At 49.6% G+C, this 72,089-nt stretch overlaps 1 protein-coding gene across 1 annotated transcript; it reads left to right on the top strand.

The window, feature by feature from the left end:
• The first annotated feature begins 38,277 nt into the window (after positions 1-38,277).
• Positions 38,278-69,713, top strand: LOC145338822 (A disintegrin and metalloproteinase with thrombospondin motifs 4-like). Its single transcript, XM_080183233.1, has 8 exons — positions 38,278-38,857; positions 49,946-50,078; positions 51,317-51,484; positions 60,702-60,976; positions 61,741-61,927; positions 63,924-64,093; positions 68,068-68,243; positions 68,615-69,713. The coding sequence occupies exons 1-8, from the start codon at positions 38,327-38,329 to the stop codon at positions 69,711-69,713; spliced, it is 2,739 nt and encodes a 912-aa protein (XP_080039359.1). The 5' UTR covers positions 38,278-38,326.
• Positions 69,714-72,089: the final 2,376 nt, after the last annotated feature.

The raw sequence follows: 72,089 nt of genomic DNA, 5'->3' as shown, positions 1-72,089 counted from the left end.
GTGAGTTCAGTGTGTGTGAGCCCGGGTGTGAAGGAACACTCCTTTAATAGTGATTTCAGTGCCTGTGAGCCCGGGTGTGAAGGAACACTCCTTTAGTAGTGAGTTCAGTGTGTGTGAGCCCGGGTGTGAAGGAACACTACTTTAATAGTGATTTCAGTGTGTGTGTGAGCCCGGGTGTGAAGGAACACTCCTTTAATAGTGATTTCAGTGTGTGTGAGCCCGGGTGTGAAGGAACACTCCTTTAATAGTGAGTTCAGTGTCTGTGAGCCCGGGTGTGAAGGAACACTCCTTTAATAGTGAGTTCAGTGTGTGTGAGCCCGGGTGTGAAGGAACACTCCTTTAATAGTGATTTCTGTGTCTGTGAGCCCGGGTGTGAAGGAACACTCCTTTAGTAGTGAGTTCAGTGTGTTTGAGCCCGGGTGTGAAGGAACACTACTTTAATAGTGATTTCAGTGTGTGTGTGAGCCCGGGTGTGAAGGAACACTCCTTTTATAGTTATTTCAGTGTGTGTGAGCCCGGGTGTCAAGGAACACTCCTTTAATAGTTATTTCAGTGTGTGTGAGCCCGGGTGTGAAGGAACACTCTTTTAATAGTGAGTTCAATGTCTGTGAGCCCGGGTGTGAAGGAACACTCCTTTAATAGTGATTTCAGTGTGTGTGTGAGCCCGGGGGTGAAGGAACACTCCTTTAATAGTGAGTTCAGTGTGTGTGTGAGCCTGGGTGTGAAGTAACACTCCTTTAATAATGATTTCAGTGTATGTGTGAGCCCGGGTGTGAAGGAACACTCCTTTAATAGTGAGTTCAGTGTGTGTGTGAGCCCGGGTGTGAAGGAACACTCCTTTAATGGTGAGTTCAGTGTGTGTGAGCCCGGGTGTGAAGGAACACTCCTTTAATAGTGATTTCAGTGTGTGTGTGAGCCCGGGTGTGAAGGAACACTCCTTTAATAGTGAGTTCAGTGTGTGTGTGAGCCCGGGTGTGAAGGAACACTCCTTTAATCGTGAGTTCAGTGTGTGTGTGAGCCCGGGCGTGAAGGAACACTCCTTTTTAGTGATTTCAGTGTGTGTGAGCCCAGGTGTGAAGGAACACTCCTTTAATAGTGATTTCAGTGTGTGTGAGCCTGGGTGTGAAGGAAGACTCCTTTAATAGTGAGTTCAGTGTGTGTGAGCCCGGGTGTGAAGGAACACTCCTTTTATAGTGATGTCAGTGTGTGTGTGAGCCCGGGTGTGAAGGAACACTCCTTTAATAGTGATTTCAGTGTGTGTGTGAGTCCGGGTGTGAAGGAATACTCCTTTAATAGTGAATTCAGTGTTTGTGTGAACACACGTGTGAAGGAACTATCCTTTAACTGTAAGAACATAAGAAATAGTAGGCCATCTAGCCCTTCGACCCTGCCCCGCCATTCAATAAGATCATGGCTGATCTGTCGTAGCTCAGTTCCACATTCCCGCCCTGTCCCCATAACCCTTTATCCCTTCGCTTATCAAAAACCCATCAACCCGCGTCTTAAAAATATTTAGCGAGGTAGCCTCCACCACTTCAACGGGCAGAGAATTCCAGAGATTCACCACCCTTTGAGTGAAGAAGTTCCTCCTCAACTCCGTTCTAAACCGCCCCCCCCTCTTTATCTTGAGGCTGTGCCCCCTAGTCCTACTGTCCTTTCTGAGCGGGAAGAGCCTCTCCACCTCTATCCTATCCATCCCATTCATCATCTTATACGTCTCAATGAAATCTCCCCTCATTCTTCTAAACTCTAACGAGTACAAGCCTTGTTTTATTCAGCCTCTCCTCACAGCTCAACCCCCTCAACTCCAGCATCAGCCTAGTAAACCTCCTCTGCACTCCCTCCAAGGCCAAAATATCCTTGCGTAAGTACGGCGACCAAAACTGCACACAGTACTCCAGCTGCGGCCTCACCAATGCCCTATACAGCTGCAGCAAGACCTCCCTACTTTTATATTCAATCCCCCTCGCTATGAAGGCCAGCATCCCATTCGCCTTCCTGACCACCTGCTGCACCTGCAGGCTGGGTTTTTGCAACTCATGCACAAGGACCCCGAGGTCCCTCTGCACCGTTGCCTGCTGCAGTTTTTCGCCACGTAAGTAATAGTCCTTCCTACCATTATTCCTACCAAAGTGGACCACCTCGCACTTGCCAACGTTAAATTCCATTTGCCAGTTCCTGGCCCATTCGCCCAGCCTATCTAGATCCTTCTGCAGACTCTGCACACCCTCCGCGCAATTTGCCGTTCCACCAATCTTGGTGTCATCAGCAAATTTCGACACCATACACTCGGTTCCCTCCTCCAGATCATCTATATAAATGGTAAAAAGCTGAGGCCCCAACACCGACCCCTGGGGCACTCCACTAGTCACCAACCGCCAATCCGAATAGCACCCATTGACCCCCAGTCTCTGCCTCCAATTAGACAGCCAATCCTCTATCCATACTAACACCCTATCCCCAACTCCATGCCCCCTTACCTTCTGCAATAACCTCTTGTGAGGCACCTTGTCAAATGCCTTCTGAAAATCAAGAAAGACCACATCCACCGGCTCTCCTCTATCCACCGTTCTAGACACATCCTCATTGAACTCCAATAAATTCGTCAGACACGACTTCCCCTTAACGAAACCGTGCTGTGTCTGCTCTATCAAGCAATTCCCCTCAAGATGCCTCGCTATTTCCTCCTTGATGACGGATTCTAACATTTTACCTACAACAGACGCTAAACTAACCGGCCTATAATTCCCTGCCTTTTGCCTGCCACCCTTCTTAAACAACAGCGTAACATTAGCCGTTTTCCAATCTTCCGGCACTTCCCCGGAATCCAGCGACGTTTGGAAAATAACCACCAAGGCATCCACTACCACCTCCACCATTTCTTTCAGAACCCTCGGATGCATTCCATCCGGTCCTGGGGACTTGTCCACAATCAGTCCCTCCAGTCTGTCGCGCACCATCTCTCTAGTAACAATAATGTCATTCAGACCCTCCAGTCCTACCATCTTTCCATCCTGTGACCTCGAATGTTTGTTTCCAGTGATCACAATGCCATTAGTTTCAACTTTATCATGGATAAAGTTAGCTCTGGTCCTCGGGTTGAGGTTTGAAACTGGAAAAAGGCCAAATTCGAAGAAATGAGAAAGTATCTAAAAATTGGAATGGGACAGGGCTATTCTCTGGCAAGGATGTGATTGGTAAGTGGGAGGCCTTCAAAGGAGAAATTTTGAGAGTGCAAAGTTTGTGTGGTCCTTTCAGGATTAAAGGCAAAATGAATAAGAATAATGAACCTTGGTTCTCGAGGGATATTGCAACTCTGATGAAGAAGAAGAGAGAGATATATGACATGTATAGGAAACAGGGAACAAATAAGATGCTTGCGGAGTATATAAAGTGCAAGAAACTACTTAAGGAGGAAATCAGGAGGGCTAAAAGAAGGCATGAAGTTGCCTTGGCAGTCAAGGTGAAGGATAATCCTAAGAGGTTCTACAGGTATATTAAGAGGAAAAGGGTAGTAAGGGATAAAATTGGTCCTCTTGAAGATCCGAATGGTCAGCTTTGTATGGAACTAGAAGAAATGGGGGAGATATTAAATGGGTTTTTTGCATCTATATTTACTAAGGAAACATGCATTGAGTCCACGGAAATAAGGCAAACAGATAGGGAGGTCATGGAACCTATCAAGATTAAAGGGGAGGCGGTGCTGGCTATCTTGAGGCAAATCAGAGTAGATAAACCCCCAGGACCGGACAGGGTATTCCCTTGGACCCTGAAGGAGACTAGTGTTGAAATTGCAGGGGCCCTGGCAGATATATTTAAAATGTTGGTATCCACAGATGAGGTGCCCGATGATTGGAGGATAGCCCATGTTTTTCCGTTGTTTAAAAAAGGCTCTAAAAGTAATCCAGAAAATTATAGACCGGTAAGTTTGACATCGGTAGTAGGTAAATTGTTGGAAGGAGTATTAAGACATAGGATCTATAAATACTTGGATGGACAGGGACGTATTAGGGAGAGTCAACATGGCTTTGTGCGTTGTAGGTCATGTTTGACCAATCTATTAGAGTTTTTCGAGGAGGTTACCAGGAAAGTGGATGAAGGGAAGGCAGTGGATGTTGTCTACCTGGATTTCAGCAAGGCCTTTGACAAGGTCCCATATGGGAGGTTAGTTAGGAAGGTTCAGTTGCTAGGTATACATGGGCAAGTAGTAAATTGGATTAGACGCTGGCTCAATGGAAGAAGCCAGAGAGTGGTTGTGGAGAATTGCTTCTCTGAGTGGAGGCCTGTGACGAGTGGTGTGCCGCAAGGATCAGTGCTGGGTCCATTTTTGTTTGTCATCTATATCAATGATCTGGATGATAATGTGGTAAATTGGATCAGCAAATTTGCTGATGATACAAAGATTGGAGGTGTAGTGGACAGTGGGGAAGATTTTCAAAACTTGCAGAGAGATTCGGACCAGCTAGTAAATAGGCTGAAAAATGGCAGATGGAGTTTAATGCAGACAAGTATGAAGTATTACACTTCGGAAGGACAAACTAAAGTGGAACATACAAGGTAAATGTCTGAAGAGTGCAGTAGAACAGAGGGATCCCTAAAAGTGGCAACACAGGTGGATATGGTCGTAAAGAGTGCTTTTGGAACATTGGCCTTTATAAATCAAAGTATTGAGTGTAAGAGTTGGAATGTTATGATGAGGTTGTATAAGACATTGGTGAGGCCAAATTTAGAGTACTGCGTACAGTTTTGGTCACCTAGTTACAGGAAGGATGTAAATAAGGTCGAAAGAATGCAGAGAAGGTTCACAAGGATGTTGCCAGGACTTGAGAAGCTGAGTTACAGAGAGAGATTGAAAGGTTAGGACTTTATTCCCTGGAGCATAGAAGAACGAGGGAAGATTTGATAGAGGTGTATAAGATTTTGATGGGTATTGATAGAATGAATGCAAGCAGGCTTTTTCCACTGAGGCTGGGGGAGAAAAAAGACCAGATGACATGGGTTAAGGGTGAAGGGGGAAAAGTCGAAAGGGAATATTGGGGGGGATTCTTCACGCAGAGAGTGGTGCGAGTGTGGAATGAGCTGCCAGATAAAGTGGCAAATGCAGGGTCACTTTTAACATTTAAGAAAATCTTGGACGGGTTCACGGATGAGAGGGGTGTGGAGGGATATGGTCCAGTGATTTCAGTGTGTGTGAGCCCGGGTGTGAAGGAACACTCCTTTAATAGTGAGTTCAGTGTGTGTGAGCCCGAGTGTGAAGGAACACTCCTTTAATAGTGATTTCAGTGTGTGTGAGCCCGAGTGTGAAGGAACACTCCTTTAATAGTGATTTCAGTGTGTGTGTGAGCCCGGGTGTGAAGGAACACTCCTTTAATAGTGATTTCAGTGTGTGTGAGCCCGAGTGTGAAGGAACACTCCTTTAATAGTGATTTCAGTGTGTGTGAGCCCGGGTGTGAAGGAACACTCCTTTAATAGTGATTTCAGTGTGTGTGTGAGCCCGGGTGTGAAGGAACACTCCTTTAATAGTGATTTCAGTGTGTGTGAGCCCGAGTGTGAAGGAACACTCCTTTAGTAGTGATTTCAGTGTGTGTGAGCCCGAGTGTGAAGGAACACTCCTTTAATAGTGATTTCAGTGTGTGTGAGCCCGGGTGTGAAGGAACACTCCTTTAATAGTGATTTCAGTGTGTGTGTGAGCCCGGGTGTGAAGGAACACTCCTTTAATAGTGATTTCAGTGTGTGTGAGCCCGAGTGTGAAGGAACACTCCTTTAATAGTGATTTCAGTGTGTGTGAGCCCGAGTGTGAAGGAACACTCCTTTAATAGTGATTTCATTGTGTGTGTGAGCCCGGGTGTGAAGGAACACTCCTTTAATAGTGATTTCAGTGTGTGTGAGCCCGAGTGTGAAGGAACACTCCTTTAATAGTGAGTTCATTGTGTGTGAGCCCGGGTGTGAAGGAACACTCCTTTAATAGTAGAAGGATGTTGTATCAATCCTGTATCTGTGAAGGTTATTGTTTGGTCTTTTTTTTTAGCACATTTCTGCCGTTGCTACGGTCCAGCCTCGTCCACATCTGTTCCCCTAGCACTTGCTGCGTGTACATTCACTGTCGATCCCTCTCTGTACATGTGGCATGTGTGTGCTCTAACCATTAGTTCTTACATATATTGCTCAGGAATTCGGGGGCAGGCAGAGATATCAGGCTGTGATCCAGTCTTTGGAATTAAAGGAACAACAACACTCCGACATCTGGGCAACAGACCGAGTGCTAAGTGGAGCCAGATGGGAGCTATTATAACACACACACACAGCGAATAACTGCAATTGTTCTACCGACATCTGGCACTGTGCACATGATGCATGCATATGTGTATCTGTCTGTATGTATGTGTCTATGCCTGTGTAAGTGTGTGTGTCTGTCTGTACGTTTGTGCGTGTATGTCTGTGTGTGTATATCTTTGCGTGTGTGTACGTGTCTTATGTGTCTGTTTAATTTTGTCTCAGCTTGCATGCCTGTTTGTCTGTGTTTAAGTGTGTTTGTGTGTATGTCTGTGTGCAATTGTGTTTGTGTCTATGTGTAATTGTGTGTGTAAGTGTGTTTGTATGCATGTGTCTGTGTGTCTGTGTGTTTCTGCATCACAGAGAAAATATGCAAACTCCACACAGACATTGTCTTGAGGCCAGAATTGAACCCGGGTCCCTGGCGCTGTGAGGTAGTAGCGCTGAGCACTGTGCCACCTGGGGCTGTTTTCCTTGGAGCGGCAAAGGTTGAAAGGGGATCTGATAGAGGTGTGTAAGATGATGAGGGGCATAGAGAGGGTAGATAGGACGGCATGTTTTCCAACAGTCAATAAACAGGGGGCATATAGTTAAGGTAAGAGGTAAAAAGCTAAGAGTGAGTTGAATAGAAAGATTTCCATCCAGAGAATGGTGGGAGTCTGGAACTCTCATAATATTTAAGATGTATTTTGATATTCACTTGCACTGCTGAAACCCCCCAGGGCTATGAGTTTTAAAAATGGGATTAGAGTAATCAGATCTGTGTTGACTTGCGTGGACACAATTTGCCAGAATATCTATGAAAATAAATGCTCAGGATACGGTTTCTCCAGTGCCCTGTGCAATTGAAGCAGAACTTCCCTACTGCTGTATTCAGTTGCCTTCAGTGGATTTGGGGAGGTGAACATAGACCATTACAGCGCAGTACAGGCCCTTCGGCCCTCGATGTTGCACCGACCAGTGGAATGAATCTAATGACCCTCTAACCTAAACTATTCCAATGTTATCTATATGGCTATCCACTGACCATTTGAACGCCCTTAAAGTTGGCGAGTCCACAACTGCTGTAGGCAGGGCATTCCACGCCCTTACTACCCTCTGAGTAAAGAACCTACCTCTGACATCCATCCTATAATTACCACCCCTCAATTTAAAACTATGTCCCCTTGTGTTAGCCATCACCATCCGAGGAAAAAGGCTCTCACTGTCCACCCTATCTAACCCTTTGATCATCTTGTATGCCTCAATCAGGTCACCTCTTAACCTTCTTCTCTCTAATGAAAATAACCTGAAGTCCCTCAGCCTTTCCTATAAGACCTTCCCACCATACCAGGCAACATCCTGGTAAACCTCCTCTGCACCCTTTCCAATGCCTCCACATCTTTCTTGTAATGTGGCGACCAGAACTGTACGCAATACTCCAAGTGCGGCTGCACCAGAGTTTTGTACAGTTGTAACATGACCTCACGGCTCCGAAATTCAATCCCTCTACCAATAAAAGCTAACACACCGTATGCCTTCTTAACAACCTTATCAACCTGGGTGCCAACTTTCAGGGATCTCTCTGCTCGTCAACACTACCAAGAGTCCTTCCATTAGCCCTATATTCTGTACTCCTGTTATTCTTACCAAAGTGAATCACCTCAAACTTTTCCGTATTAAACTCCATTTGCCACCTCTCGGCCCAGCTCTGCAACTTATCTATGTCCCTCTGCGAACTGTAACATCCATCCTCACTGTCTACAACTCCTCCAACTTTGGTGTCATCAACAAATTCACTGAGGTTGTGGTAGTGACCCGGAGAGTCAGGGTAATGCTCTGGTGACCCAGGTTCGAATCCCACCACGGCAGATGGTGAAATTGGAACTCGATAGAAAATATCTGGAACCACCCATCCTGGCAGGCAAGAGCGGACATCCTGCTATTATCTTGTTCCCATCTTTGAGCTCCTGGCGCATTATCCCCTTTCTGGAAAATTCCACCCCATGTTCATTTTGGGGGGAATCGGGTTTTGTTTTATGCCCAGGTTTTTCTCCAGGTTTTGTCAGGGTTATGGAACGGAGAATTAGAATACTGCAGATACAGCAAATTGGAAATAAAAACACAAAATGCTGGTGTGGTGACCTGAGATCACAGATAGGACAGTGGAATGTGCTGTTTAAAATCAGGAAGTTCTTCATATAAACAAACAACAAAGTTCCATAATAATTAATTCAGCAGAATGGTAATAACTATGAGAACAGGAGCATTAGTACAAGTACAAATAGTACAAGAGGACACAGGTTTAAGGTGCTGGGGAGTAGGTACAGAGGGGATGTCAGGGGTAAGTTTTTCACACAGAGGGTGGTCAGTGCGTGGAATCGGCTGCCGGCAGTGGTGGTGGAGGCAAATTCGATAGGGTCTTTTAAGAGACTTCTGGATGAGTTCATGGGACTTAATAGGATCCCTTGAATGTTTGTATAAGGATGTGTATGGTATTGATGTTTTTCTCTTTAATCCACAGGTGCTTCAGTCTGCCTTGTTGTCCAACAAGGGGCATACACGCAATGGGTCGTACGGGGGCTGCTCTTGGATGTTTCGAGAGTTGCCTAGTGCTTCACGTCATTAGTGTACACTTAAACTGGACCATCTGATGGGCAACATGACAGCTCAGTGACTATCACTGTTTGCTGTGCAGATCCATGGATTTGGGCCAGTGTCTGTGGGAGTTTGCTCATTCTCTCCGTGCTTGCGTGGGTTTTCTCCGAGTGCTCCGGTTTCCTCCCACACAGAAGAACATTAGAACATAAGAAATAGGAGCAGGAGTAGGCCATCTAGCCCTTTGAGCCTGCCCCGCCATTCAATAAGATCATGGCTGATCTGAAGTTCCACTTTCCCGCCTTCTCCCCATAACCCTTAATTCCCTTGTCTATCAAAAACCTATCTACCCGTGACTTAAATATATTTAGCGAGGCAGCCTCCACCACTTCAACGGGCAGAGAATTCCAGAGATTCACCACCCTTTGAGTGAAGAAGTTCCTCCTCAACTCTGATCTAAACTGCTCCCCCTTATCTTGAGGCTGTGCCCTCTAGTCCTGCTGTCCTTTCTGAGTGGGAAGAATCTCTCTACCTCTACCCTATCCATCCCCTTCATTATCTTATACGTCTCTATAAGATCCCCCCTCATCCTTCTAAACTCCAACGAGTACAGACCCAGTCTATTTAGTCTCTCTTCATAGTCCAACCCCCTCATCTCCGGTATCAGCCTAGTGAACCTCCTCTGCACTCCCTGCAAGGCCAATATATCCTCCTGCAAGTGCGGTGACCAAAACTGCACACAGTACTCCAGCTGCGGCCTCACCAGTACCCTGTACAGTTGCAGCAAGACCTCCCTGCTTTTATATTCTATCCCCCTCGCTATGAAGGCCAACATCCCATTCGCCTTCTTGATCACCTGCTGCACCTGCAGATGGGTTTTTGCGAATCATACACAAGGACCCCCAGGTCCCTCTGCACCGTAGCACGCTGCAGCTTTTCGCCTTTTAAATAATAATCCCTCCTACTATTATTTCTGCCAAAGTGGATAACCTCACATTTGCTAACATGATACTCCATCTGCCAGGTCCTCGCCCACTCGCTCAGCCTATCCAGATCCCTCTGCAGACTTTCCACACCCTCCACGCAATTTGCTTTTCCACTTATCTTCATGTCATCAGCAAATTTCGACACCCTACACTCAGCCCCCTCCTCCAGATCATCTATATAAATGGTAAATAGCTGAGGCCCCAGCACCGATCCCTGCGGCACTCCACTAGTCACCAGCTGTCAACCAGAATAGCACCCAAAGATGTGCTCTTAGGCTGATTGATGTAACAAATTGTCCCCTACATTAGTCTTCCTTCAATGTGGAATGACATAAGCATAGACAAGGGTCATGGGTGGAGAGGGGACTCATAATATTAAAATGGCGGCACGGGCTTGTTGGGCTGAAGGGCCTGTTTCCTGTGCTGTAGTTTTTCTCTATGATTCTATGTAGTTGGGCACCTTTCTTTACATCAGACCATAAGAAGAAGGATTAGGAAAACCCCAAGGCTTTTTACCCTTGTGTGAGAAATAAAAGAATGACCAGGGTGAAGTTAGGGCCAGTCAAGGATAGTAGTGGGAACTTGTGCATAGAGTCAGAAGGAATAGGAGAATGAGTACTTTTCTTCAGTGCTCACTAAATGTTTTTGAGGATGATTGTGTGATACAGGCTGATAGGCTAGAGGACATGGATGTTCTGAGGGAAGTTGTATTCGCAATTTTGAAAAAGCTGAGGGCCGATAGGTCCCCTGGGCCAGATGGGATACATCCTAGGATTCTTTGAGAGGCAAGGGATGAGATTGAAGAGCCTTTGGTTTTGATCTTTGGATCCTCACTGTCCACGGGGATAGTGCCAGAGGACTGGAGAATGGCAAATGTTGTTCCCCTGTTTAAGAAAGGAAATAGGAATGACCCTGGTATTTATAGGCCAATTAGTCTTACTCCATGGGTCGGTAAGTTAATGGAAAAGGACCTGAGGAATATGATTTATGACCATTTGGAAAGATGCAGCTTAATCCGAGATAGTCAGCACAGATTCATGAAGGGTAAATCTTGCCTCACAAATTTGATTGAATTGTTTGAGGGGGTAACTAAGTGTGTAGATGAAGGTAGAGCAGTTGATGTCGTATACATGGATTTTAGTAAGGCGTTTGATAAGGCTCCCCATGGTAGGCTCATGAAAAAAGTAACGAGATGCAGGATAGAGGGAAATTTGGCCGATTGGATAAGTAACTGACTGTCTCATAGAAGACAGAAGGTGGTGATGGGTGGAAAATTTTCAGACTGGAGACCAGTTACCAGCGATGTACCACAGGGATCAGTGCTGGGTCCTCTGCTATTTGTGATTTTTATCAATGACTTAGAGGAGGGGGCTGAAGGGTGGGTTATTAAATTTGCTGATGACACCAAGATTGGTGGAATAGTGGATGAGGTGGAGGGCTCTTGCAGGCTGCAAAGAGACATTGATAGGATGCAGAGCTGGGCCAAAAAGTGGCAGATGGAGTTTAACCCTGATAAGTGCGAGGTGATTCATTTTGATAGAACAAATTTAAATGTGGATTACAGAGTCAACAGCAGGGTTCTGAGGAATGTGGAGGAACAGAGAGATCCTGAGGTTCATATCCACAGATCGCTGAAGGTTGCCACTCAAGTGGCTAGCACTGTGAAGAAGGCCTTTCGTGTGTTAGCGTTTATTAATAGGGGGTTTGAGTTTAAGAGCCGTGGGGTTATGCTGCAACTGTATTGGATGTTGGTGAGACCACATTTGGAATATTGTGTGCAGTTCTGGTCACCTCACTATAAGAAGGATGTGGAAGCATTGGAGAGAGTGCAGAGGAGATTTACCAGGATGCTGCCTGGTTTGGAGGGTAGGTCTTATGAGGAAAGGTTGAGGGAACTGGGGCTTTTCTCTGTAGAGCAGAGGAGGATGAGAGGCGACTTAATAGAGGTTTATAAGATGATGAGGGGGATAGATAGAGTGGACGTTCAGAGACTATTTCGTCAGGTGGATGTAGCTGTTACTAGGGGGCATAACTATAAGGTTCATGGTGGGAGATATAGGAGGGATGTCCAAGGTAGATTCTTTACTCAGAGAGTGGTTGGGGTGTGGAATACACTGCCTGCTGTGATAGTGGAGTCGGACACTTCAGGAACTTTCAAGTGGTTATTGGATAGGCACATGGAGCACTCCAGAATTATAGGGAGAGGGATAGCTTGATCTTGGGTTCGGACATAGCTCGGCACAACATCGAGGGCCGAAGGGTCTGTACTGTGCTGCACTATTCTATGTTCTAGATATAGGCCATTTGGCCCATCGAGTCTGCTGTGCCATTCAATGACATTGTGACTGAGGTATTAATCCTCAAATCTACTTTCCTGCCTTCACCCCAGAACCCTTGATATCTTTACTGATAAAAATCTGTGTCTCAGCTTTGAACATGCTTAATGATCCAGACACTACCAATCCCTGCAATAAACAATTCCACAGATTCATTATCCTCAGAGGAAAGAAATTCTTCCATATTTCTGTCTTAAATGGGTGACCCCTTACTCAGATACTACCCTCTGGTCGTAGACTATTCCCAAGAGGAAACAACCTCACAACGTCTACCCTGTCAATCCCCCTGAGAATCATGTATGTCTCAAGTCTAAAAAAAGTTTAAATTTTATTTATTAGTGTCACAAGCAGGCTTACATTGACGCTGCAATGAAGTTACTGTGAAAATCCTCCAGTCGCCACACTCTGGCACCTGTTCAGATACACTGAGGGGGAATTTAGCATGGCCAATCCACATAACTAGCATGTCTTTCAAGCTATGGGAGGAAACTGCAGCACCCAGAGGAAACCCACGCAGTTACGGGGAGAAAGTGCAAACTCATAGAGACAGTTGCCTGAGGCCAGAATTGAACCCTGGTTGCTGGAACGGTGAGACAGCAGTGCTAACCACCGTGTCAGCGTGTCGCTGTGAGGCAGCAGTGCTAACCACTGTGTCACCGTGTCGCTGTGAGACAGCAGTGCTAAGCACTGTGTCAACGTGTCACTGTGAGACAGCAGTGCTAACCACTGTGTCACCGTGTCGCTGCGAGACAGCAGTGTTAACCACTGTGTCACCGTGTCACTGTGAGACAGCAGTGCTAACCACTGTGTCACTGTGTCGCTGTGAGACAGCAGTGCTAACCACTGTGTCACCGTGTCGCTGTGAGGCAGCAGTGTTAACCACTGTGTCACCGTGTCGCTGTGAGACAGCAGTGTTAACCACTGTGTCACCGTGTCACTGTGAGACAGCAGTGTTAACCACTGTGTCACCGTGTCACTGTGAGACAGCAGTGCTAACCACTGTGTCACCGTGTCACTGTGAGGCAGCAGTGTTAACCACTGTGTCACCGTGTCGCTGTGAGACAGCAGTGTTAACCACTGTGTCACCGTGTCACTGTGAGACAGCAGTGTTAACCACTGTGTCACCGTGTCGCTGTGAGACAGCAGTGTTAACCACTGTGTCACCGTGTCGCTGTGAGACAGCAGTGCTAACCACTGTGTCACCGTGTCGCTGTGAGGCAGCAGTGTTAACCACTGTGTCACCGTGTCGCTGTGAGACAGCAGTGTTAACCACTGTGTCACTGTGAGACAGCAGTGTTAACCACTGTGTCACCGTGTCGCTGTGAGACAGCAGTGTTAACCACTGTGTCACCGTGTCGCTGTGAGACAGCAGTGTTAACCACTGTGTCACCGTGTCGCTGTGAGACAGCAGTGTTAACCACTGTGTCACCGTGTCGCTGTGAGACAGCAGTGTTAACCACTGTGTCACCGTGTCGCTGTGAGACAGCAGTGCTAACCACTGTGTCACCGTGTCGCTGTGAGACAGCAGTGTTAACCACTGTGTCACCGTGTCGCTGTGAGACAGCAGTGTTAACCACTGTGTCACCGTGTCGCTGTGAGACAGCAGTGTTAACCACTGTGTCACCGTGTCGCTGTGAGACAGCAGTGTTAACCACTGTGTCACCGTGTCGCTGTGAGACAGCAGTGTTAACCACTGTGTCACCGTGCAGTTGTGAGGCAGCAGTGTTAACCACTGTGTCACCGTGTCGCTGTGAGACAGCAGTGTTAACCACTGTGTCACCGTGTCGCTGTGAGGCAGCAGTGCTAACCACTGTGTCACCGTGTCGCTGTGAGACAGCAGTGCTAACCACTGTGTCACCGTGTCGCTGTGAGACAGCAGTGCTAACCACTGTGTCACCGTGTCGCTGTGAGACAGCAGTGCTAACCACTGTGTCACCGTGTCGCTGTGAGACAGCAGTGCTAACCACTGTGTCACCGTGTCGCTGTGAGGCAGCAGTGTTAACCACTGTGTCACCGTGTCGCTGTGAGACAGCAGTGTTAACCACTGTGTCACCGTGTCGCTGTGAGACAGCAGTGTTAACCACTGTGTCACCGTGTCGCTGTGAGACAGCAGTGTTAACCACTGTGTCACCGTGTCGCTGTGAGACAGCAGTGCTAACCACTGTGTCACCGTGTCACTGTGAGACAGCAGTGCTAACCACTGTGTCACCGTGTCGCTGTGAGACAGCAGTGCTAACCACTGTGTCACCGTGTCGCTGTGAGACAGCAGTGTTAACCACTGTGTCACCGTGTCGCTGTGAGACAGCAGTGTTAACCACTGTGTCACCGTGTCGCTGTGAGACAGCAGTGTAAACCACTGTGTCACCGTGTCACTGTGAGACAGCAGTGTTAACCACTGTGTCGCTGTGAGACAGCAGTGTTAACCACTGTGTCACCGTGTCACTGTGAGACAGCAGTGCTAACCACTGTGTCACCGTGTCACTGTGAGACAGCAGTGTTAACCACTGTGTCACCGTGTCACTGTGAGACAGCAGTGTTAACCACTGTGTCACTGTGAGACAGCAGTGTTAACCACTGTGTCACCGTGTCACTGTGAGACAGCAGTGGTAACCACTGTGTCACCGTGTCACTGTGAGACAGCAGTGTTAACCACTGTGTCACCGTGTCGCTGTGAGACAGCAGTGGTAACCACTGTGTCACCGTGTCACTGTGAGACAGCAGTGTTAACCACTGTGTCACTGTGTCGCTGTGAGACAGCAGTGTTAACCACTGTGTCACCGTGTCGCTGTGAGACAGCAGTGTTAACCACTGTGTCACCGTGTCGCTGTGAGACAGCAGTGCTAACCACTGTGTCACCGTGTCGCTGTGAGGCAGCAGTGTTAACCACTGTGTCACCGTGTCACTGTGAGACAGCAGTGCTAACCACTGTGTCACCGTGTCGCTGTGAGACAGCAGTGTTAACCACCGTGTCACTGTGAGGCAGCAGTGTTAACCACTGTGTCACCGTGTCGCTGTGAGACAGCAGTGTTAACCACTGTGTCACCGTGTCGCTGTGAGACAGCAGTGTTAACCACTGTGTCACCGTGTTGCTGTGAGACAGCAGTGTTAACCACTGTGTCACCGTGTCGCTGTGAGACAGCAGTGTTAACCACTGTGTCACCGTGTCGCTGTGAGACAGCAGTGTTAACCACTGTGTCACCGTGTCGCTGTGAGACAGCAGTGCTAACCACTGTGTCACCGTGTCACTGTGATACAGCAGTGTTAACCACTGTGTCACCGTGTCACTGTGAGACAGCAGTGTTAACCACTGTGTCACTGTGAGACAGCAGTGTTAACCACTGTGTCACCGTGCCGTTGTGAGGCAGCAGTGTTAACCACTGTGTCACCGTGTCGCTGTGAGACAGCAGTGCTAACCACTGTGTCACCGTGTCGCTGTGAGACAGCAGTGTTAACCACTGTGTCACCGTGTCACTGTGAGGCAGCAGTGCTAACCACTGTGTCACCGTGTCGCTGTGAGACAGCAGTGCTAACCACTGTGTCACCGTGTCGCTGTGAGACAGCAGTGCTAACCACTGTGTCACCGTGTCGCTGTGAGACAGCAGTGCTAACCACTGTGTCACCGTGTCGCTGTGAGACAGCAGTGCTAACCACTGTGTCACCGTGTCGCTGTGAGGCAGCAGTGTTAACCACTGTGTCACCGTGTCGCTGTGAGACAGCAGTGCTAACCACTGTGTCACCGTGTCACTGTGAGACAGCAGTGTTAACCACTGTGTCACCGTGTCGCTGTGAGACAGCAGTGTTAACCACTGTGTCACCGTGTCGCTGTGAGACAGCAGTGCTAACCACTGTGTCACCGTGTCACTGTGAGACAGCAGTGCTAACCACTGTGTCACCGTGTCGCTGTGAGACAGCAGTGCTAACCACTGTGTCACCGTGTCGCTGTGAGACAGCAGTGTTAACCACTGTGTCACCGTGTCGCTGTGAGACAGCAGTGTTAACCACTGTGTCACCGTGTCGCTGTGAGACAGCAGTGTAAACCACTGTGTCACCGTGTCACTGTGAGACAGCAGTGTTAACCACTGTGTCGCTGTGAGACAGCAGTGTTAACCACTGTGTCACCGTGTCACTGTGAGACAGCAGTGCTAACCACTGTGTCACCGTGTCACTGTGAGACAGCAGTGTTAACCACTGTGTCACCGTGTCACTGTGAGACAGCAGTGTTAACCACTGTGTCACTGTGAGACAGCAGTGTTAACCACTGTGTCACCGTGTCACTGTGAGACAGCAGTGGTAACCACTGTGTCACCGTGTCACTGTGAGACAGCAGTGTTAACCACTGTGTCACCGTGTCGCTGTGAGACAGCAGTGTTAACCACTGTGTCACCGTGTCGCTGTGAGACAGCAGTGGTAACCACTGTGTCACCGTGTCACTGTGAGACAGCAGTGTTAACCACTGTGTCACTGTGTCGCTGTGAGACAGCAGTGTTAACCACTGTGTCACCGTGTCGCTGTGAGACAGCAGTGTTAACCACTGTGTCACCGTGTCGCTGTGAGACAGCAGTGCTAACCACTGTGTCACCGTGTCGCTGTGAGGCAGCAGTGTTAACCACTGTGTCACCGTGTCACTGTGAGACAGCAGTGCTAACCACTGTGTCACCGTGTCGCTGTGAGACAGCAGTGTTAACCACCGTGTCACTGTGAGGCAGCAGTGTTAACCACTGTGTCACCGTGTCGCTGTGAGACAGCAGTGTTAACCACTGTGTCACCGTGTCGCTGTGAGACAGCAGTGTTAACCACTGTGTCACCGTGTTGCTGTGAGACAGCAGTGTTAACCACTGTGTCACCGTGTCGCTGTGAGACAGCAGTGTTAACCACTGTGTCACCGTGTCGCTGTGAGACAGCAGTGTTAACCACTGTGTCACCGTGTCGCTGTGAGACAGCAGTGCTAACCACTGTGTCACCGTGTCACTGTGATACAGCAGTGTTAACCACTGTGTCACCGTGTCACTGTGAGACAGCAGTGTTAACCACTGTGTCACTGTGAGACAGCAGTGTTAACCACTGTGTCACCGTGCCGTTGTGAGGCAGCAGTGTTAACCACTGTGTCACCGTGTCGCTGTGAGACAGCAGTGCTAACCACTGTGTCACCGTGTCGCTGTGAGACAGCAGTGTTAACCACTGTGTCACCGTGTCGCTGTGAGACAGCAGTGTTAACCACTGTGTCACCGTGCCGTTGTGAGGCAGCAGTGCTAACCACTGTGTCACCGTGTCACTGTGAGACAGCAGTGTTAACCACTGTGTCACCGTGTCGCTGTGAGACAGCAGTGTTAACCACTGTGTCACCGTGTCGCTGTGAGACAGCAGTGTTAACCACTGTGTCACCGTGTCGCTGTGAGACAGCAGTGTTAACCACTGTGTCACCGTGTCGCTGTGAGACAGCAGTGCTAACCACTGTGTCACCGTGTCACTGTGAGACAGCAGTGTTAACCACTGTGTCACTGTGTCGCTGTGAGACAGCAGTGTTAGCCACTGTGTCACCGTGTCACTGTGAGGCAGCAGTGTTAACCACTGTGTCACCGTGTCACTGTGAGGCAGCAGTGTTAACCACTGTGTCACCGTGTCACTGTGAGACAGCAGTCTTAACCACTGTGTCACCGTGTCGCTGTGAGACAGCAGTGTTAACCACTGTGTCACCGTGTCGCTGTGAGACAGCAGTGCGAACCACTGTGTCACCGTGTCGCTGTGAGACAGCAGTGTTAACCACTGTGTCACCGTGTCGCTGTGAGACAGCAGTGCTAACCACTGTGTCACCGTGTCGCTGTGAGACAGCAGTGCTAACCACTGTGTCACCGTGTCGCTGTGAGACAGCAGTGCTAACCACTGTGTCACCGTGTCGCTGTGAGACAGCAGTGTTAACCACTGTGTCACCGTGTCGCTGTGAGACAGCAGTGTTAACCACTGTGTCACCGTGTCGCTGTGAGACAGCAGTGTTAACCACTGTGTCACCGTGTCGCTGTGAGACAGCAGTGTTAACCACTGTGTCACCGTGTCGCTGTGAGACAGCAGTGTTAACCACTGTGTCACCGTGTCGCTGCGAGACAGCAGTGTTAACCACTGTGTCACCGTGTCGCTGCGAGGCAGCAGTGTTAACCACTGTGTCACCGTGTCGCTGCGAGACAGCAGTGTTAACCACTGTGTCACCGTGTCGCTGCGAGGCAGCAGTGCTAACCACTGTGTCACCGTGTCGCTGCGAGACAGCAGTGCTAACCACTGTGTCACCGTGTCGCTGCGAGGCAGCAGTGTTAACCACTGTGTCACCGTGTCGCTGTGAGGCAGCAGTGTTAACCACTCTGTCACCGTGTCGCTGTGAGGCAGCAGTGTTAACCACTGTGTCACCGTGTCGCTGCGAGACAGCAGTGTTAACCACTGTGTCACCGTGTCGCTGCGAGACAGCAGTGTTAACCACTGTGTCACCGTGTCGCTGTGAGGCAGCAGTGCTAACCACTGTGTCACCGTGTCGCTGCGAGACAGCAGTGTTAACCACTGTGTCACCGTGTCACTGTGAGACAGCAGTGTTAACCACTGTGTCACCGTGTCGCTGTGAGACAGCAGTGTTAACCACTGTGTCACCGTGTCGCTGTGAGACAGCAGTGTTAACCACTGTGTCACCGTGTCGCTGTGAGGCAGCAGTGCTAACCACTGTGTCACCGTGTCGCTGTGAGACAGCAGTGTTAACCACTGTGTCACCGTGTCGCTGTGAGACAGCAGTGTTAACCACTGTGTCACCGTGTCACTGTGAGACAGCAGTGTTAACCACTGTGTCACTGTGTCGCTGTGAGACAGCAGTGTTAACCACTGTGTCACCGTGTCGCTGTGAGACAGCAGTGTTAACCACTGTGTCACTGTGTCGCTGTGAGACAGCAGTGTTAACCACTGTGTCACCGTGTCACTGTGAGACAGCAGTGCTAACCACTGTGTCACCGTGTCACTGTGAGACAGCAGTGCTAACCACTGTGTCACCGTGTCACTGTGAGGCAGCAGTGCTAACCACTGTGTCACCGTGTCGCTGTGAGACAGCAGTGTTAACCACTGTGTCACCGTGTCACTGTGAGACAGCAGTGCTAACCACTGTGTCACCGTGTCACTGTGAGACAGCAGTGCTAACCACTGTGTCACCGTGTCACTGTGAGGCAGCAGTGCTAACCACTGTGTCACCGTGTCACTGTGAGACAGCAGTGTTAACCACTGTGTCACCGTGTCGCTGTGAGACAGCAGTGCTAACCACTGTGTCACTGTGAGACAGCAGTGCTAACCACTGTGTCACCGTGTCACTGTGAGACAGCAGTGTTAACCACTGTGTCACCGTGTCGCTGTGAGACAGCAGTGCTAACCACTGTGTCACTGTGAGACAGCAGTGCTAACCACTGTGTCACCGTGTCCCTGTGAGACAGCAGTGCTAACCACTGTGTCACCGTGTCGCTGTGAGACAGCAGTGCTAACCACTGTGTCACCGTGTCACTGTGAGGCAGCAGTGCTAACCACTGTGTCACCGTGTCACTGTGAGACAGCAGTGCTAACCACTGTGTCACCGTGTCACTGTGAGACAGCAGTGCTAACCACTGTGTCACCGTGTCACTGTGAGGCAGCAGTGCTAACCACTGTGTCACCGTGTCACTGTGAGACAGCAGTGTTAACCACTGTGTCACCGTGTCGCTGTGAGGCAGCAGTGTTAACCACTGTGTCACCGTGTCGCTGTGAGACAGCAGTGCTAACCACTGTGTCACCGTGCTCTCTGTGCCCTTCCAGAACCCCAAATATACTGCATCAATAGGAAACTCCGTATCCAGAAAATGCTTTAAAATCTCCGCTGTCAGACCTGCTGAAATTTTCCAGCATTTTCTCTTTTTGTTTCAGAATCCAGCATTTGCAGTATTTTGCTTTTATCCCCATTAACCATTTGGCTTGTTACTTCTTGAAAGATATTTGAAGAAAGTTATTCAAACATGATTTGTCCTTCATAAAACCATGCTGACATTGATACATTACACTTTGACTTTCCAAATGTCCTGTTATTACCTCCTTAACAATGGGTTCTAACAATTTCCCAACCACACATGTTAAACTAATTGATCTATAGTTTCCCATTTTCTGCCTTCCTCCCTTTTTGAATAAGAGCATGACATTAGCATTTTTTTGATCCACTGGAACCTTTCCAGAAAAAAGTCTGACAACACCAGGTGCCTTTCCAGAATCCAGGGAATGTTGGAATATTATAACCAATGGATTCACTGCCACTTCCTTTAAGATCCTGGGATGTCAGCCATCAGGTACTGGGACTTGTCTGCCTTCAATTCCAACAGACGTCAACACCATTATTCCCATGAACCTCATCTCCAAACTCCGTGGCAAGGACCTTGGCACCTCCGTCCGCGACTGGATCCTGAACTTCCTAACTCACAGACCATAATCAGTAAGGATAGGCAACAACGCCTCCTCCACGGTCATCCTCCACACCGGTGCCCCACAAGGCTGTGTTCTCAGCCCCCTACTATACTCCTTATACACCTATGACTGTGTGGCCAGGTTCCCCTTCAATTCGATTTTCAAGTTTGCTGACAACACCACCATAGTGGGTCGGATCTCAAACCATGATGAGACAGAGTACAGGAATGAGCTAGAGATCTGGTGAACTGGTGCAGCAACAATAACTTCTCCCTCAATGTCAACAAAACAAAGGTAATTATCATTGACTTTAGGAAGGAGAACATGCCCCTGTCTACATCAATGGAGATGAAATAGAAAGGGTCATGACTTTCAGGTTTTTAGGTGTCCAGATCACCAACAACCAGTCCTGGTTCCCCCCATGCCAACGCTATAGTTAAGAATGCCCATCAAAGCCCCTACTTTCTCAGAAGACTAAGGGAATTTGACATGTCTGCTATGACTCTCACCAACTTTTATAGATGCACCATAGAAAGCACTCTTTCTGGTTGTATCACAGCTTGGTATGGCTCCTGCTCTGCCCAAGACCACAAGGAACTACAAAAGGTCTTGAATAGAACATAGAACATAGAACACTCCAGCACAAACAGGCCCTTCGGCCCACAAGTTGAGCCGATCATATCCATACCTACCAGGCCTTTCTATAACTCTCAATCCCATTAATTCCCACGTACTCATCCAGAAGTCTCTTAAAAGACCCCAGCGAGTTTGCCTCTACCACCACCGACGGCAGCCAATTCCACTCACTCACCACCCTCTGAGTGAAAAACTTACCCTTGACATCTCCTCTGTATCTGCTCCGAATGTAGCCCAATCCATCACACAAACCAGCCTCCCATCCATTGACTCTGTCTACACTTCCCACTGCCTCAGCAAAGCAGCCAATATAATTAAGGACTCTGCGAACTCCGGACATTCCCTCTTCCACCTTCTTTTGTCTGGAAAAAGATACAAAAGCCTGAAGTCATGTATCAACCGACTCAAAAACAGCTTCTTCCCAGCTGCTGTCAGACTTTTGAGGAGACTTACCTTGCATTAAGTTGACCTTTCTGTACACCCTAGCTATGACTATAATACTGCACTCTGCACTCTCCTGTTTCCTTCTGTGTGAACGGTATGCTTTGTCTGTGTAGCACGCAAGAAACAATACTTTTAACTGTACGATAATACATGTCTCAATAATAAATCAAATCAAATCAAATCAGAAGTTTATTGAGTACTATTTCCCTATTGATGATGATTGTTGTAAGTTCTTCCCTTTCTACCACCTCTGTATTACCAGTGTCCTCTGCTGTGAAAACTGAGACAAGACAGTGATCTAATGTCTCAGCCATTTCTGCGTTCCCCACTAGTAGTTCTGCAACGTCATCCTTCAAGGGCCCGAAATTCTACTCTCTTCCCATTTGTGTACTTAATTTCTAAATTCTACAATAAGCTTTTGCTACCCTTTTTTATATTTTGTGTTGGATTTCTTTCATAATTTACCTTTGCTCTTTTTATTCCATTGTTAGTAACCCTTTGTTGATCTTTCCCAATCTTCCAGATTGCCTTTGCAATACGATATGCTATAGTTTTCGTCTTTATGTTGTCTTTATCTTCCTTGCTAAACCATGAATGCTTTTCCCCCTCTACAAACTTTCTTCCCCTCTGGAATATAATTTAGTTAGGAGATGAATTGAGAATCTACTTAACTATCTGCCACTGCTCATCAGCCTTCCTGCCAATTCCACTGGAACCTCTGTCCTCACGTCTACAGAATTCGCAGAATCCTTACAGTGCAGAGAGATAAGAACATAAGAAATAGGAGCAGGAGTAGGCCATCTAGCCCGTCGAGCCTGCCCCGCCATTCAATAAGATCATGGCTGATCTGAGGTGGATTGGTTCCACTTTCACGCTTTCTCCCCATAGCCCTTAATTCCCTTGTCTATCAGAAACCTATCCTGCCGTGACTTAAATATATTCAGCGAGGTAGCCTCCACCACTTCAACGGGCGGAGAATTCCAGAGATTCCTTTGTTTCACTCCAGAACGTGAGTATGGAATTCCAGTTTCTTGTCTTCATTTTGAATTCTATCAGACCAGCCATATCACATCAGTCTTCCCCAGAGTATCGTTAACAATGAGGTCATTAATTAATCCCAGCTAATTCCACAATTCCAAATCCAGAATAGCCTGCTCCCTGGTTCGATGTACAATATATTGGTCCAAGAAATAATCTTGAGTACATTAAATGTACTCTCCCTCGAGGCTACCTTTGTCAACTTGATTAACCCAGTCAATATGCATGTTTAAGTCACCCGGGATTATTTCTGCACTTTTCTTACAAGCCCCCCCAGTATTTCCTGGTTTGTGCTGTGCCCCTATTTGGGCACCTATGGATTACACCCACCAGGGACTGCTTTCCTTTGCTATTTCTTATTTCTACCCAGACTGATTCCACATCTTGATCTCCAGTGCTAATAAAATTTTCCACAGCGCTGATCCTTTCCTTCACCAGCAAAGCCACACCATCTCCTTTTCCTTTCCATCGATCCTTCTGAAACACTGAATGCCCTCGTATGTTCAATTCCCAGAGTAACCATGTTTCAGTAATTACCACAACGTACATACCCCTTTGTCTCAATTTGCGCTGTTAGCCCGTTAATTTTATGCGGAAAGCTTTGTGTTCAATTATCAATTTTCCGACTCTTTGTAATTCCTTGTTGATCACACACACGTTCTGTGCTTTCCTTTTTATTTTCTGGTAAAAGTTCACCTCATCACTTAAACTGGACCAGATACTGGGCAAGATGACAGCTCAGTGACTATCACTGATTGCTGTGCAGACACATGGATTTGGGCCAGCGTCTGTGGGAGTTTGCACATTCTCCCTGTGCTTGCATGGGTTTCCTCCGGGTGCTCCGGTTTCCTCCCACACCCCAAAGATGTGCTATTTGGCTGATTGGAGGTAATAAATTGTCCCTAAATTAGTTTCCCTCAATGTGGATGGCCATTAAACAATAGATAAGGGTCATGGATGGAGGGGGGGCACTGGTAATGTTAAAATGGCGGCGTGGGCTCGTTGGGCCGAAGGGCCTGTTTCCCTGGCTGTTTTTGTTCTTTTTTCTTATCACTAATCTGCACTCCTACCTTCTCCTTTAATTTTGATTTTTGAGTTTTCAATGCAGAGCCCTCCTCCCCAGTATTAGTTAGAAAAACTACAGCACAAACAGGCCCTTCGGCCCACAAGTTGTGCCGAACATATCCCTGACGCAAGGTCCAAAAAAGGAATGAAACTGGACGAATCACACGACATCAACCTGCACACCAGGAATGACAATGGCAAACCCAGCCCTGCCAAGTCCTCCTCACTGACATTTGGGGCCTGTGCTAACAGTGGGAGAGCTGTCTCACAGATTAGTCAAACAACAGCCTGACACAGTCATTCTCACAGAATTATACCTTACAGATAATACCCCAGACACCACCATTACCATCCCTACCCAGCAGCACAGTGGTATGAGGGAGGGAGGGAGTTACCCCGGGAGTCCTCAACATTGACTCTGGAGCCTATGTAGTCTCATGGCTCAAGGTTAAACATGGGCGAGGAAACCTCTGACTGGTCACCATGTACCGTCCTCCTTCAGTTGATGACTCAGTAGTCCTCCACGTTGAACAACACTTGGAGGAAGCATTGAGGATGGCAAGGGGGCAGAATGTGCCCTGGGTGGGGGATTTCAATGCCCACCACCAAGAGTGACTGAGCAGCAGCATTACTGATCGAGCCGGTTGTGTGCTAAACGATATAACTGCTGGACTGGGTCTGTAGCAGATAGTGAGGGAACCAGCAAGAGGGGAAAAACATACTTGACCTCATTCTTACCCATCTGCCGGATGCAGAAGCACATGTCCGTGACAGGACTGGTAAGAGTGCAAATTGTGCGGAGGGTGTGGAGAGTCTGCAGAAGGATCTAGATAGGCTGGGCGAATGGGCCAGGAAATGGCAAATGGAATTTAATGTTGGCAAGTGCGAGGTGGTCCACTTTGGTAGGAATAATGGTAGGAAGGACTATTACTTACGTGGAGAAAAACTGCAGCAGGCGACAGTGCAGAGGGACCTCGGGGTCCTTGTGCATGAGTCGCAAAAACCCAGCTTGCAGGTGCAGCAGGTGGTCAGGAAGGCAAATGGGATGCTGGCCTTCATAGCGAGGGGGATTGAATATAAAAGTAGGGAGGTTAATCAATTGTTTTTAATTATTATTAATTATTATTAATTAATTAATTAAAGAATTGTTTAAGAAGGGGAACAGAGACTTCCCCGGGAATTATAGACCGGTGAGTCTCACTTCTGTTGTGGGCAAGGTTTTAGAAAAAATTATTAGGGATAGGATTTATAGTTATTTGACGAGTAATACTAACCTTATTGAGTTTTTTGAAAAAGTGACCAAAGAGGTGGATGGGGGTAAGGCAGTTGACGTGGTATATATGGATTTTAGTAAGGCGTTTGATAAGGTTCACCATGGTAGGCTTCTGCAGAAAATGCAGATGTATGGGATTGAGGGTAATCTAGGAAATTGGATCAGGAATTGGCTAGCAGATAGGAGACAGAGGGTGGTGGTTGATGGTAAATATTCGTCATGGAGTTCGGTTACGAGTGGTGTGCCTCAGGGATCTGTTTTGGGGCCACTGCTGTTTGTAATTTTTATTAATGATCTGGATGAGGGTATAGTTGGGTGGATTAGTAAATTTGCTGATGACACCAAAGTCGGAGGTGTGGTAGATTGTGAGGAAGGGTGTCATAGTTTGCAGGAAGACTTGGACAGGTTGCAGAGCTGGGCCGAGAGGTGGCGGATGGAGTTTAATGCGGAGAAGTGTGAGGTAATTCACTTTGGTAGGAATAACAGATGTGTTGAGTATAGGGCTAACGGGAGGACTTTGAATAGTGTGGATGAGCAGAGGGATCTAGGTGTATGTGTACATAGATCCCTGAAAGTTGGGAATCAAGTAGATAGGGTTGTTAAGAAGGCATACGGTGTCTTGGCATTTATTGGTAGGGGGATTGAATTTAGGAGTCGCAGCGTCATGTTGCAACTGTACACAACTCTGGTGCGGCCGCACTTGGAGTACTGTGCGCAGTTCTGGTCCCCACATTACAGGAAGGATGTGGAGGCTTTGGAGAGGGTGCAGAGGAGGTTTACCAGGATGTTGCCTGGTATGGAGGGGAGGTCCTATGAGGAGAGACTGAGGGATTTGGGGTTGTTTTCGCTGGAAAGAAGGCGGCTAAGAGGGGATCTTATTGAAACATATGAGATGATTAGAGGTTTAGATAGGGTGGACAGTGATAGCCTTTTTCCTCGGATGGAGAAAGCTAGCACGAGGGGGCATGGCTTTAAATTAAGGGGGGGTAGTTATAGGACGGATGTCAGGGGTAGGTTCTTTACCCAGAGGGTGGTGAGGGATTGGAATGCCCTGCCTGCTGCGGTTGTAAATGCGCCTAGTTTGGGGGCGTTTAAGAGATCCGTGGATAGGTTTATGGACGAAAAGGGATTGGTTTAGGTTAGTGGGTCATTGTTTTTTAACTGGTCGGCGCAACATCGTGGGCCGAAGGGCCTGTTCTGCGCTGTAATGTTCTATGTTCTATGTTCTATGTCTTGCTGCAGCTGTATAGGGCATTGGTGAGGCCGCAGCTGGAGTACTGTGTGCAGTTTTGGTCGCCGTACTTACGCAAGGATATTTTGGCCTTGGAGGGAGTGCAGAGGAGGTTTACTAGGCTGATGCCGGAGTTGAGGGGGTTGAGCTATGAGGAGAGGCTGAATAAACTAGGCTTGTACTCGTTAGAGTTTAGAAGAATGAGGGGAGATCTCATTGAGACGTATAAGATGATGAATGGGATGGATAGGATAGAGGTGGAGAGACTCTTCCCGCTCAGAAAGGACAGTAGGACTAGGGGGCACAGCCTCAAGATAAAGGGGGGGCGTTTTAGAACGGAGTTGAGGAGGAACTTCTTCACTCAAAGGGTGGTGAATCTCTGGAATTCTCTGCCTGTTGAAGTGGTGGAGGCTACCTCACTAAATATTTTTAAGACGCGGGTTGATGGGTTTTTGATAAGAGAGGGGATTAAGGGTTATGGGGAGAGGGCGGGAATGTGGAACTGAGCCACGACAGATCAGCCATGATCTTATTGAATGGCGGGGCAGGCTCGAAGGGCCAGATGGCCTACTGTTGCTCCTATTTCTTATGAGTGACCACAGCATAGTCCTTGTGGACACCAAGTCCTGCCTTCACATTGAGAATAACCTCCACTGTGTGTGACCCTATCACAGTGCTGAATGGGATAGATTTTCAACAGATCTGGCAACTCAAGACTGGGCATCCATGAGGCACTGTGAGCCATCAGCAGTAGCAGAATTGATTAGGAAGAGCCGGCATGGATTTCTAAAGGAAAAATTGTGCTTAACTAGCTTGCTGGAGTTTTTTTGAGGAGCTAACAGAGAGGGTCGATGAGGGTAACGCTATTGATGTGGTGTACGTGGACTTTCAGAAGGCATTCAATGCAGGGCCACACAACAGACTTGTGAGAAAAGTTATAGCTCATGGAATAAATAATAGCTGAATAATCGGAATCATTTCCAAACTGGAGGAAGGTTTGTGATGTTCCCCAGGGGTTAGTATTTTGGAACCTGACAAACAAAGAACAAGAACAGCCCGGGAAACAGGCCCTTCGGCCCAACGAGCCCGCGCCGCCATCTCAACACCACCAGTCCACCTCTGCCCCCACAACCCCTATCTAATGTTTTATGGCCATCCAGATTGAGGGAAACTGATTTAGGGACAATTTATTCCTGCCAATCAGCCTAACAGCACATCTTTGGGGTGTGGGAGGAAACCGGAGCACCCGGAGAAAACCCACGCAAGCACGGGGAGAATACGCAAACTCCCACAGACACCGGCCCAAATCCATGTGTCTGCACAGCAATCAGTGATAGTCACTGAGCTGTCGTCTTCCCCAGTATCTGGTCCAGTTTAGGCACACACTAACGGCATGAAGCACTAGGCCAGTCTCGAACAACCAAGAGCAGCCCCAGTACGACCCATCGCGTGTATGCCCCTCGTTGGACACGAGGTGGACCGACTTAAAACCTGTGAATGAAAAGAGAAAAAACATTATTGTCATACTATACCCATTTACATTACCAGGGACACCCCAATGTTAATGACCCTTATTTAAAACAATCTCCTATATCCACCCATCTCCAACTCAGTCATGTGCCTGTCTAAGTTACTCTTAAATGACTCTAGCGTGCCTGCCTCCACCACCTTACTTGGCAGAGCATTCCATACCCCCACTACCCTCTGTGTGAAAAACCTCCCTCTAATATCTGTGTTGTACCTCTCCCCCCTCACCTTAAGTCCATGGCCCCTTGTCCTACGCGTCTGTATCATAGGAAATAGCTTACCTCTGTTTAGTCTATCTATACCCTTCATAATCTTATATACCTCTATTAGATCCCCCCTCAGTCGGCGTCTTTCAAGGGAAAAGAGCCCCAATTTCTTCAATCTTTCCTCATACCCCAGTCCTTCCATACCAGGCAACATCCTGGTAAACCTCCTCTGCACTCTCTCCAGAGTCTCCACGTCCTGACATATATCAATGATCTGGATCCCGAAGTGCAGCGGGCAATTTCAAAGTTTGTGGACGACACAGAACTTGGAAGTATTGTAAACTGTAAAGGGAGCAAAGTAGAACTTCAAAAGGACTTTGACAAGCTGGTGGAGTGGGCAGCTTGGTGTCAGAGTACAATACAGAGAAGTGTGAGACGATGCATGTTAGTCGAAAGAGCATGAGGAGACAATATAAAATAAGGAGTAAAATTCTAAAAGGGATGTAGGAGTAGAGGGAGCTTGGTGTATCAGTGCATAGATCACTGAAGGTGGCAGGAGCAGAGGGAGAGATTAGTTAATCAAATATGTTATATTCTGGGCTTCATTAACTGGGGCATAGAGTACAAGAGCAAGGAGGTTATGCTGAACTTATAGAAGACATTAGTTAGACCTCAGCTGTGGAGTATTGTGTACAGTTCTAGGCGCCACACTAGAAAGGATGTTAAACACATTGGAGAGGGTGCAGAGCAAATTTACAAGAATGGTTCCGGGGGCGAGGAATTACGAAAACAGATTGGAGAAGTTAAGAATGCTTTCCTCAGAATACAGAGAAGCTTTCAAAATCATGAGGGAATCTGGACAGAGTAGCTGCCTCTGGTGGGAAGGGTCGAGAACAAATGATATAAGAAAACAAGAAACTCGGACAACATGAGACAAAGCTTTATTGCGCAGAGTGTGGTTAGTGTCTGCAATGCACTGCCCGAGAGAGCGTGGGGAAGCTTTCGAGTGATTAGTGGACTGCCTCTCTGTCTATGGAACAGGAAGAATGTGTTGGGTTACTGGGACCAGGATCTTAGAGTGAGGGGTCACCCATGTAAGACAGAGATGAGAAGGAGTTTCTTTTGTCTGAGGGCAGTGAATCTGTGGAGTTCTTTACTGCAGAGAGCTGGAGAGGCTGGGTCATTAAGTATGTTCAAGGCTGAGATAGACAGATTTTTGATCAGTAAGGGAATCAAGAGTTATGGGGGTGTGCGGAAAGTGGAGTTGAGGATTATCACATCAGATCAGTTGTGATGTCAGTGAATGGCAAAACAGACTCGATGGACTGAATGGCCTACTTCTGCTGTTACATAAGAACATAAGAAATAGGAGCAGGAGTAGGCCATCTAGCCCTTCGAGCCTGCCCCGCCATTCAATAAGATCATGGCTGATCTGTCGTGGCTCAGTTCCACATTCCCGCCCTCTCCCCATAACCCTTAATCCCCTCTCTTATCAAAAACCCATCAACCCACGTCTTAAAAATATTTAGCGAGGCAGCCTCCACCACTTCAACGGGCAGAGAATTCCAGAGATTCACCACCCTTTGAGTGAAGAAGCTCCTCCTCAACTCCGTTCTAAACCGCCCCCCCTTTATCTTGAGGCTGTGCCCCCTAGTCCTACTGTCCTTTCTGAGCGGGAGGAGTCTCTCCACCTCTATCCTATCCATCCCATTCCTCATCTTATATGTCTCAATGAGATCTCCCCTCATTCTTCTAAACTCTAACGAGTACAAGCCTAGTTTATTCAGCCTCTCCTCATAGCTCAACCCCCTCAACTCCGGCATCAGCCTAGTAAACCTCCTCTGCACTCCCTCCAAGGCCAAAATATCTTTGCGCAGGTGCGGCGCCCAAAACTGCACTCAGTACTCCAGCTGCGGCCTCACCAATGCCCTATACAGCTGCAGCAAGACCTCCCTACTTTTATATTCAATCCCCCTCGCTATGAAGGCCAGCATCCCATTCGCCTTCCTGACCACATGCTGCACCTGCAGGCTGGGTTTTTGCGACTCATGCACAAGGACCCCTAGGTCCCTCTGCACCGTCACCTGCTGCAGTTTTTCGCCACGTAAGTAATAGTCCTTCCTACCATTCTTCCTACCAAAGTGGACCACCTCACACTTGCCAACATTAAATTCCATTTGCCATTTCCTGGCCCATTCGCCCAGCCTATCTAGATCCTTCTGCAGACTCTCCACACCCTCCGCACAATTTGCCGTTCCCCCTATCTTGGTGTCATCAGCAAATTTCGACACCCTACACTCGGTTCCCTCCTCCAGATCATCTATATAAATGGTAAAAAGCTGAGGCCCCAGCACCGACCCCTGGGGCACTCCACTAGTCACCATCCGCCAATCCGAATAGCACCCATTGACCCCCACTCTCTGCCTCCTATTTGACAACCAATCCTCTATCCACGCTAACACCCTACCCCCAACTCCATGTCCTTCGACCTTCTGCAATAACCTCTTGTGAGGTACTTTGTCAAACGCCTTCTGGTCTGATGGGGACAAGGGCACCAAGTGAATTACCCGTTTGGGGAGCTGGTGCAGAACTGGACAGGCAAAATGGACTCCTCCTGTGCAGTCACGATTCCGGATTATCAGAACTGGATACTGCGGGAGATAAACTTGGACGGGTACATGGGGTGTGGAGGGATATGGTCCAAGTGCAGGGACTAGGCAAAAAACGGTTCGGCACAGACAAGACGGGCCAAAAGGCCTGTTTCTGAGCTGTAATTTTCTATGGTTCTAGATCTTCAGGTCAGGCTGAACTTAATATACTGGAAATGATTCATTGGTTGGAGCCGTAACTGGCACAACAGAAGATGCTTGTGGCTTTTGGAGAGCAATCATCTCAGCTGCATGGGCCAGATGGGGATGTTTGTAGATAACTGCACAATATTCCGCATCAGTCGTGACTCCTCAGATACTGAGGTGTGCCCACATGCAGCAAAACCCAGCCAATGCCCAAGCTTCAACTGACAAGTGGCAAGTAATATTCACGTCACACAAGTGCCGGGCAATGACCATCTCCGACAAGGGAGAATACACCCATCGCCCCTTGACATTCAATGGTGTTACCATCACTGAATCCCCCGCTATCAACCTCCTGGGGGTTACCACTGACCAGAAATTGAGCTGGATTAGCCATATAAATACTGTGGCTACAAAAGTAGGTCAGAGGCTGGGAATCCTGCAGTGAATCACTCACCTCCTGACGCATCAAAGCCTGTTAACCATCTACAAGGCACAAGTCAGGAGTGTGATGGAATACTCTCCACTTGCCCGGATGAGTGCAGCTCCAACACTCAAGAAGCTCAAAACCATCCAGGACAAAGCAACCCCACTTTGCATTTAGAATCATAAAAAACCTACAGTACAGAAAGAGGCCATTCAGCCCATCGAGTCTGCACCAACAATCCCACCTGGGCCCTGCCCCCATATCCCTACACATATTTACCCACTAATCTCTCTAACCTACGCATTCCAGGACACGAAGGGGCAATTTTTTTAGCATGGCCAATCAACCTAACCCGCACATCTTTGGACTGTGGGAGGAAACCGGAGCACCCGGAGGAAACCCACGCAGACATGAGGAGAATGTGCAAACTCCACACAGATAGTGACCCGAGCCGGGAATCGAAGCCAGGACCCTGGAGCTGTGAAGCAGCAGTGCTAACCCACTGTGCTACCGTGGCCGCCCATTTGGCTGGATTAAACTCCATCTACCATTTCTGTGCCCAAGTCTCCAAACTGTCTATATCCTCTGACAATCCTCAGCGCTATCAGCAACTCCACCAATCTTGTATCTACTAAACAGACCACCCACATCTTCCTCCAGATCATTTACATAGACTACCAACAACAGGGGTCCCAGCACTGATCCCTGCGGAACATCAGTAGCGACAGATCTCCATTCTGGAAAACACACTTCCACCGTTACTCTCTACGACCCGTTCTGTATCCATCCAGCCAGCCCACCCCGAATCACATGGGATTTTAGCTTTTGTACCAGTCTTGGCACCCCTTCCACAACCATTTGCCACCTCTTTTTGAAGAGGCGACAAAGATAATTGATGAGGGAAGGGCTGTGGATGTAGTTTATGTGGACTTTAGTAAGGCGTTTGACAAGGTCCAACGTGGCAGACTGGTACAAAAACTAAAATCACGGTAGCACAGTGGTTAGCACTGCTGCTTCACAGCTCCAGGGACCTGGGCTCAATTCCTGGCTTGGGGTCACTATTTGTGTGGAGTTTGCACATTCTCCTCGTGTCTGCGTGGGTTTCCTCCGGGTGCTCTGGTTTCCTCCCACAGTCCAAAGATGTGTGGGTTAGGTTGATTGGCCATGCTAAGAAATTGCCCCTTAGTGTCCAGGGATGTGTAGGTTAGAGGGATATGTGGGTAGAGGTATGGGGGTAGGATCTAGGTGGGATTGTGGTCGATGTAGACTCGATGGGCTGAATGGCCTCTTTCTGTGCTGTAGGGATTCTATGATTTGGGGTAGGCTGGCTAGATGGATACGGAACTGGTTTGGTCAAAGAAGAGAGAGAGTAACTGTGGAAGGGTGTTTTCCAGAATGGAGATCTGTAGCGAGTGGTGTTCCACAGGGATCAGTGCTGGGACCCCTGTTGTTTGTAGTCCTTATAAAAGATCTGGAGGAAGATGTGGGTGGTTTGATTAGTAAGTTTGCCAATGACACAAGATTGGTAGAACTGCGATAGTGCCGAGGATTGTCAGAGGATACAGCAGGATGCAGATAGATTGGAGACTTGGACACAGAAATGGCAGATGGAGTTTAATCTGGACAAATGCAAGGTGACGCATTTTGGAGGATTAAATTTAGGTGTGAATTATACTGTAAATGGCAGAACGCATGAGGAACATTAACATACAGAGGGATCTGGGCATGCAGGACCACAGTTCCCTAAAAGTGACAACGCAGGTGGCCAAGTGAGTAAGAAAGCATTCTTGCTTTAATCAGTTGGGGCATTGGGTACAAGAGTTGGGAAATGTTACAGCTATATAAAACCTTGGTTAGGCCATGTTCGGAGTACTGCGTGCTGATCTGGTCACCACACTACCGGAAGGATTTGGAAGCTTTGGAGAGAGTGCAAAGAAGGTTCACCAGGATGTTGCCTGGTCTCGAGGGTGTTGGCTATGAGAAGAGGTTGAATAAACTAGGATTGTTTTCGCTGGAAAGACAGAGGCTGAGGGGAGACCTGATAGAGATCTACAAAATTACGAGAGGCACAGACATAATGGATAGTCAGAGGCTTTTTCCCCAGGGTGGACGTGTCAATTACAGGGGGGCAGAGGTTCAAGGTGAGAGGGGGAAGTTTAAGGAAGGTATGTGGGGAAGTTTTTTATGCAGAGAGTGGCGAGTGACTGGAACACGCTGCCAGATGAGGTGGTGGAAACAGGCATATTAGCAACATTTAAGAGGCATCTGGATGGATACATGAATAGAACAGTACAGCACAGTACAGGCCCTTCGGCCCTCAATGTTGTGCCAAGCTATGTCCAAACTCAAGATCAAGCTATCCCACTCCCTATCATTCTGGAGTGCTCCATGTGCCCATCCAATAACCACTTGAAAGTTCCTAAAGTGTCCGACTCCACTATCACAGCAGGCAGTACATTCCACACCCAAACCACTCTCTGAGTGAAGAATCTACCTCGGACATCCCTCCTATATCTCCCACCATGAACCTTATAGTTATGCCCCTTAGTAACAGCTGCATCCACCCGAGGAAATAGCCTCTGCATGTCCACTCTATCTATCCCCCTCATCATCCTATAAACCTCTATTAAGTCGCCTCTCATCCTCCTCTGCTCTAAAGAGAAAAGCTCCAGCTCCCTCAACCTTTCCTCATAAGATCTACCCTCCAAACCAGGCAGCATCCTGGTAAATCTCCTCTGCACGGAGTTGAGGGGGTTGAGCTATGAGGGGAGGCTGAATAAACTAGGCTTGTACTCGTTAGAGTTTAGAAGAATGAGGGGAGATCTCATTGAGACGTATAAGATGATGAATGGGATGGATAGGATAGAGGTGGAGAGACTCTTCCCGCTCAGAAAGGACAGTAGGACTAGAGGGCACAGCCTCAGGATAAAGGGGGGGTGGTTTAGAACGGAGTTGAGGAGGAACTTCTTCACTCAAAGGGTGGTGAATCTCTGGAATTCTCTGCCCGTTGAAGTGGTGGAGGCTGCCTCGCTAAATATTTTTAAGACGCGGGTTGATAGGTTTTTGATAGGCAAGGGGATTAAGGGTTATGGGGAGAGGGCAGGAAAGTGGAACTGAGCCGCGACAGATCAGCCATGATCTTATTGAATGGCAGGGCAGACTGGAGGGGCTAGATGCCCTACTCCTGCTCCTATTTCTTATGTTCTTATGTTCTCATGTTCTTATGTTCTTACTCTCTCCAATGCTTCTACATCCTTCTTATAGTGAGGTGACCAGAACTGCACACAATATTCCAAATGTGGTCTCACCAGGGTCCAGTATCGTTGTAGCATAATCCCACGGCTCTTAAACTCAAACCCCCTGTTAATAAACGCTAACACACTATAAGCCTTCTTCACGGCTCTATCCACTTGAATAAGAACATAAGAACATAAGAAATAGGAGCAGGAGTAGGCCATCTAGCCCTTCGAGCCTGCCCCGCCATTCAATAAGATCATGGCTGATCTGAAGTAGCTCAGTTCCACTTTCCCGCTTTCTCCCCATAACCCTTAATCCCCTTGCCTACCAAAAACCTATCTACCCGCGTCTTAAATATATTTAGCGAGGTAACCTCCACCACTTCAACAGGCAGAGAATTCCAGAGATTCACCATCCTTTGAGTGAAGAAGTTCCTCCTCAACTCTGTTCTAAACTGCCCCCCCTTATCTCGAGGCTGTGCCCTCTAGTCCTGCCATCCTTTCTGAGCGGGAAGAATCTCTCCACCTCTACCCTATCCATCCCCTTCATTATCTTATACGTCTCTATAAGATCCCCCTTCATCCTTCTAAAGTCCAACGAGTACAGACCCAGTCTATTCAGTCTCTCTTCATAGTCCAACCCCCTCAACTCCGGCATCAGCCTAGTGAACCTCCTCTGCACTCCCTCCAAGGCCAAAATATCCTTGCGCAAGTGCGGCGACCAAAACTGCACACAGTACTCCAGCTGCGGCCTCACCAGTACCCTGTACAGTTGCAGCAAGACCTCCCTGCTTTTATATTCTATCCCCCTCGCTATAAAGGCCAGCATCCCATTAGCCTTCCTGATCACCTGCTGCACCTGCAGACTGGGTTTTTTGCGACTCATGCACAAGGACCCCCAGGTCCCTCTGCACTGTCGCCTGCTGCAGTTTTTCGCTCTTTAAATATTAATCCCTCCTACTATTATTCCTGCCAAAGTGGATAACCTCACACTTGCCAACATTGTACTCCATCTGCCAGGTCCTCGCCCACTCGCTCAGCCTATTTAGATCCCTCTGCAGACTTTCCACACCCTCCACGCAATTTGCTTTTCCACTTATCTTTGTGTCATCAGCAAATTTCGACACCCTACACTCAGCCCCCTCCTCCAGATCATCTATATAAATGGTAAATAGCTGAGGCCCCAGCACCGATCCCTGGGGCACTCCACTCGTCACCAACCGCCAATCAGAATAGCACCCATTGACCCCCACTTTCTGCCTCCTATTTGACAGCCAATCCTCTATCCACGCTAACACCCTACCCCCAACTCCATGCCCCCTAACCTTCTGTAACAACCTTTTGTGCGGCACCTTATCAAACGCCTTCTGAAAATCGAGAAACACCACATCCACCGGTTCCCCTCTATCCACCGCACTAGTCACATCCTCATAGAATTCCAATAAATTCGTCAGACATGACTTCCCTTTAACGAATCCGTGCTGCGTCTGCTCTATCAAGCAATTCCTCTCAAGGTGCCTCGCTATTTCTTCTTTGATGACGGATTCAAGCATTTTTCCAACAACAGATGTTAAACTAACCGGCCTATAATTCCCTGCCTTTTGCCTGGCTCCCTTCTTAAACAACGGCGTAACATTAGCCGTTTTCCAATCTTCCGGCACTTCCCCGGAATCAGCACAAATGGATATGATCTGGTGGCCATTACGGAAACGTAGTTGCAGGGTGTCAGGGACTGGGAGCTGAGTGTCCAGGGGTATCAAGCGTTTAGGAAGGATAGACGGGAGGAAAATGGGGGTGGGGTAGCTCTGCTGATTAAGGATAGTATCAGGGTGGTAGATATAGGCTCCAAAGAGCAGAACGTAGAATTGTTGTGGGTGGAGACGGGGAGGGAATAGAGGGATACAGGCCGAGTAAGGACAGAGGGGTTATTTTTAGTTTAATTAGGGCATCATGGTCAGCACAGGCTGTACTTTACTTTGTTCTTTGTATTCGCTCCCTCCACCACCGACACCCAGTGGCAGCCGTGTGTACCGTCTACAAGATGCGCTGCAGGATCTCACCAAGGTTCCTTAGGCAGCACCTTCCAAACCCACCACCACTCCCATCTAGAAGGACAGCAGATATCTGGGAACACCACCACCTGGAGATTCCCCTCCAAGTCCCTCACCATCCTGACTGGGAAATATATCACCGTTCCTTCACTGGGTCAGAATCCTGGAATTCCCTCCCTAACAGCACTGTGGGTGTACCTACACCTCAGGGACTGCAGCGGTTCGAGGCAGCAGCTCACCACCACCTTCTCAAGGGGCAATTAGGGATGGGTAATAAGTGCCTGGCCCAGCCAGAGACAGCCACATCCTGTTGTAAAGTCTGGTGCTGCTGGAAACTATACAGAGCAATTAAAGGGAATGACTCACCTCTGTTGAAATACTTGGGGTGAGAGGGTGAATCCCCCCTCCGATAGGGGAACAGACTGCCCGGTGTGTGTCAATGGGGGAGAGGTGGGTGAGAGGGTTAATCCCCCCTCCGATAGGGGAACAGACTGCCCGGTGTGTGTCAATGGGGGAGAGGTGGGTGAGAGGGTTAATCCCCCCTCCGATAGGGGAACAGACTGCCCGGTGTGTGTCAATGGGGGAGAGGTGGGTGAGAGGGTTAATCCCCCCTCCGATAGGGGAACAGACTGCCCGGTGTGTGTCAATGGGGGAGAGGTGGGTGAGAGGGTTAAAGATCTGCGTTGTGGAGCAGGCTGTTGTGATTTTTGCCAAGCCTTTGATGAGTTGGACAAGTTCTGCAGGAATGAGTGTTATAAGGATTGTGGTCGCTGTCACACTGTGCTATTGCATGTTTTCTCATCTGCCCATTTCAGGGCCAGCCGAGTCCTGGAGGGATAGGGGACAGGTTCTGCTGTCTCTCTCTGTCAGCCTGGCACCCCCTGGGGCAGGGATCGGCGTTATGGGCAAGTCCTTCTCTCTGGGTGCTGGAGTGTGAGACTCTCGCCCAGCCTGCCCCTTTCCTGCTCCAGTTTCACTTGTTGCTTTCCTTGAATAATTAACCTCTGCTGACTCTCCCTCTCTCCTTCTCTCTTCTCCACTCTCTACTCTCTCTCCCCCACTCTTGGTCTCCTTCTCCCTCTCTCTGTCTCCCTCCCTCTTTCTCTTTCTTTCCCTTTCTCCCTCCCTCCCTCCCCCTCCTCTCTCTCCCTTTGCCTCTCTCTCCCTCTGCTTCTCTCTCCCTCCCTCTCTCTCTCCCTTCCTTTCCCCTTCTCCCTCCTTCCCTCTCTCCCTTTCCTTCCTCTCTCTCACTCTCTCTTTCTCCCTCCGTCTCTTCCTCCTTTTCTATCTCTTTCTCCCTCCCTCTCTCCCTCCTTCCCTCCCTCCTTTCCCTCCTCTCTCTCTTCCTCTCCCTTTGCTTCTCTCTCCCTCTGCCTCTCTCTCTCCCTTTGCCTTACTCTCCCTCTGCTTCTCTCTCTCTCTCCCTCTCTCCCTCTCTCTCCCTCTGCCTCTCTCTCCTTCCCCCCTCCCTCTTTCTCTCCCTCTCTCCCTCTGCCTCTCTCTCCTTCCCCCCTCCCTCTTTCCCTCCCTCTCTCCCTTTGCCTCTCTCTCCTTCCCCCCTCCCTCTCTCTCCCTGTCTCCCTCCCTCTCTCTCCCTCTGCCTCTCTCTCTCTCTCTCCCTTTGCCTCTCTCTCCCTCACTCTCCCTCCCTCCCTGTCTCCCTCCCTCTCTCTCCCCCTCCCCGGTTTTTTGCTGGTTTCTATGGGGAGGGTGCTGTGAGGGTGGCAAACACTCAGGATTACGCTGGGCAGGTTTATTTGAGGGTGGGTGTTTCTGACCCTCTCTGATGCTCTGTGTGCCGCTGTTACTGGTGCCCTTGGCACTGACGGTGAATGCTGAACCTGCCAATGCTGGGCACCAGGCCCGCTGGGAGGTGGCGAGGGCACGGAGCTGCCCGGTGGGCTGGGAGGCAGCGGGGAGGGACTGGCAGGCACAACCGCTGAACCCCCCAGCCGTGCCCGGAGAGGCGCCGGGCGGTAAGGTTCGGCAAGCCCGCTCCGTCTCCCTGACGCGGCACGTGGAGCTGCTGGTGGTGGCCGATGCCAGTTTATACCGGGCACTGGGCCCCGATGTCAGGCAGTACCTCCTGGTGCTGTTTGCAGCAGCTGACCGGCTGTACCGACACCCGTCCCTGGCCAGCGACGTGCGCCTGGCGGTCACACAGATCCTGGTGATCCAGCACGACAGCGAGGGCCCCGAGGTGCTGCAGGAAGCCCAGCGAACTCTACACAACTTCTGCGACTGGCAGCGGCAGATGCGGAGTCGACCCGAGTGGGCAGCGGAGAAATATGATGCTGCTGTGCTCCTAACACGAGAGGTAGGGAATGTTACACTGACACCGACACACTCACACTCACCCCGACACACTCACACTCACCCCGACACACCCACACTCACCCCAACACACTCACACTCACCCCGACACACTCACACTCACCCCGACACACCCACACTCACCCCGACACACTCACACTCACCCCGACACACCCACACTCACCCCGACACACTCACACTCACCCCGACACACTCACCCCGACACACTCACACTCACCCCGACACACCCACACTCACCCCGACACACTCACACTCACCCCGACACACTCACCCCGACACACTCACACTCACCCCGACACACTCACCCCGACACACTCACACTCACCCCGACACACTCACCCCGACACACTCACACTCACCCCGACACACCCACACTCACCCCAACACACTCACACTGACCCCGACACACTCACCCCGACACACTCACACTCACCCCGACACACTCACACTCACCCCGACACACCCACACTCACCCCGACACACTCACCCCGACACACTCACACTCACCCCGACACACTCACACTCACCCCGACACACTCACACTCACCCCGACACACCCACACTCACCCCGACACACTCACCCCGACACACTCACACTCACCCCGACACACCCACACTCACCCCGACACACTCACACTCACCCCGACACACTCACACTCACCCCGACACACTCACACTCACCCCGACACACCCACACTCACCCCAACACACTCACACTGACCCCGACACACTCACCCCGACACACTCACACTGACCCCGACACACTGACCCCGACACACTCACACTCACCCCGATACACTCACACTCACCCCAACACACTCACCCCGACACACTCACACTCACCCCGACACACCCACACTCACCCCGACACACTCACACTCACCCCGACACACTCACACTCACCCCGACACACCCACACTCACCCCAACACACTCACACTGACCCCGACACACTCACCCCGACACACTCACACTCACCCCGACACACTCACACTCACCCCAACACACTCACACTGACCCCGACACACTCACCCCGACACACTCACACTCACCCCGACACACTCACACTCACCCCGACACACTCACCCCGACACACTCACACTGACCCCGACACACTCACCCCGACACACTCACACTCACCCCGACACACTCACACTCACCCTGACACACTCACCCCGACACACTCACACTCACCCCGACACACTCACACTGACCCCGACACACTCACACTCACCCCGACACACCCACACTCACCCCGACACACTCACACTCACCCCGACACACTCACACTCACCCCAACACACTCACACTCACCCCGACACACCCACACTCACCCCGACACACTCACACTCACACTGACACACTCACACTCACACTGACACACTCACACTCACCCCGACACACTCACCCCGACACACTCACACTCACCCCGACACACTCACACTCACCCCAACACACTCACATTCACCCCGACACACTCACACTCACCCCGACACACTCACACTCACCCCGACACACTCACACTCACCCCGATACACTCACAGTCACACTGACACACTCACACTCACCCCGACACACTCACACTCACCCTGACACACTCACACTCACCCCGACACACTCACACTCACCCCAACACACTCACACTGACCCCGACACACTCACCCCGACACACTCACACTCACCCCGACACACTCACACTCACCCCGACACACTCACCCCGACACACTCACACTGACCCCGACACACTCACCCCGACACACTCACACTCACCCCGACACACTCACACTCACCCCGACACACTCACCCCGACACACTCACACTCACCCCGACACACTCACACTCACCCCGACACACTCACACACACCCGACACACTCACACTCACCCTGACACACTCACACACACCCGACACACTCACACACTCACCCTGACACACTCACACTCACCCCGACACACTCACATTCACCCCGACACACGCACACTCACCCCGACACACTCACACTGACCCCGACACACTCACACACTCACTCCGACACACTCACACTCACCCCGACTCACTCACACTCACCCCGACACACTCACACTCACCCCAACACACTCACCCCGACACACTCACACTCACCCCGACACACTCACACTCACACACTCACCCCAACACACTCACACTCACACCAACACACTCACACTCACCCTGACACACTCACACTCACAACAACACACTGACATTCACCCCGACACACTCACTCCCACACACTCACACTCACACCGACACACTCACACTCACCCCGACACACTCACACTCACTCTGACACACTCACACTCACACCGACACACTCACACTCACCCCGACACACTCACATTCACCCCGATACACTCACACTCACACACTCACACTCACACACTCACACTCACCCCGACACACTCACACCGACACACTCACACTCACTCTGACACACTCACACTCACACCGACACACTCACACTCACACTCACCCCAACACACTCACACTCAGCCCGACACACTCACCCTGACACACTCACACTCACCCTGACACACTCACACTCACCCCGACACACTCACACTCACCCTGACACACTCACACTCACCCCGACACACTCACACTCACCCTGACACACTCACACACTCACACTCACACTCAGCCTGACACACTCACACTCACACCGACACACTCACACTCACCCTGACACACTCACACTCACAGTCACCCCGACACACTCACACTCACCCCGACACACTCACACTCACCCCAACACACTCACACCGACACACTCACACTCACCCCGACACACTCACATTCACACTCACCCCGACACACTCACACTCACACAGGCACACTCACCCCGACACACTCACACTCACCCGACACACCCACACTCACACTGACACACTCACACTCATCCCGACACAGTCACGTTCACACTCACCCTCACATTGACACACTCACACTCACCCTGACACACTCATACTCACGCCGACACACCCACACTCACACTGACACACTCACACTCATCCCGACACACTAACACTCACCCTCACATTGACACACTCACACTCACCCCGACACACTCATACTCACCCCGACACACTCACACACTCACACTCACCCCGACATACTCACGCTCACACTGACACACACACACTCGCACTGACAAACTCACACTCACCCTGACACACTCACACTCACACCAACACACTCACACTCACACTGACACACTCACACACTCACACTCACCCTGACACACTCACACTCACATTGACACACTCACACTCACCCTGACACACTCACACTCACATTGACACACTCACACTCACCCCGACACACTCACACTCACATTGACACACTCACACTCATCCCGACACACTCACACTCACATTGACACACTCACACTCACCCCGACACCCTCACACTGACACACTCACGCTCACCCCGACACACACACTGACACACTCACACTCACCCCGACACACTCACACTCACCCCGACACACTCACACTGATACACTCACACTCACCCTGACACACTCACACTCACACTGACACACACACACACTCACACTGACAAACTCACACTCACCCCGACACACTCACACTGACGCACCCACACTCACACTGACACACTCACACACTCACACTCATCCTGACAAACTCACACTCACACTGACACACTCACACTCACCCTGACACACTCACCCTCACCCTGACGCACCCACACTCACACTGACACACTCACAAACTCACACTGACACGCTCACACTCACCCCGACACACACACTCACACTCACCCTGACACACACACACTCACACTGACACACTCACACTCACCCCGACACACTGACACACTCACACTCAGCCTGACACACTCACACTGACACAAATACACACACACTCACACACATGCTCACACTCAGCCTGACATACACGCTCACACTCACCCTGAGACACACTCACTCACCCTGACACAAACACACACACATACTCACACACACTTCAACCCACCCTGACACACGCACACTCACACTCGCACACTCACGCTCACACTCACCCTGACATATGCACTCACCCTGGCACACTCATATACACACTCACCCTGACACACTCACACATTGATACACACACACACTCACACTCACCCTGACACACATACTCATCCTGACACATTCACATTTGGCCCAACACACTTACACACACAGTCTCACACCCACACGCTCACAATCATCCTGACAAAAACACACACACTCACAGACACGCTCACACTTCCCTGATACGCACACACACTCACATACTCACACAGTCACACACAGCCTGATACACTCACTCACTCTGATGCACTCACTCACATTGACACACTCACATTCAAACTCATCCTGACACAGTCTCACACTCACCCTGACACACTCACATTCACCCTGGCACACGCACATACTCAGTCTCGCCCTGACACACTCACACTCACCCTGACACACATAAACTCACTTTCACATACTTACACAGTAACACACACCCTGACACACTCACCCTCACACACACACTCACACTCACATTGACACACTCATACTGACCCTGACACAGTCACACACACTGACACAATCACACTCACCCTGGCACACTCACTCTCACACACTCACACTCATGTACACATACACTTACACTGGACACACTCACACTGCCCTAACACACTCACACACACTCTCACACACTCATCCTGAAACACTCACACACACACACTTGTCCTGACACATGTACACTCACTCTGATGTTCTCACACTCATACACTCACATACACTCACACACTGACACGCTCATACTCACCCGGACACACTCACTCTCACACATTCACATTAAAACTGCCCTGACACAGTCACACACACACTCACTCTCACACACTAACACATTCACACTCACCCTGACACACACACAGACACACACGCACTCTCGCACTCACACCGACATACTCACACTCACACACACTTACACACTGACACACACTCTCTCACACACACACTCATAATCAACCTGACACACTCACACATTCACACTCGCCCTGACACATAGACACACACGCACTCACACACACACCTCACACTCACACATTCAGACATACACTGACATGCTGACACACTCACACTCAAACTCACATTAACAATCACACATTGACACACACACACTGACACTCTCACACTCAACCTGACACACACACACTCACACATACACTCACTCCCACACACACACACTCACATTCACACTGACACATTCACATTCACCCTGACACACTCACACACACATTCATACTCACACACTGACACACTAACACAGACATATTCGCACTGATACACTCACTCACACACACACAGAGACTCATACCCACGCACTGACACACTCATGATGGCACACTCACTCTCTCACACACACAGACACTCTCTCTCACAATGACACTCTCACACTGATATACTCGCACTCACTGACATACAATCACAGGCGCTCTCACACTGACACATTCACACTCACACTGACACTCACACTGGCACAGGCACACAACACAGTCACACTGACACTCACACTGGCACAGGCACACAGCACAGTCACACTGGCACTCTCACACTGACACGCTGACAACACACACACACTAATATACACACACATTCACACGCACACACTCATGGTCACTGACATACAATCACTGACACATGCACACTGATGCTGTCACTCACACTGACAGACATGATGTGGAGATGCCGGCGTTGGACTGGGGTAAACCCAGTAAAAATGCAATGTGAATGTGACTATATTAGTCTGTCAGTGTGTGTGTTGGTGTCTGTCAGTGTCAGTGTCACTGTGTGCCAGTATATCAGTGTGAGTGCACCAGTGTGTCAGTGTGAGTGTATCAGGGTGAGTGCATGTGTCAGTGTGTGCATGAGTGTATCAGTGAGTCTGTGCGTGTGAGAGCGACAATGTGTGAGTGTGTGTGTGTGTGAGTGTGTCAGTGTGTGTGAACGTGAGTGTGTCTGGGTAAGTGTGAGTACGTCAATGTGTCAGTTTGAGTGCCAGTGTGTGAGTGAGTGTGTGCATGAGTGTGTGTGTGAGCCTGTCAGGGTACATGTGAGCTTGTCAGTGTCTGATTGTGAATGTGAGTTTGAGTGTGTGTGTGTCAGTGTGTGTCAATATGAGTGTATCTGTGTGAGTGTGTCAGTGTGAGTATGTGAGTGTTACTGTGAGTGTCAGTGAGAGTGTGTGTGTCAGTGAGTGTGTGTCAGTGTGAGTGTGAGTGTTGGAGTGCCAGTGTGAGTGAATCAGTGTGTCAGTGTAAGTGTGTCAATGTGAGTGTGCTAGTGTGTCAGTGTGAGTGTGTCAATGTGTGTATCCGTGTGAGTGTGAATGTGTCGGTGCGAGTATGTGTGAATGCATCAGTGTGAATGTGAGTGTGTGTGTGTGAGAGAGATTGTGTGAGGGAGTGTATCAGTGTGCAGGTGAGTGTGTCACTGTGAGTGTGTGTGTCAGTGTGAGTGTGTCAGGGTAACTGTGTGTATGTGACTGTGAATGTGAAATGTGTCAGTGTGAGTGTACCAGTGTATGTGTCAGTGTGCCAGTGTCAGTGTGTGTGTGTCAGTGTGAATGTTTGTGTTAGTGTGAGTACAGTAAGAAGTCTGACAACACCAGCTTTAAGTCCAACTGATTTATTTGATAGTAAATTCACAAGCTTTCAAGATTTCCCTCTTCGTCAGGTGAATGGAGAGTTCTGGCCTCAGACAGAGCATATAAAGCACAGACAGTTTACAGATTACTGATTAGAATGCGAATCTTTACACCTAACCTGCTATTCAAGTCTTAAAGTGGCCGACAATGTGAGTGGAAGGAGCACTGAGCACAGGTTAAAGAGATGCGTATTGTCTCCAGACTGATCTACCTGTAACCCCCGTGACTTGCCTGGGTTTGCAAAACTTCACTTACTGCACTGTCTGGAGACAATACACATCTCTTTAACCTGTGATCAGTGCTCCTTCCACTCACATTGTCAGCCACTTCAGGTCTTGAACAGCAGGTTAGGTGTAAAGATTCGCATTCTAATCAGTAATCTGTAAACTGTCTGTGCTTTATATGCTCTGTCTGAGGCCAGAACTCTCCATTCACCTGACGAAGAGGGAAATCTTGAAAGCTTGTGAATTTACTATCAAATAAATCAGTTGGACTTAAAGCTGGTGTTGTCAGACTTCTTACTGTACTCACACTAACACAAACATTCACACTGACACACACACACTGACACTGGCACACTGACACATACACTGGTACACTCACACTGACACATTTCACATTCACAGTCACATACACACAGTTACCCTGACACACTCACACTGACACACACACTCACAGTGACACACTCACCTGCACACTGATACACTCCCTCACACAATCTCTCTCACACACACACACTCACATTCACACTGATGCATTCACACATACTCGCACCGACACATTCACACTCACACGGATACACACATTGACACACTCACACTGACACACTAGCACACTCACATTGACACACTTACACTGACACACTGATTCACTCACACTGGCACTCCAACACTCACACTCACACTGACACACACTCACTGACACACACACTCTCACTGACACTCACAGTAACACTCACATACTCACACTGACACACTCACACAGATACACTCATATTGACACACACTGACACACACACACTCAAACTCACATTCACAATCAGACACTGACAAGCTCACATGTACCCTGACAGGCTCACACACACACTCATGCACACACTCACTCACACACTGGCACTCAAACTGACACATTGACATACTCACACTTACCCAGACACACTCACGTTCACACACACTGACACACTCACACACACACACACTCACACATTGTCGCTCTCACACGCACAGACTCACTGATACACTCATGCACACACTGACACATGCACTCACCCTGATACACTCACACTGACACACTGGTGCACTCACACTGATATACTGGCACACAGTGACACTGACACTGACAGACACCAACACACACACTGACAGACTAATATAGTCACATTCACATTGCTACAATCACACTCATACACACACTGACACTCACACTGATAAGTTCACATTGACACTGCCACACTGCCACACATACTCACACTCACACTGACACACTCACACTGACACATTCACACTGACACTCATGCTCACATACACTGATTGACACACTCACTGACACGCTCACACTGACACACACACTCATACTCACACACCCTCACACTGACACACACACTCACTGACATAAAATCACTGGCACACTCACACTAACACACACTGACACACTCATATACTCACACTGACATACACTCTCTTGTTCACACTGATATACTTCACACTCACACTGATACACCTACACTCAACTGATACGCTACTGACACACACACTGGCACTGACACTGACACATGCACACACATTGGCACATTCACATTGAAACATGCATGTACACACTGACACACACACTGACACATGCACACACTGGCACACACATATCAACACTCACACTGACACTCACACAGACACACATGTGTGTGTGTCTGTATTAGTGTGACACACACACGAACACATTGACACACACACCAACACGTGCACACACACGCACGTCCACAGAGACACACACTGACACTCACACAGACACACACACTCACACTAACACTCACACTGACACACACACACAGACACACATTCACACTGACACACACAAACACAGACACACTGACGCAGACACACTGACACACACTCACACAGACACACGCACACATACACACTAACACAGACACACTGACACAGACTCTCACACACACATACACACTAACACAGACACACACACACACACACACAGACACACTGACACACACACACAGTCTGCTCAGACATATTGACACACACACACACACACACACACACACACAGTCTGCTCAGGTATATTGACACACACACACACACACACAGTCTACCCAGACATATTGACACACACACACACACAGTCTGCTCAGACATATTGACACACACACACACACACACACACACACAGTCTGCTCAGGTATATTGACACACACACACACACACACACACACACACAGTCTGCTCAGGTATATTGACACACACACACACACACACACACACACACACACAGTCTACCCAGACATATTGACACACACACACACACAGTCTGCTCAGACATGTTGACACACACACACACACACACACACACACACACAGTCTGAACAGACAGATTGACACACACACACACACTCACACGCACAGTCTGCTCAGACACATTGACACACACACACAGACACACACACAGTCTGAACAGATTGACACACACACACACACTCACACACACAGTCTGCTCAGACATATTGACACACACACACACACACACTCACACACACAGTCTGCTCAGACACATTGACACACACACACACACACACACAGTCTGCTCAGACATATTGACACACACACACACACACAGTCTGCTCAGACACATTGACACACACACACACACAGACACACACACAGTCTGAACAGATTGACACACACACACACACTCACACGCACAGTCTGCTCAGACACATTGACACACACACACACACACACACACACACACACACACACACACAGTCTGAACAGATTGACACACACACACACACTCACACACACAGTCTGCTCAGACACATTGACACACACACACACACACACACACACACACACACACACACACACACACACAGTCTGAACAGATTGACACACACACACACACTCACACACACAGTCTGCTCAGACATATTGACACACACACACTCACACACACAGTCTGCTCAGACATATTGACACACACACACACACACACACACAGTCTGCTCAGACACATTGACACACACACACACACACACACACACAGTCTGCTCAGACACATTGACACACACACACACACACACACACAGTCTGCTCACACATATTGACACACACACACACACTCACACACACAGTCTGCTCAGACACATTGACACACGCACACACACACACACAGTCTGCTCACACATATTGACACACACACACACACACACACACACACAGTCTGCTCAGACACATTGACACACACACACACACACACACACACACACACAGTCTGCTCAGGCATATTGACACACACACACACACACACACACACACACAGTCTGCTCAGACACATTGACAAGGAGTTGCAAAATTTGAGTCAACACACATTTCCAATTTTGCCCTTTATCTCATTAAACTGTGATGCAACCATCCACTAAAACTGAACTAATCCATCTGGGTTACCAACAAAGTAAACAGCAATATATTTTGACACTAGCACATCCAACAAGATTCAGAGATATCTGTACACTGACTGGTGTCTCTCAGTCCCTTTCTCTGTCAGGGGGATATCTGTACACTGACTGGTGTCTCTCAGTCCCCCTCTCTCAGGGAGATATCTGTACACTGACTGGTGTCTCTCAGTCCCTCTCTCACAGGGAGATATCTGTACACTGACTGGTGTCTCTCAGTCTCTCTCTCAGGGTGATATCTGTACACTGACTGGTGTCTCTCAGTCTCTCTCTCAGGGTGATATCTGTACACTGACTGGTGTCTCTCAGTCTCTCTCTCAGGGTGATATCTGTACACTGACTGGTGTCTCTCAGTCTCTCTCTCAGGGTGATATCTGTACACTGACTGGTGTCTCTCAGTCCCTCTCTCTCAGTGAGATATCTGTACACTGACTGGTGTCTCTCACTCCCTCTCTCTCAGGGAGATATCTGTACACTGACTGGTGTCTCTCAGTCCCTCTCTCTCAGGGAGATATCTGTACACTGACTGGTGTCTCTCAGTCCCTCTCTCCCAGGGAGATGTCTGCACACTGACTGGTGTCTCTCAGTCCCTCTCTCTCAGGGAGATATCTGTACACTGACTGGTGACCTGTATTTAACATGTTAGATGGTGAGTTTTCACAATTTTGTATTATCCAACAGAATCTGTGTCAGGAATATTACTGTGAGTCTCTCGGCCTCGCACACATCGGAACAGTCTGCTCAACGGATCAAAACTGTGCAGTTATCCAGGACATTGGACTTCAAAGTGCTTTCACGATAGCTCATGAAATTGGTAAACTATTCCAGCAAGGGAGCTTAACTCTGTATCTAACCCTGTGCTGTACCTGTCCTGGGAATGTTTGATGGGGACAGTGTAGAGGGAGATTTACTCTGTATCTAACCCTGTGCTGTAACTGTCCTGGGAGTGTTTGATGGGGACAGTGTAGAGGGAGCTTTACTCTGTATCTAACCCCGTGCTGTATCTGTCCTGGGAGTGTTTGATGGGGACAGTGTAGAGGGAGATTTACTCTGTATCTAACCCCGTGCTGTACCTGTCCTGGGAGTGTTTGATGGGGACAGTGTAGAGGGAGATTTATTCTGTATCTAACCCCGTGCTGTACCTGTCCTGGGAGTGTTTGATGGGGACAGTGCAGAGGGAGATTTACTCTGTATCTAACCCCGTGCTGTACCTGTCCTGGGAGTGTTTGATGGGGACAGTGTAGAGGGAGCTTTACTCTGTACCTAACCCCGTGCTGTATCTGCCCTGGGAGTGTTTGATGGGGACAGTGTAGAGGGAGATTTACTCTGTATCTAACCCCGTGCTGTACCTGTCCTGGGAGTGTTTGATGGGGACAGTGTAGAGGGAGCTTTACTCTGTACCTAACCCCGTGCTGTATCTGCCCTGGGAGTGTTTGATGGGGACAGTGTAGAGGGAGATTTACTCTGTATCTAACCCCGTGCTGTACCTGTCCTGGGAGCGTTTGATGGGGACAGTGTAGGGGGAGATTTACTCTGTATCTAACCCCGTGCTGTACCTGTCCTGGGAGCGTTTGATGGGGACAGTGTAGGGGGAGATTTACTCTGTATCTAACCCCGTGCTGTACCTGTCCTGGGAGCGTTTGATGGGGACAGTGTAGAGGGAGATTTACTCTGTATCTAACCCCGTGCTGTACCTGTCCTGGGAGTGTTTGATGGGGACAGTGTAGAGGGAGATTTACTCTGTATCTAACCCCGTGCTGTACCTGTCCTGGGAGAGTTTGATGGGGGACAGTGTAGAGGGAGATTTACTCTGTATCTAACCCCGTGCTGTACCTGTCCTGGGAGTGTTTGATGGGGACAGTGTAGAAGGAGCTTTATTCTGTATCTAACCCCGTGCTGTACCTGTCCTGGGAGTGTTTGATGGGGACAGTGTAGAGGGAGATTTACTCTGTATCTAACCCCGTGCTGTACCTGTCCTGGGAGTGTTTGATGGGGGACAGTGTAGGGGTAGATTTACTCTGTATCTAACACCCTCCTCTGATTTGCCCGAAGGACATCTCTTGGGAATGCCGCACGACAGTTCCGACATTTGTGCCCAAGTGGGTGAGCTGCCAACTGCCAACCAGATGATGTCGAACATGTTGACCCGCATTGATTACTCCGAGCCCTGGTCCCGCTGCAGCAGCAAGCTCTCTCTGGGATTCTTTGAGTCCAAACGAGGTACGTTGTTGTCTGTGTTTAACCAGGTCTCTACGACCCATCCGGTGTATGGATGCAGAGACTTTAATTTCACGTTTATTCCCGCCAGCGGGAATTCCCCATCCTGCAGCGAAGGGAGATTTGGCTGGGTGTCAGATTCACCGAGCTCACTGCAGTGTGGTGTGAGCACCCGGTAAGATGGCTCTCTCAGCATCTGTGCACCACTTTCCTTCTAAGTTTCAACCCTTACTGAGGCACAGAATGATCCCGAGAGGCCACGAGAAATCATTCCCCACAGGATTTGTCTTACCCGCAGTGAGAATATTTTTATCTGCGTTTCCTTATCTCCGCATGCCTTTTCTATATTTAAAGTAAATGCCAGCAGCATGTTTTTTTTTTGATTTTTTTTTAAGAGTAACAAATGTTACTTGTTCCCTCACAGTTTCCCTCATCTCAGCGTAGGCTGATGATTTTTTGGGGAGGACTGGCTGTGAATGTTGAATGTTGGGGTGGTGCTGCGACCTCACACCTCCAGGGACCCGGGTTCGATTCCCGCCTCGGCTCACTGCCTATGTGGAGTCTGCACATTCTCCCCGTGTCTGCGTGGGTTTCCCGCCACACTCCAAAGATGTGCGGGTTAGACGGATTGGCCATGCTAGTTTCTCCCTCAAAGTACATAAGAAATAGGAGCAGGAGTAGGCCATCTAGCCCTTCGAGCCTGCCCCGCCATTCAATAAGATCATGGCTGATCTGACGTGGATCAGTTCCACATTCCCGCTTTCTCCCCATAACCCTTAATTCCCTTGTCTATCAGAAACCTATCTACCCGTGTCTTAAATATATTTAGCGAGGCAGCCTCCACCACTTCAACGGGCAGAGAATTCCAGAGATTTACCACCCTTTGAGTGAAGGAGTTCCTCCTCAACTCTGATCTAAACTGCACCCGCCTTATCTTGAGGCTGTGCCCCCTAGTCCTGCTATCCTTTCTAAGCGGGAAGAATCTCTCTACCTCTACCCTATCCATCCCATTCATCATCTTATATGTCTCTATAAGATCCCCCCTCAGCCTTCTAACTCCAACGAGTACAGACCTAGTCTATTTAGTCTCTTTTCATAGTCCAACCCCCTCATCTCCGGTATCAGCCTAGTGAACCTCCTCTGCACTCCCTCCAAGGCCAAAATATCCTTGCGCAAGTGCGGTGACTAAAACTGCACACAGTACTCCAGCTGCGGCCTCACCAGTGCCCTCTACAGTTGCAGCAAGATCTGAATAGGCGCCAGAGTGTGGCGATTAGGGGATTTTCACAGTAACTTCATTGCAGTGTTAATGTCCTTGTAACAATAATAAATATCAAATGCTGGGAAGTAGGGAGGATCAGGAGGATTTTGAGCTGTGGGTCCATCAATCCCTGAAGGCAGCGGGATGGGCAGATAAGGTAGTTAAAAAGACACACGCGATACTTGTTTTTATTGACCCAGCCACTGAATGTACGTCATGACGCGGAGAGGCCTATCCCAACACAGACTACGCTGGGAGACTTTGCCGTTGCTCCTCTCTCACATTCCTGAACCATCTCATACACCAGCTCTACAGCAAACACTGCATCCTGGAAACCAAGATAGAATTCATATTCTCAACCTGTGCTCAGGACGCTGTGAAACTCTACCAAGCCGATGAGACAAAGGAACTACACCATCTACATGCACACCAAGAACAGGAAGCTTGAGAAACTTGGCATCACCACCAGCAGTGACCAAACCTCCCCCGGTACCACAGTAGAAAACAGTACCACCGCAGCGGAGTCCATTGTCAACTTGTCAGACGACACACTTCAACCAGATGAAACCGAAGTTCTCAGCCGAGGGCCCAATTTTTGACCCACTACCAAAATGGACCCCATCAGTCTCACAGCGGACACAGAGGGATTCATCAGGTGAATGAGGCTGTGGGAGTTCTTCCACAAACCCCAAGAGGACAGCAGCGAACACAACGAGACAGCCAATGAACCAGAACAGCCGACAGAGAGATCCGCAGTGCAGCAACCTAAGAGGAAGGAGTCCAATTGGACTCCCCCGGAAGGCCGCTGCCCTCGACTGGACTTGTATGCCCAAACCATCAGGAGGTGCGTCAACACCAGATTCATCAGCCGCACTCACAAGACAGCCCCGAGCATCACCCAAGCACAACGCAACGCCATCCACGCTCTCAAGACCGACCGCAACATTGTCATCAAACCAGCAGACAAAGGAGGGGCCATCGTCATACTGAACAGAACGGATTACTCTAAAGAAGTGTACCGACAACTGAACAACGTTAGATGTGACTTTGGATTTGATTTGATTTGATTTATATGTATTAACATACAGTGAAAAAATTGTTTCTTGTCCACGACACAGACAAAGCATACTGTTCATACAGAAGGAAATGAGACAGTGCAGAATGTAGTGTTACGGTTATAGCCAGGGTGTAGAGAAAGATCAACTTAATGCAAGGTAGGTCCATTCAAAAGTCTGACGACAGTAGTGAAGAAACAGTTCTTGAGTCGATTGGTAAGTGACCTCAGACTTTTTCCTGAAGGAAGAAGGTGGAAGAGAGAATGTCCGGCGTGCATGGGGCCCTTAATTATGCTGGCTGCTTTGCCAAGGCAGTGGGAACGAGAGAGGGAGAGGGTGAAGGGAGAAAGAAGTGATGGATGAAGCAAGAACTCTGGAAGAAGATCGAGGAAGGGAGAGAGTGCAGGGGAAGAAAAATGATAGATAGAGTTGGGTAGAGGAAGAAAGAGAGAGAACGTGAAAGAGAAAGGGAGTATGTGAGGAGGAAGTTGAGAAGGAGAAAGAGAGTGGAAAGCAGGGAGGAAGGTGAAGAATGAGTGAGGTGGGACACAGGGAGGGGGATGGCGAAGAAGAGAGGAAGAGCGAGCAAGAATGGAGGGAGAGAACGGGGAAAGAGAGAGGGAAAGTAAGAGAATGTGGGCAGGAGGAAAGAAGTGAGGGAGCGAGAAGCGGAGTGGTAGAGAAAGCGAAGCAAGGAAAGAGTGACGATGGAGAGAGGAAGGTTGTGAGAAAGAGGTGAGGAGGGAGAAGAGCAAGGAATGATGGAGAGAGAGAAAAATAGTGGGATGAAGAGACAATAAAAATGGGGGATTGAGAGAAGGAGAGTGGGGAAGGAGGAAGGGAGAGAGAGTGGAGGAAGCAATTAGGAGGTAGAGATTAAAGTAGAGAGAAAGGGTGGGGAAGGAGACAGCAAGAGAGAAATGGAGAGGAAGGGAAAGGATAAAGAGAGATAAGAACATAAGAAATAGGAGCAGGAGTAGGCCATCTAGCCCTTCGAGCCTGCCCCGCCATTCAATAAGATCATGACTGATCTGTCGCTGCTCAGTTCCACTTTCCCGCCCTCTCCCCATAACCCTTAATCCCCTCGCTTATCAAAAACCCATCAACCCGCGTCTTAAAAATATTTAGCGAGGCAGCCTCCACCACTCCAACGGGCAGAGAATTCCAGAGATTCACCACCCTTTGAGTGAAGAAGTTCCTCCTCAACTCCGTTCTAAACCGCCTCCCCTTTATCTTGAGGCTGTGCCCCCTAGTCCTACTGTCTTTTTTGAACAGGAAGAGTCTCTCCACCTCTATCCTATCCATCCCATTCATCATCTTATACGTCTCAATGAGATCTCCCCTCATTCTTCTAAACTCTAACGAGTACAAGCCTAGTTTATTCAGCCTCTCCTCATAGCTCAACCCCCTCAACTCCGGTATCAGCCTAGTAAACCTCCTCTGCACTCCCTCCAAGGCCAAAATATCCTTGCGCAGGTGCGGTGCCCAAAACTGCACACAGTACTCCAGCTGCGGCCTCACCAATGCCCTATACAGCTGCAGCAAGACCTCCCTACTTTTATATTCAATCCCCCTCGCTATGAAGGCCAGCATCCCATTCGCCTTCCTGACCACCTGCTGCACCTGCAAGCTGGGTTTTTGCGACTCATGCACAAGGACCCCGAGGTCCCTCTGCTCCGTCGCCTGCTGCAGTTTTTCGCCCCGTAAGTAATAGTCCTTCCTACCATTCTTCCTACCAAAGTGGACCACCTCACACTTGCCAACATTAAATTCCATTTGCCATTTCCTGGCCCATTCGCCCAGCCTATCTAGATCCTTCTGCAGACTCTCCACACCCTCCGCACAATTTGCCGTTCCACCAATCTTGGTGTCATCAGCAAATTTCGACACCCTGCACTCGGTTCCCTCCTCCAGATCATCTATATAAATGGCAAATAGCTGAGGCCCCAGCACCGACCCCTGGGGCACTCCACTAGTCACCACTAGTCAGAGAGAGAGAGTGGGGAAGGAGAGAGAGAGAAAATGACAGGATGATCGAGGGAGAGAGAGATAGAGATAATGAAGAAATGAGAGGAGAGAGTGATAGAAAGAGTGTGTTAAAGAGAGAAGCAAGGAGGGAAGAGAGGAGAAAGAGAGAAAAAAATGATAGTATGAAAAAGGAGGGGAGAGCGTAAAGCAGAAAAAGAGAGAGATCGGGAAGGCAGCAAGAGAGAGAGGAAAGGACAGATAGTGGGGAAGGAGGAAGGGACAAGAGGAAAAAATGAGGGAGGGACAAAGAGAGATGAGAGAAAGAGGAAGGGAAATAAACAAGAGGGGGACAGAGAGGCAGCGAGTGAGAGTGGGAAAAGAGGAAGGGAGGAGGAGAAGAGAGAGGGCGGGAGAGAGGGAGAGGGAGACAGAGACAGAGAAAGTTAGAGACAGAGGGAGAGAGAGAGACACAGAAACAGAGAGAGGGACAGAGAGAGACAGAGAGAGAGAGAAAGAGAGAGAGATGGAGAGAGAGAGAGAGACAGAGAGAGAGAAAGATGGAGAGAGAGAGACAGAGAGAGAGAAAGTGAGAGAGATGGAGAGAGAGAGAGAGTCAGAGAGAGAGAAAGTGAGAGAGATGGAGAGAGAGAGAGAGTCAGAGAGAGAGAAAGTGAGAGAGATGGAGAGAGAGAGAGAGTCAGAGAGAGAGAAAGACGGAGAGAGAGAGACAGAGAGAGAGAAAGTGAGAGAGGTGGAGAGAGAGAGAGACAGAGAAAGAGAAAGATGGAGAGAGAGACAGAGAGAGAGAGAAAGTGAGAAAGATGGAGAGAGAGAGACAGAGAGAGTCAGATGAGAGAAACAGATGGAGAGAGGGAGGTTGGAAGCAGGGAGTGAGTGAATGGAGGGGATTTCTCTTCAACCTTGGAGTTTGTTTGTGAATTCTCAGCATGTGACCTTGTATCGAGCCCCTCGGACTCAATCCAAGTTAGGCAATGGTTCCTTTACTTATCCGGAGACTGAACACACTGATCCAGAAAATCTCCAACTCCCACTCCAAAAAAATACAAAAACATCCTGACGAGGAATGCAAAATGGCCTATAAAAAAACTTAACTCTCGACTAATCATCCTGCATCAACATCCCTGGCTTTCTCCAGAGGCAGCACAATAAATATAAAACCAATAAACCAGCATCAGAAAAAAAACAGTCAGTACACAGGGAATGCCGCACTGTCAGAGGGTCAGTACTGAGGGAGTGCTGCACTGTCAGAGGGTCAGTAATGAGGGAGCGCTGCAATGTCAGAGGGTCAGTACTGAGGGAGTGCCACACTGTCAGAGGGTCAGTACTGAGGGAGTGCTGCACTGTCAGAGGGTCAGTACTGAGGGAGTGCTGCACTGTCAGAGGGTCAGTACTGAGGGAGTGCTGCACTGTCAGAGGGTCAGTACTGAGGGAGTGCTGCACTGTCAGAGGGTCAGTACTGAGGGAGTGCTGCACTGTCAGAGGGTCAGTACTGATGGAGTGCTGCACTGTCAGAGGGTCAGTACTGAGTGACTGCTGCACTGTCAGAGGGTCAGTACTGAGGGAGTGCTGCACTGTCAGAGGGTCAGTAATGAGGGAGTGCTGCACTGTCAGAGGGTCAGTAATGAGGGAGTGCTGCACTGTCAGAGGGTCAGTACTGAGGGAGTGCCGCACTGTCAGAGGGTCAGGGCTGAGTGAGTGCTGCACTGTCAGAGGGTCAGTAATGAGGGAGTGCTGCACTGTCAGAGGGTCAGTACTGAGGGAGTGCCGCACTGTCAGAGGGTCAGTACTGAGGGAGTGTTGCACTGTCCGAGGGTCAGTACTGAGGGAGTGCTGCACTGTCAGAGGGTCAGTACTGAGGGAGTGCTGCACTGTCAGAGGGTCAGTACTGAGGGAGTGCTGCACTGTCAGAGGGTCAGTGCTGAGGGAGTGCTGCACTGTCAGATGGTCAGTACTGAGTGAGTGCTGCACTGTCAGAGGATCAGTACTGAGGGAGTGCTGCACTGTCAGAGGGTCAGTACTGAGGGAGTGCTGCACTGTCAGAGGGTCAGTACTGAGGGAGTGCTGCACTGTCAGAGGGTCAGGGCTGAGTGAGTGCTGCACTGTCAGAGGGTCAGTACTGAGGGAGTGCTGCACTGTCAGAGGATCAGTACTGAGGGAGTGCTGCACTGTCAGAGGGTCAGTACTGAGGGAGTGCTGCACTGTCAGAGGGTCATTACTGAGGGAGTGCCGCACTGTCAGAGGGTCATTACTGAGGGAGTGCTGCACTGTCGGAGGGTCAGTACTGAGGGAATGCTGCACTGTCAGAGGGTCAGTACTGAGGGAGCGCTGCACTTTCAGAGGTCAGTACTGAGGGAGCGCTGCACTTTCAGAGGTCAGTACTGAGGGAGTGCTGCACTGACAGAGGGTCAGTACTGAGGGAGTGCTGCACTGTCAGAGGGTCAGTACTGAGGGAGTGCTGCACTGTCAGAGGGTCAGTACTGAGTGAGTGCTGCACTGTCAGAGGGTCAGTACTGAGGGAGTGCTGCACTGTCAGAGGGTCAGTACTGAGGGAGTGCTGCACTGTCAGAGGGTCAGTACTGAGGGAGTGCTGCACTGTCAGAGGGTCAGTACTGAGGGAGTGCTGCACTGTCATAGGGTCAGTACTGAGGGAGTGCTGCACTGTCAGATGGTCAGTACTGAGGGAGTGCCGCACTGTCAGAGGGTCAGTACTGAGGGAGTGCCGCACTGTCAGAGGGTCAGTACTGAGGGAGTGCTGCACTGTCAGAGGGTCAGTACTGAGGGAGTGCTGCACTGTCAGAGGGTCAGTACTGAGGGAGTGCTGCACTGTTAGAGGGTCAGTACTGATGGAGTGCAGCACTGTCAGAGTGTCAGTACTGAGGGAGTGCTGCACTGTCAGAGGGTCAGTACTGAGGGAGTGCTGCACTGTCAGAGGGTCAGTACTGATGGAGTGCAGCACTGTCAGAGGGTCAGTACTGAGGGAGTGCTGCACTGTCAGAGGGTCAGTACTGAGTGAGTGCTGCACTGTCAGAGGGTCAGTACTGAGGGAGTGCTGCACTGTCAGAGCGTCAGTACTGAGGGAGTGCTGCATTGTCAGAGCGTCAGTACTGAGGGAGTGCTGCATTGTCAGAGGGTCAGTACTGAGGGAGTGCCGCACTGTCCGAGGGTCAGTGCTGAGGGAGTGCTGCATTGTCAGAGGGTCAGTACTGAGGGAGTGCCGCACTGTCAGAGGGTCAGTACTGAGGGAGTGCCGCACTGTCAGATGGTCAGTACTGAGGGAGTGCCGCACTGTCAGAGGGTCAGTACTGAGGGAGTGCCGCACTGTCAGATGGTCAGTACTGAGGGAGTGCTGCACTTTTGAATACCACTTGACTAAACTTCCCCCATCTCAGTTTACCCTCATCACCCACTTGCCTCTCACCCAGCTGCCCATCGCTCCATTTGCCCATGTTCCCACTTTCATCTTCAACAGCCTGCCCATCTCTGCGCCTTCTCCCTCGCCTACTTACTGACTTTTGCCCACTGCACCTCCTCCCCCACACCCCCTCCTGCACCTGCCTCTCCCACATGCTCCCCGCTGCTGCATCCCCCCCAGTTGCCCAGATCAGTCTCTCGGTCGCTCACACTTTACCAGTTTTTCCGTTTACTGATTTTTTGTGTCCACTAAAACCAACACCCTCTACCCTGAACAATGTGGACGAATCCTGTCTTCACCCTCACCTCTGATCCAACACTGGGTCTTCACTGCAGATTCCTGGCAATGTTGGGTTTGTGTTAACCCCACTGGGAACTCTCAGCAGCATCAAGTTGGAAATATTAAAGGGTAATGTGAGAAATAAACACAATTACTCTATAGATTTGAGCCTCTCACTCTCCTTTACCCTCACCCTGTGTCCTTGTATTTCCCTTTCTGTGTCCCCCTCTCTGCTCCTCTCGTTCCCTGTGCCTCTTGCTCTGTTTCTGTCTGACTCTCACTGTCTGTCTCTCCTGCTTTGTCCATGTGTCTCTCTGACTCTCTGTGCATCTCGGACTCTCTCAATATCTTTATCTCTCTGTCTCTCTCTCTCTCCACCCGCTCTCTCTGTCTCTATCTCTCCGTGCCCCTGTCACTGTCTATGTCTACAGCTCTCTCTCTCTTTCTCTCTCTTTGTCCTCTGTGTCAATCTCTCCCTCCATCTATCTCTGATTCTCCCTCCTCCCCCTCTCTCTCTCTGTCCCCCTCCCTCTCTCTGTCCCTCTCACTCACTCTCTCTCTCCCTCTCTCTGTCCCTCTCACTCACTCTCTGTCTCTCTCTCTCTCCCTGTCTCTGTTCCTCCCTGTCCCTCTCCCTCTCTCTGTCCCTCTCGCTCACTCTCTGTCTCTCTCTGTCTGTCTCTCTCCCTCTCTCTGTCCCTCTCGCTCACTCCCTGTCTCTCTCTGTCTGTCTCTCTCCCTCTCTCTGTCCCTCTCACTCACTCTCTGTCTCTCTCTCTCTCCCTGTCTCTGTTCCTCCCTGTCTCTCTCTCTGTTCCTCCCTGTCTCTCTCTCTCTCTCTGCCTCTCATGCCCACCCAGAGCACTGTGTGACCTCTCCCTCTCTCTGTCCCTCTCCCTCTCGCTCACTCCCTGTCTCTCTCTGTCTGTCTCTCTCCCTCTCTCTGTCCCTCTCACTCACTCTCTGTCTCTCTCTCTCTCCCTGTCTCTGTTCCTCCCTGTCTCTCTCTCTCTCTGTTCCTCCCTGTCTCACTCTCTCTCTGTTCCTCCCTGTCTCTCTCTCTCTCTCTGCCTCTCATGCCCACCCAGAGCACTGTGTGACCTCTCCCTCTCTCTGTCCCTCTCCCTGTCCCTCTCACTCACTCCCTGTCTCTCCCTCTCTCTCTGCCTCTCATGCCCACCCAGAGCACTGTGTAACCTCTCCCTCTCTCTGTCTCCCTCACAGCGGACTGCCTGCTGAACAAGCCGCTGGTGTCTATGGCTGAGACCGCTCCTCTCGCTGGCAGGAACTACGACGCAGACCAGCAGTGTCGCCTGTCCTTCGGGCCGGGACACCGCTGGAGACCGGGAACCGACCCCTGTCGCATCCTCTGGTGTATGGCCAGGCGGCAGGGACAGTGGTATCACTCCAGCAAGCAACTCCCAGCAGCAGACGGCACCAACTGTGGCCCAGGAAGGGTGTGCCTGAGCGGGCAGTGTGTGGCCAACTGGCAAAAGGTGGTGAGTAACAGAAGCTTCACCACAGGGGCAGATAGAAGGAGATTTACTCTGTATCTAACCCTGTGCTGTACCTGTCCTGGGAGTGTTTGATGGGGACAGTGTAGAGGGAGATTTACTCTGTATCTAACCCTGTGCTGTACCTGTCCTGGGAGTGTTTGATGGGGACAGTGTAGAGGGAGATTTACTCTGTATCTAACCCCGTGCTGTACCTGTCCTGGGAGTGTTTGATGGGGACAGTGTAGAGGGAGATTTACTCTGTATCTAACCCCGTGCTGTACCTATCCTGGGAGTGTTTGATGGGGACAGTGTAGAGGGAGATTTACTCTGTATCTAACCCTGTGCTGTACCTGTCCTGGGAGTGTTTGATGGGGACAGTGTAGAGGGAGATTTACCCTGTATCTAACCCCGTGCTGTACCTGTCCTGGGAGTGTTTGATGGGGACAGTGTAGAGGGAGATTTACTCTGTATCTAACCCCGTGCTGTACCTGTCCTGGGAGTGTTTGATGGGGACAGTGTAGAGGGAGATTTACTCTGTATCTAACCCCATGCTGTACCTGTCCTGGGAGTGTTTGAAGGGGACAGTGTAGAGGGAGATTTACTCTGTATCTAACCCCATGCTGTACCTGTCCTGGGAGTGTTTGATGGGGACAGTGTAGAGGGAGATTTACTCTGTATCTAACCCCATGCTGTACCTGTCCTGGGAGTGTTTGATGGGGACAGTGTAGAGGGAGATTTACCCTGACGTCTCCTGTTTATTCTGACAGAAACCTGTCGATGGAAGTTGGGGGTCGTGGGGCCCCTGGGGTCGCTGCTCCCGGACGTGTGGGGGTGGAGTGGAGTTTGCTCGACGCCGCTGTGATAATCCTGTTCCGGCCGCTTTTGGGAGATATTGTCAGGGACGAAGAGAGATTTTCCGGTCTTGTAACCTGGATCCCTGTCCATACAACAATGGTGAGGCTCGAAGCGTAAAACCTGCTGTCACCTTCGGTCCCCAGACATTGAACTCAGCTGCAGCCCCTTTAAGGGTCACCTGCACAGCAAGATCCAAACATCTATCCCTAAGTCCGCACCATCGCTACAGAATTTCAGTTTCCCCGACTGTGTCTGGGGCTAAGAACCAGCCTCACACTCTCATTGCTACTTTCACTGTCTTAAGAACATAAGAACATAAGAAATAGGAGCAGGAGTAGGCCATCTAGCCCTTTGAGCCTGCCCCGCCATTCAATAAGATCATGGCTGATCTGTCGTGGCTCAGTTCCACTTTCCCGCCCTCTCCCCATAACCCTTAATCCCCTCGCTTATCAAAAACCCATCAACCCGCGTCTTAAATATATTTAGCGAGGCAGCCTCCACCACTTCAACGGGCAGAGAATTCCAGAGATTCACCACCCTTTGAGTGAAGAAGTTCCTCCTCAACTCCGTTCTAAACCGCCCCCCTTTATCTTGAGGCTGTGCCCCCTAGTCCTACTGTCTTTTTTGAGCGGGAAGAGTCTCTCCACATCTATCCTATCCATCCCATTCATCATCTTATACGTCTCAATGAGATCTCCCCTCATTCTTCTAAACTCTAACGAGTACAAGCCCAGTTTATTCAGCCTCTCCTCATAGCTCAACCCCCTCAACTCCGGTATCAGCCTAGTAAACCTCCTCTGCACTCCCTCCAAGGCCAAAATATCTTTGCGTAAGTGCGGCGTCCAAAACTGCACACAGTACTCCAGCTGCGGCCTCACCAATGCCCTATACAGCTGCAGCAAGACCTCCCTACTTTTATATTCAATCCCCCTCGCTATGAAGGCCAGCATCCCATTCGCCTTCCTGACCACATGCTGCACCTGCAAGCTGGGTTTTTGCGACTCATGCACAAGGACCCCGAGGTCCCTCTGCACTGTCGCCTGCTGCAGTTTTTCGCCACGTAAGTAATAGTCCTTCCTACCATTATTCCTACCAAAGTGGACCACCTCACACTTGCCAACATTAAATTCCATTTGCCATTTCCTGGCCCATTTGCCCAGCCTATCTAAATCCTTCTGCAGACTCTCCACACCCTCCGTACAATTTGCCGTTCCCCCAATCTTGGTGTCATCAGCAAATTCACACAGACACACACACACACACACACACACACATGCACGCACACACGCGCAAGCACACACACACGGACACACACACACAGACATGCACACACATGCAAGCACAAACACACACATACACATACACACACACACTCACATATGCACACATACATGCACACAGTCATGTGCACACGCACATGCATGCACACACACACATGCATAATGCACACACACACACGCACACACAAGCACACACGCACACACACACATACAGCACACACACACATGCACATACACACATGCACATATTCATGCACACACATGGACATATTCATGCACACACACACATGCACATTCACATATACGCGCATACGCATTCACATTCACACACATGGATACGCATGTGCACACGCGCACACACACTTGCACAGACGCGCACCAACACATGCAGATGCATGCACACTCACACACACACATACACATGCACACACACAAGCACACATGCACACATCAGCACACACATACATACATGCACACACGCATGCACACAAGCACACACACAGACATGCAAATGCACACACACACACATGCACACATAAGCACACATTTGCACACACATACATACACACACACATGCATGCGCACACACATGCACAAACACTCACACATGCACATGCACACATACATGCACACACATACACACACGCACAGACACATGCACACACATATGCACACACACACATACACACACGCATGCACATGCACGCACATACTCACCCAAGCACACACACACCTGCACAGAAAGATTCCGTATGCAGTCTAGTTTAAAGTGTTGACCATCCCTCTCACTCTTGACCTCTTGTCTCTTCTCACAGGCCTGACCTTTCGAGATGAACAGTGCCAGGCTAAAAACGGGCCAGATCCGAATGATGAGGATCACTACCAGGAGTGGGAGCCTTACTACCACGGGATCCGGGAGGCAGACCTCTGCAAGCTGAACTGCCTCCTCAAGAGAACATCGCAAGTCAGCGTTTTCAACACCAGGGTGTGTGTCATTCCTCATTCATTCTTCAGACCTGAAAATCGCTGGCTGGGCCCAGCATCCATTACCCATCCATTACCCATCCATTATCTATATATTACCCATCTATTACCCATACATTACCCATCTATTACTGTCCATTACCCATCATTACTATCCATTACCCATCTATTACTGTCCATTACCCATCTATTACCCATCTATTACTATCCATTACCCATCTATTACCCATCTATCACCATCCATTACCCATCTATTACCATCCATTACCCACCTATTACCATCTATTACCCCTCTATTACCATTTATTACCCATCTATTACCTATATATTACCATCTATTACCCATTGATTACCATCTATTACCCATATATTACCATCTATTACCCACCTATTACCACCTATTACCATCTATTACCCCTCTATTACCATTTAGTACCCATCTATTACCTATATATTACCATCTATTACCCATCTATTACCCATTGATTACCATCTATTACCCATATATTACCATCTATTACCCACCTATTACCATCTATTACCATCTATTACCATCCATTATCCATCTATTACCCATCTATTACCATCCATTATCCATCCATTACCCATCTATTACCATCTATTACCATCCATTATCCATCCATTACCCATCTATTACCCATCTATTACCATCTATTACCCATCTATTCCCCATCGTTAATTATACCTTCAGAACGTGGCGGTGAGCTACCTCTTTGAAGGTCACATTGATGATCAACCGTAATCTTATTGACTGGTGGGACAGGCTCGAGGGACCAACTGGCTTATTGCTGATCCTAATTCCATATGTTTGTACAAAAATAGGGAAATTATTGCCACAATTATCCAGAGCATTGGTGAGATTGCATCGAGGGCGCTGGGCACAGTTATAACCTCCTTCCAAAGGAGGGATTATCTTTAACTCATTCACTCCAGTCTCTGGCTGGAGTGAGCATTTATTACCCATCCCTAATTGCCCCTTGAGAAGGTGATGGTGAGCTGCTGCCTTCTTGAACCGTCTGCAGTCCCTGTGGTGTAGGTACACCCACAGTGCTGTTCGGGAGGGAATTCCAGGATTTTGACCCAGTGAAGGAACGGTGATATATTTCCCAGTCAGGATGGTGAGGGACTTGGAGGGGAATCTCCCGGTGGTGGTGTTTCCAGGTATCTGCTGCTCTTGTCCTTCTAGATGGTAGTGGTCGTGGGTTTGGAAGGCGCTGTCTAAGGAACCTTGGTGAGATCCTGCAGTGCATCTTGTAGATGGATGACACCATAGCTCAGTGGGCTGTGATGGCTGGTTAACGATTACAGGAACTGAATTGGCTGACAGTCCGTAGCCGCTGAGATTATTCACAAAGCCCCACCTTCCCAACCTCACCCCTCACCTGAGGTATGGCAATCCTCAAGTTAAATCACTACCAGTCAGCTTTTCCCTTCTAATGAGGGAGAACAGCATCTGGTCAACTGAATTTGCCTTTACCTGTAAATGGTACACACGGCTGTTACTGTGTGTCACCTGTGGAACATAAGGACATAAGAAATAGGAGCAGGAGTAGGCCATCCAGCCCTTCGAGCCTGCCCCGCCATTCAGTAAGATCATGGCTGATCTGAAGTGGATCAGTTCCACATTCCCGCCCTCTCCCCATAACCCTTAATTCCCTTGTCTATCAGAAACCTATCTACCCGTGACTTAAATGTATTTAGCGAGGCAGCCTCCACCACTTCAACGGGCAGAGAATTCCAGAGATTCACCACCCTTTAAGTGAAGAAGTTCCTCCTCAACTCTGATCTAAACTGTATCCCGGCCCCCCCCTTATCTTGAGGCTGTGCCCTCTAGTCCTGTTATCCTTTCTAAGCGGGAAGAATCTCCCTACCTCTACCCTATCCATCCCCTTCATTATCTTATACGTTTCTATAAGATCCCCCCTCATCCTTCTAAACTCCAACGAGTACAGACCCAGTCTATTTAGTCTCTCTTCATAGTCCAACCCCCTCATCTCTGGTATCAGCCTAGTGAACCTCCTCTGCACTCCCTCCAAGGCCAAAATATCCTTGCGCAAGTGCAGTGACCAAAACTGCACACAGTACTCCAGCTGCGGCCTCACCAGTGCCCTGTACAGTTGCAGCAAGACCTCCCTGCTTTTATATTCTATCCCACTCGCTATAAAGGCCAGCATCCCATTCGCCTTCCTGACCACCTGCTACACCTGTAGTCTGGGTTTTTGCGACTCATGCACAAGGACCCCCAGGTCCCTCTGCACCGTAGCATGCTGCAGCTTTGTGGAAGGAGTGGATGGAGGGTTAATCAAGTGGGGTTGTTTAGTTCTGGATGGTGTCGAGCTTCTTGAGTGTCGTTGGAGCTGCACCCATCCAGGCAAGTGGGCAGTATTCCATCACACTCCAGACTTGTGCCTTGCGGACAGGCTTTGGGGAGTCAGGAGGTGAGTTATGGCTGGGTCCAGTTCAGTTCCTAATCAATGGTAACCCACAGGATGTTGACAGCGGGGGAATTCAGTGATGGTAACACCATTGAATATCAAGGCAAATTCATAGAGTTCATAGAATGTACAGTGCAGGCAGGAGTCCATTCAGCCCATCGAGTCTGCACTGACCACAATCTCGCCCAGGCCCTATCCCCGTAACCCCACATAATTCCTAATTTCCCTGATACGAAGAACATGGCTGATCCGCCTAACCCGCACATCTTTGGACTGTGGAGGAAGCCAAAGTACCCGGAGGAAACCCACGCAGACACGGGGAGGATGTGCAAACTCCACACAGACAGTGACCCCAGCCAGAAATCGAACCCAGATCCCTGGTGCTGTGAGGCAGCAGTGCTAACCACTCTTGTTGGAGGAGGTGGTTATTGTCTGACAGTTGTGTGGTGTGAATGTTATTTGTCATTTGTCATCCCAAGCCTGGATATTGTCCAGGTATTTCAGGGTTTGGACATGGACAGCTTCGATATCTGAGGAGTCGCAAATGGTGCTGAAGATTGAGCAATCATCGGCAAACACTCCCATTCTGACTTTATGACGGAGGGGAGGTCATTGATGGAGCAACTGAAGGTGGTTGGGACTAAGACACAACCCTGAGGAGCTCCTGCAAAGATGACACTGAGTCACAGAATTGTTATGGTGCAAAAGGAGACCATTTGCCCCATTGTGTCTGCACTGGCTCTCCAAATGAGCATCATGACTTAGTGCCATTTCCCAGCCCTTTTTCTGCGCATTGTTTCTATTCAAATATTTATCTAATACCTTCTATTGAACCTGCCTCCACCGCATTTTCAGCTGGTATGTTCCAGATCCCAACCACTCGCTGTGTGGAAAAGATTTCTCTCACATCCCATTTGCTTCTTTTGGAAATCACTTTAAATCCGCGCCCTCTCGTTCCTGATCCTTTCACAAGCGGGAACAGTTTCTCCCTATCTACCCTGCCCAGTTCACTCATGGTTTTGAACTTCTCTATCAAAACTCCTCTCAGCCACCTTCTCTCCCAGAGGAACAGTCTCAACCTCTCCAATCTATCCTCACAACTGAAGTTTCTCACCCAGGAACCATTCCTCAAAACCTCTTCTGCACTCTCTCCAATGTGTTCACGTCCTTCCTATAGTGTAGCACCCAGAACTGTACACTATCTTCCAACTGAGCTCCAACTAATGCCTTGTATAAGTTCAGCATAACCTCCTTGTTCTGTACTCTCTGTCCCAGTTAATAAAGCCCAGAATATAATATGTTTCATTCACGATTCTGTCCCTCTGTTCCAGCCACCTTCAGCGTTCTATGCACAGATATACCCAGCTCCCTCTGCTTCTGTGTCCTGCAAGAATTTTACCAAAATTCCAACCAAAATGCATCACCTCGCACTCTTCCGCATTGAACTTCATCGGCCGCATATCTTCCTGTAGCTCTGACCTTGGCCCCTGACCTCTGACCTCTCCCCTTGCCCCCACAGGTGAAGGACGGGACCCAGTGCAGGCCGCACAGTGACGCTGTTTGTGTCAGGGGCCGGTGCATCAAGACTGGTTGCGATGGGGTCATCGGCTCGAGGAAACGGTACAACACGTGCGGCGTGTGTGGCGGAGCGGAGGTGCTCTGCCGACGCATCATCAGACGCTTCCGGAACTGGACGTGAGTTGAACCGCGTGACACCTCTGAGCCTCCGGCCCCTCTGCCCCCTTCCCCAACACCTGGCCCTCCCGACCTTCGACCCTCTGTTATATTTCCTTGACCCTTAAACTCCGAGGTACGAATACTCATTGGCCCCTCCGTCCCTCAGAGGTTGTCCCCAACCTCCCGTGACCTCTGACCCCGTGACATTTTAGCATCCAGCCATCGCTTGGTCCTGTCCCAATCCCCTGAGATCTCGTGACCTCCCCCAACCCTTGGCCTTTGAACCCCGACCCCTTGCCCTTCCTTGGCACCCGTGTCATTGGAGTGCGGTCGAAGGATGAAAAGGCTTGATGATTAAAAGACTAAAGACTCTCCTCTCTCTCTTCCAGGATTAACTATAGCGACGTGGCTGTCATTCCTGCCGGAGCCGCCAATTTCAAAGCACGGCAGGAGTTCAGGCGAGGGCAGGCTTTCTTCACGGCCTACCTGGCGCTGAAGAAGGCGGACGGGACCTACATCCTCAATGGAAATGCCCAGATCTCAGGCTTCGAGAGCTTGTTAAGTGTGGGTGGGGTGGCCCTGCGCTACTCAGGGTGGAGCCCGAAACGGGACGCACTGCAGGCCATCACCCACGGAGCACTGACCGAGCCACTGACCCTCCAGGTCTACAACCCGAGCAAGCATAGGGTGGTCAGGATCCTCTACTCTTACTATGTGCGCAGAGGAAAGGCACGAGGGCAAGGGCAGGGTGGCATGCTTGGGTCCATCCCCAGAATGCCCACTGGAACAGCCACTCATACACTCCGCAATCTCACACTGCCCAGTCAGGTGCCCACTCTGGCACTGTACAGCACCACACAGCCCATTGCCACAGTACCCACTTCCACAGTGACCACTTCCACACTGCCCACTTCCACACTGCCCACTTTTACACAGCCCACTGCCACACTGACCACTGCCACACTGACCACTTCCACAGTGACCACTGCCACAGTGCCCACTTCCACACTGCCCACTGCCACAGTGACCCCTCACACCTCTGCACTGAGAGTGCCCACTGCCACACTGCCCACTGGCACTGCCACACTGACCACTGGCAGAGTGTCCCCTCACTCACCCACTCCAAGTGTGCCCAACACCGCACTGCCTAATGCCACAGTCACACCTCATGTGCCTCCTACTGAACTGCCCACCTCCACGGTGCCCCCTCCCACACCAGCTCCAACACTGCCAGCCCCAGCACAGCCCAGTGACACACAGCCACCCACAACGTCCAGGACCTCACTGCCTGCCTCCAAGCCCACACCGGTCAAGAAGCCATTCACAAGATGGTACACAGGGCGCTGGCAATCTTGCTCTGTCAAATGCGGAGTGGGCTGGCGCGTTCGGTGGGTACGCTGCCTCGACAGTAATGGCGTTCCCTCAGGCAGGTGCAAGAAGAAGAAGAAACCAACAACCATGGCGTTATGTGTGATACGGAACTGCTGAACGGATACGGGGCAAAGGGCTTCCCTCTGTCTGCCACCAGCCTTCTGCCAGGTTACCTCCTCTCACATCAGACCCATCAAACTCTCCCAGGACAGGTACAGCACAGGGTTAGGTACAGAGTAAATCTCCCTCTACACTGTCCCCATCAAACACTCCCAGGACAGGTACAGCACGGGGTTAGATACAGAGTAAATCTCCCTCTACACTGTCCCCATCAAACACTCCCAGGACACATACAGCACGGGGTGAGATACAGAGTAAATCTCCCTCTACACTGTCCCCATCAAACACTCCCAGGACAGGTACAGCACGGGGTTAGATACAGAGTAAAGCTCCCTCTACACTGTCCCCATCAAACACTCCCAGGACAGGTACAGCACGGGGTTAGATACAGAGTAAATCTCCCTCTACACTGTCCCCATCAAACACTCCCAGGACAGGTACAGCACGGGGTTAGATACAGAGTAAATCTCCCTCTACACTGTCCCCATCAAACACTCCCAGGACAGGTACAGCACGGGGTTAGATACAGAGTAAATCTCCCTCTACACTGTCCCCATCAAACACTCCCAGGACAGGTACAGCATGGGGTTAGATACAGAGTAAATCTCCCTCTACACTGTCTCCATCAAACACTCCCAGGACAGGTACAGCATAGGGTTAGATACAGAGTAAATCTCCCTCTACACTGTCCCCATCAAACACTCCCAGGACAGGTACAGCATGGGGTTAGATACAGAGTAAATCTCCCTCTACACTGTCTCCATCAAACACTCCCAGGACAGGTACAGCATAGGGTTAGATACAGAGTAAATCTCCCTCTACACTGTCCCCATCAAACACTCCCAGGACAGGTACAGCACAGGGTTAGATACAGAGTAAATCTCCCTCTACACTGTCCCCATCAAACACTCCCAGGACAGGTACAGCACAGGGTTAGATACAGAGTAAATCTCCCTCCACACTGTCCCCATCAAACACTCCCAGGACAGGTACAGCATGGGGTTAGATACAGAGTAAATCTCCCTCTACACTGTCCCCATCAAACACTCCCAGGACAGATACAGCACGGGGTTAGATACAGAGTAAATCTCCCTCTACACTGTCCCCATCAAACACTCCCAGGACAGATACAGCACGGGGTTAGATACAGAGTAAATCTCCCTCTATACTGTCCCCATCAAACACTCCCAGGACAGATACAGCACAGGGTTAGATACAGAGTAAAGCTCCCTCTACACTGTCTCCATCAAACACTCTCAGGACAGGTACAGCACATAGTTACATACTGAATAAAGTTCCCACGACATTTTAACTTATTGATTGTGTTTAAATGTTCGGCTGATAACATTTGCTTATGAAAACAGATGGGTCTGTAACAGATGGTCCGATTTTAGAATTGCTCCCATTGCATTTCTTTAAATTCCTCACTCAAATAAATTGATATTTTGTCAACATTTTCCTATGTCTGTTTGGTCACTGAAAATGAGATTCCTTTCTCATTTCTTTGAGAATCCTGTGATGAGTAAGTCACCTCCTGACTCTCCAGGCAAGTGGGGGTATGATGGAATACTCCCCAGTTTCTTGGATGGGGGTAACTCCAGCAGCACTATCCGAGACAGAGCAGGCCACTTCATTGTTACCCCAGCCACAAACATTCACTCCCTCCACCACTGACACACAGTGGCAGCCGTGTGTACCATCTACAAGTTGCACTGCAGCAACTCACCAAGGTTCCTGAGGCAGCACCTTCCAAACCTTCTACCCGAATGGACAAGAGCAGCCTTTGCACTCATTCCTGCTCTATATATAACTCCTAGAAGGGGTCAATTCAATTCCAGTCTGTAACTCACTCCCGGGTATCTGTTATTCCATATATAAACCACCCCGAATCCCTCGATTAGACTCCAGTCTATAACTCACTCCCGGGTATCTGTTATTCTATATATAAACCACCCCAAACCCCTTGATTAGATTCCAGTCTGTAACTCACTCCCGGGTATCTGTTATTCTATATATAAACCACCCCGAACCCCTTGATTAGATTCCAGTCTGTAACTCACTCCCGGGTATCTGTTATTCTATATATAAACCACCCCAAACCCCTCGATTAGATTCCAGTCTGTAACTCACACCCGGGTATCTGTTATTCTATATATAAACCACCCCGAATCCCTCGATTAGATTCCAGTCTGTAACTCACACCCGGGTATCTGTTATTCTATATATAAACCACTCTGAACCTCTCGATTAGATTCCAGTCTGTAACTCACTCCCGGGTATCTGTTATTCCATATATAAACCACCCCGAATCCCTCGATTAGATTCCAGTCTGTAACTCACTCCTGGGTATCTGTTATTCTATATATAAACCAC

This window comes from Carcharhinus amblyrhynchos, unplaced genomic scaffold, assembly GCF_965287045.1.
Source record: "Carcharhinus amblyrhynchos unplaced genomic scaffold, sCarAmb.v2.hapA chromosome_189, whole genome shotgun sequence".
NCBI classification, from domain to species: Eukaryota; Metazoa; Chordata; class Chondrichthyes; order Carcharhiniformes; family Carcharhinidae; genus Carcharhinus; species Carcharhinus amblyrhynchos.
The sequence above is the reverse complement of the archived record's forward strand: the minus strand, read 5'-3'. Positions and strand labels throughout refer to the sequence as shown.

Coding starts and splice junctions, on each gene's coding strand:
- LOC145338822 (XM_080183233.1), top strand. CDS start 38,327: ATGCTCTGTGTGCCGCTGTTACTGGTGCCCTTGGCACTGACGGTGAAT. Junction 38,858..49,945: donor CTGTGCTCCTAACACGAGAG/GTAGGGAATGTT, acceptor ATTATCCAACAG/AATCTGTGTCAGGAATATTA. Junction 64,094..68,067: donor TCAGCGTTTTCAACACCAGG/GTGTGTGTCATT, acceptor TTGCCCCCACAG/GTGAAGGACGGGACCCAGTG.